Source organism: Alexandromys fortis, unplaced genomic scaffold (genome assembly GCF_014885135.2).
Source record: "Alexandromys fortis isolate MF-2015 unplaced genomic scaffold, M_Fortis_MF-2015_v1.1 scaffold_41, whole genome shotgun sequence".
In the NCBI taxonomy this organism is placed as follows: Eukaryota; Metazoa; Chordata; class Mammalia; order Rodentia; family Cricetidae; genus Alexandromys; species Alexandromys fortis.
The window spans coordinates 11,748,335-11,820,423 of NW_026067923.1; the positions used below are offsets into that span (position 1 = coordinate 11,748,335).

The window sequence follows — 72,089 nt, forward strand, 5'->3', positions numbered from 1 at the left end:
CTGTGCCCTCCTCACTGACCTCCCCAAGGGACTTGTGCACAACCTTGGGCAGAAGGTTAGATGTATGTGATCTGTGTCTTGATTTTGCATGGGGTTACAGCTAAGAGATTGCCATGGGTCTCTGAAGAGACCCTGGACTTTTAAACAGTGTTGAGACTGTGATAGACTATGGAGACTTTTGAAGATGGATTGAATGCATTTCTGCATTATGATATAGCTACAAGTCTATGGTGGCCAGGGAGTGGAATGAAGAGGTTTGGATGAGACTGGCCCCCATAGACTCACAGGAAGTGACATTATTAGGCGCTGTGGCCTTGTTGGAATAGCAGAGATCTTGTTGGAGGAAGTGTGTCACTGGAGGTGTGCTTCTAGGTTTTAGACATTTAAACTATCTCTCTTCCTGCTGCCTGCTTGTCCTGATGTAGAATTCTCAGTTCCTTCTTTGGCACCATGTCTGCTTGTGTGGCACCTTGCTTCCCTCTATGATGATAGTGGACTAAACCTCTGTGCCTGTAAGCCAGCCCCAGTTAAATGGTTTCCTTTATAAAAGCAGGAATGGTCATGCTACCTCTTCACAGCAAGAGAAATCCTAAGACACTGACCTCCGAAAAAAAAAAAACTTCCACTTTTAACCCTGTTACAAATTAAAGTCTTTGGGCAATGTTAGAGAGGAAGTGGTATCTTAGCAAGCTTTATAGATGTAACTGGAGAGCCACTGATACCCCATATATAACGGTTGTAAAGAAACCTAATTGCAACCGTCCCTTAGAGACACCTGACCTGTCCTAGTGGGTGTGCCTGACTCTCTCTCGGAACACCTTCCTATTTTCAATCAGTCTGATTTTTATTCACCTGTGGCTGCCCCTGCAAACTACTGCCTAAGCCACAGGTCCTTTTCGTCTGGTCAAAGACCTCTGCAGAGAGCTCTCCAGGAAGCTGCCAGTGTAGTGTGCATCTGTATCCCTAGTGCCGGCCACACAAGGACCAGTCACCACACAGGTCAGAACTTGTTTTCTGAGTCTTCAAAACAAATCTCTCTCTGCTTTGGTGTGCAGGGGGGGAAGCTCCAGCCCCTGCACAGTTTGAGCAGAGTCTCGGGGACTCTAGAACTGTCAGAGATGTAACACTAGTTTCCACTGACGATGTATATTTAGCAGCAATTGACTATAATTTGGTAGGGTGTGGAGAAGAAACAAAAGGCAAAGGAGATGGCACTTTATGCAACATTATGCAAAAAATATAACAAGAACTTGAAAAGGAACGTTACATAAAGAACTAAGAAAGGCTCAGGAAAACGCCACACGTCGCCTTGCTGCTGTACCATTTTAGAAACAGCACATGGTTCCTTCGGCATGGTGAGATTAAAGGGATCAAACAAACATCTACCCAGGTGACTATGAAGCCTAAGATGGCTAGCACACGGAACTGATCAATATAATGGATTTTACGAAAACAGGAGTGATGCTTTGCAATATAACTTTGTAGATATTAGATCCACATCCCCTACTTCGCGTGTGTCTCTCTTTCTTATCGGCCTCATACTGGCAGGTTATCCGCAGATCATTTTCCTAAGAAAGTGGTCAATGTACTGTTTGGGGCTGGGTCAGGCTCATGCTGATTCTCTGGCTCAGTTCTAAGATTTAAGCAGGCTGAATATTTTTGTTATTTTTAAAGCCAGTCTAAAAGAATCTCCTAACCCTCATCTGTTCCTGTTTTTCCTCGGTTTTAATTGAATGCCATTTCTCTCTTAGGTCATATTTCTGTGATCTTTTAAAATATCGACAAAGAGCTCCACAAACCCAAGCTCCTCAACTCTTCTGAATATTTCGCTTACGACATGTGTGGCAAGTGTGACTATTGTGTTTAGTTAAGTAGGTGGAAAGTGTCTTTTCTTCTACAACTTTAGTCAGTGAGAAATAACATCTGGCTCACCTTAAGATCAGACTCATGGAGACTGTCCGCTGCCACAGTCTTACCGTAGGCAAGCAGCACAAAACACTCTTCAGGCCTTTATTCATCAAACTAAATGCTTTTCATTAGGAAGTCTACACAAAGAGAAAGTCTGAGAAAATTATGTAGCAATCATCTTCCCCTTAACCTAAAAACAAAATACAAATGTGAACACGTACGTTCACAGCATTTTATGGTCCCACTTCCCCACGACCACCCAGAGACAGGGCTGGACCAAGAGGAGGAGCTGTGAACCCTCCGTGGGCCCAGCATCAAGAATCTGTGCAGTAACTTCGAGATCCTTCTCTGATTAGCTGTGTCTTCTCGTTTGCATTTGTAGGCTGGAGAACAACTGGAAAGTCCATATCTGGGGAGACAAACACAAGGACACAATGATCAGACCTGCTTTTACCAAGTTCCTTTGATAATGGGGCAGAGGGTGGGCGGGGTTGAAGCAACAGCAAATCAACTCACAAGGCGTTGTCTGAGTTCTTCAAATTCTGCTATTTACAGGATTATAACAATTCCAGGGTGGACGTTGCCCATGAAAGCTGCACATGTATGAAAAATGTCATTTATATGGAGGATGGGCCCTGGAATTTTGTAGTCCATAACAGCACGCATGGCTCTAGTTGGGATAGGAATTAAAACCCAGGACTAGCTTTGGTGGGGAATCCAAGAAGCTTAACACATAAAACTAGTGTCCAAAGTAGTCACACTTGCTCCTAAGTCTTCGTGAAGTTCTGCTCTGATGCTGAGCCCAAGAAGTTTCCTTAAAAATGTTTGGAGACAAACCAATAAGCAGACAAGTTAGCAGCCTGTGTCTTTTCAGTACCCTCGTCTTCTAGAAGACACCCAGAAAACCGCTCACTGTGAAGCTGTTCAATGCAAGGTGAACTCTCAGGAATCTATCTAGCAGAAATCAGCAACTTCACATTCCACCTAACACCATAAAATTAAAGAAACTTGAACTTATAGTAAATAAACACACACACTCACACGCAACTCATACACAGTCACATACACACAAGCACACACTCACACTCGCAGAAAAAGAAAGAAACATAGGAATAATGTACATGGATTGAAAGCCAATAGTAACAACTCAAGAAAAACTAAGACCCAGAGAGACTTCCGTCTTTGCATTTATCAAACACAATATAAAAGAATTATATATTTAAAACTATCAGACTTTGAAATCAATAAAAAAGCTAGTGATTAAAGTACCTGAAACTGTATTTTAAAAAACTAAAGAGCTTTCAACAGCTAAAAAGGGGATTCATGAGGTAGAGGACCTATATGAAGAGATTATTCAGAATATATCCCAGACACAAAAGAAAACGTGATGACAGATTAAAACTGTGGAGGACAGTGTGAAGGCTTAGCCTGCATCTAATAATATGCCTTTCAGGGTGAAATCACAAAAGTAGGATGTTAATACTTGAATTCACATGTCCAAGATCCAACTGGATTATCTTACAAGGTCATCTCTCTCTCTCTCTCTCTCTGTCTCTCTCTCTCTCTCTCTTTTTTTTTTTGCTTGCTTCTCTCTCTTGGTGGTGGTGTGTGTTTGTGTGTGCGGGTGTCTGTTTATGTGGGTGTACATCTATGTGTGGACAAGTGTATGTGGAGGCCAGAAGACAGCCATAGGTATTATTCCTCGGGGGCATTCACCAAGGTCAGCCTTTGGCCTCCACACACGTGCACACACACACGGACTGAACCCTCACCACGCATACACATACCACACATACACCTATTTCTCCAACCTTCCTGGTAAATGAAGAGATAAACATTGGAGCCACGGCACTATGCCATATCCTAGGCACTGTGCCCACCGCACACACTAGATTGACACATATTTCCAGGCTGCACTGTCAAGTGTTGGCAAGGATGGGAAGTAACAGAAACTCACGTTAGCTCTTAGTGGGGATGTAAATCAACCCCTCAGTTTGCAGAACTCCTTGGTGCTATTTAATGCACTGTTGGTGTACACACTCTGTGCCTAAGGAATTCCAGTCCTGCGTGTAAATACAAACACCCCTTAGCCCTCATACACCAAGACATAAGAACAAGAACATTCCTACCAGCTGTTCGTAATGGAAATAAAGTGGAGTCTACTCAGTGTTCATCACCAATAGAATGAATGCTAAACTAGGGATGCTTTCTCAGAACATTTGAACAGGGAGAATAAATCAACGAAATCCAGACAAATAGGACCTATGATTTAGATTGTGAGTTTCAAGGTGAGCCGAATGTGAGGCAAAGCCAGACTGATTGAAAATAGAAAGGTGTTCCGGGAGAGAGTCAAGCACACCGGCAAAGTGAATCTCTGCAGTATAATGTTGAGTATAGAAAGCTACAGAAAAATGTGTCTATACAAAGAGGCCATTCATTTAAAATTGAAAGATGTGCAAAGCAAAGCATTATGCTGGTTAGGAATATGAATATGATTGTGATACCAAAATTAATAGTAGGAACTGATGACCAACAGTTCAAGGCGGTTCCTTCTAAGGAGAGTAACGTGAACAGGAACGAATGCCACAGATGAGGGCGACTTTATTTTCTCTAGTATGAAAAGTTAGGTCACAATATTTGCTTGTAGTTGTTTAATAAAAACAATAACAATTAAAAGACCCGAGAAGTGAATTAAATTAAAAAACCTCAACCACATTTCACAGACTTGGGGCTGGCACGCCCCCCTGCCTCATCAGCTAGCAGTGTGCGGCTTTCAATTAGCCAACAAAAGGCTGGAATAACTCCCACGTCCCACACTTAATATTTTGCTTTGCTTAGACCTATCACCCACTCCTGCCCCCACTCCTTGCTTCTTGTCACTGGGGAGTGTTTCAGATGACAGATGCACAATTCACCATCTCCATATGGTGGTCAAATGTCTCCCTGGACCAAAATGGATGCCAGTGGCGCTGCTCTTTGCTGTCCCGTTCCCCTAGGTCCTGGTGACCACCAATCTATTTTCTCCTCCACGAAGTCAACAGTCCTGAGTATTTTCACCAGACTGGAATCCCAGCACACTTGTCTTTTGTGCCTAGCTTCTTTCACTTACGTCACATCCCTAAGCCTGGCTCTTTAGAGAGCGTACCGGCGCTTCCCTCTGAGTCTCCACGCTTCTCTCTTGACCCCCTTTCCTCTCTTCTAGCTGTCCCTGGCACTTTTGCTCTTCTCAGGCAGACTCTTTGAGCATCCAACCACCCTGCTGATTTTGATGGGTTGAGCCTTTCCTGGTATAAACACATCTTAGTTCCAAGCTCTTTGCAAATACTGTCTTTACTGAGCCGTTACACCAATTCAATGATAAAACCATTTGGTGGAGCCCCCTAATATGACTCCCTCTACCTTGCCTGACATATATAATAATATTCACTATCTTATCCTCTAGACTCAGGGAGGGACTGTACCAAATATTTCTTATATCAAGATGTATATCAAAGGCTTGCCATCTCCACAATCCCCCACACCTTGATCTTCTATGTTTGTGCCTTGAATTTCACTTCGCTGGGGAAGCTGTGCGAGCCGGAATCCAGGTCAAGCCCTTTACTGCCAAACACTTTGACAGGTCCCGTGTTTCTCGTCTGGTAGGTTTATTGTGCCTGCAAATTGGCTCTCTCTGTATGTATTTTTACGCTTAATATTTGCCTCTAAATCTTATTTGCTAGATTTTAATCCTCAAGACTCCAGGAACCAGGTCTGCTAATGTACTGTCAGAAAGATATGAAGTACTCAATAAATATTTGATACGGAAAGATGATCTCAATCAACACACACACACATGCACGTATGCACACTGTTCTTAGTGGCTCTTGGCACCCAAACAGCAAAGGTGAACTCTGAGCTGCCTTGTTGGGGACAGTTCTGGGCTGGCTTACCCATCCTACTGCCCTGGCCTGGTGCCTGAATGCTCCATGATGTCTTTGCACTGTTGTTAGACACTGGTTCCTCATTGCAGGGAAAAGGAGACTAAGTAAGGGGCACAGAAAGAGGGAGGATGAATTTCCATGTCCCCCGGTGCCCTTTCCCTGGACAGGCAGATGAGATGGAGCTATCAGCCTTCGGTGTGCAATGCGTGTCTCTTTGTCTTGGCGGAGAACAAGAGCCATATGGCTTCTTCGACTCAGTGGTTGTGAATTTATTTGAGTTCTATCCAGGTGAGTGGCAATAACAACTAAGCAATCAACATTTTTCTGTGCTCTGAATCATACTCTTTTAGATCCAAGGTCACTACTCTAAATTCTCCTCTCCTTTAGACACTCGACTCCACCTCTTTCCATAGAAAGGAAGGCATCAATCCACAAGAAACTGTTAGTGTTTACCTGAACACTTTCGGTTGGGTTTAGTTCTATTGACTTCAACATAGAAGAGGAAAAACAAAAAACAAAACAAAAAACCTGAGTTTAGTCCTTATATTTTTGATGACTAGCTGCAATTTAGGTTTTTGTTTCTTTGATTCCTTGTTAAACATACAGAGAGGGAAGAAATAACATCACAGAATACGATTCTACCATAGCTGATGGAATTCAGATTCCTCTGTGGCCTTCAGATATCAAAGGAGTGCAGGATCTGAAAGGCCTATTTAGCCATACCTCTCAAAAGTCCACAAATTGGAGCATCTAAATGTGAGCATGTGAGAGTAAGGGGCATAATGCTTCACTGTCTTAACCCTTAAAAGACTAAAAGTCACCCAAGATGACAAGCTCTTTTGATATTGACTGACTTCTGAGAGCCTTACAATGATGGAGGAAGGACATTGGTTAATTATAATAAAGAAACTGCCTTGGCCCATTTTATTGGTTAGAACATAGGTGGGTGGAGTAAACAGAGAGAATGCTGGGAGAAAGAAGCTGAGTCAGGGAGTCGCCATGGTTCTCCCACTCCAGACAGACGCAGGTTAAGATCCTCCCTGGTAAGCCACCTTGTGGGCTACACAGAATATTAGAAATGGGTTAGATCAATATGTAAGAGCTAGCCAATAAGAAGCTGGAACTAGCCGGGCCAGGCAGTATTTAAAAGAATACAGTTTCCGTGTAATTATTTCTGGGCATAAGCTAGCCATGAGGGCGGCCGGGTGCCAGGGACGCAGCCCTGCCACTAATAATGCAACATTACAGTCCTCCTAGGTTCAAACTGGGAGGGTATTTTGAGAAAAACAGGAGAACCCATTGGCGAACGCTCCAGTTGGCTGCAAATACTAAAGGGCTGTGCTGTTAGAACTGTCTACCCTTCACTTTTTAACCAGAGTGGCTGGGTAATATTCTTCAATATCATCTAAAGAAACAGAACAACCCAAACAACTCTCTCCCATCTGCCAGCAAGTCCCACCCAGCCACATCTTAGTAGAGACTTGTACCACGTTTAAAACTGCAAAGACCCTAACAGTTCGGCAGCAGCAGCAAACAGCGGGTGTGGATGAACTACACACATGACGAAAGTGTGCAAAGACAAAGCTGCATGTGGAGAATCAGACTTGTTACATCATCTCAAAGCCAAGAGGCTTGTTACATCATCCCAAAGCCAAGAGACTTGTTACGTCATCTCAAAGCCATCAGACTTCTTATGCCATCTTAAAGGCGTCAACATTTCTCACACTTTTAAAGATGAGTCAATGAGTAGGAAGGATTTGATATTTCAAATTTAGATTTTTTTTTTACAAATTAAGAAATATAACATTTTATAATGCATTTTAAAGGTGAAATTTGAAGGGGTTAATCACGTAATTCAACCAGAAATGTACTTTTCTAGTTAATTCCTAATCTTTCCCCTCCCCCTTTTTTGTGGTATTTTCTTTCTCTTTCTTTCTTTCAACTATTTGAGGTTTCATACATGCATATAGAATGTTTTGATCAAATCCACCACTCCCCTCCACCCCCTCCCCTGCCTGTTTTTCCCTCCCAACTCTTCTCTCTGTCAACTCATGGATCACACTTAGTGATCCCATACGTGTACATGAGTACAGGTCCATCTGCTAGAGCAGTTCTCAACCTCCCTGTTGTGACCTCTTTGGGGTCAAATGACCCTTTCACAGCAGTTGCCTAAGACTGTCAAAAAACACACGTGTTTACATTATGATCCATAACAGTTGTAAAATTACATTTATAAAACAGCAGCAAAAAATAATGTTATGGTTGGGGTCCCCGCAACACGAGGAACTGTGTTAAAGGGCGGCAGCATCGGGAAGGTTGGGAACCACTGCTCTAGAGCCTGACACCGTCTCTCCAAGGCTCACAGGTCATGGCTGAAGAGAGGTTGGAAAGATTATAAGAGCCAGAAGGGAGGACTTTTTGCAGGAAAACAATATTTTCTGGGCTTGACAGGACCGTTGCTTATATGAACTCACAGAGGGTATTGCTGCCTTTACAAGACTTGTACAAGATTAAGCCATTCATGGAGGATGGGGAGGATAAAGAAGTCCCAGCTCTTGCTTACTCCTGGTCTCTTTTTGGTTGGTATAGTAAAGTGTAAGAGAAAAGTCCAGCTATAAAGTTAACTTTTATAACCTCGTATAAGTTTTATTATACTTCAACATTTCTGGATGAAGAAATAACAGGAGCAAGAAATGCTGCCTTTTTTTAAAAAAATCAGTATTCATGCCCACAAAAAAAAGTAAATTTCCAGCTTTCTCCTTCATTTATGGGCCTAACCTCTAAGCATAGCGGATGTACGACAGATGAACCCTATCAGTCCACACCCTATTCTGTCTTATCTCAATTAGCTTCTGCTTCCTGCTCCTTCCCAGGGAAATGCATTCAGTATCACCACCATTCGGACCACAGACCAGAAAACAGTTCTCAGATAGGGTCTGGTTTTCTACCTCACCGTTCTTAATTTGCGTTAAAATCGCCAGTAGGCTACACATGTCTCTGAATTAGTGGGGTGTAACTCTGAACCCCGCTATTCCAAGTACCACACAGGAAGCACAGATCCGCCACCAGGTGCTTGCACTAGGGAACAATGGTGGATTCAGTGCACAGCTGATGCGACTTCAGAAGCCCCAGAGACCCTTTCCAATGCAGAACCTTCTAAGGGTCTATTTGTACAGACTGGGATCAAAAGACATTTAAAAAAAATCAAAATCAGTAAAAGCCCTGTCTCTTTCCACGCTGGCTTTTTTCACGGCATCTCTTTCTGACAACAGGACCTAGTAAGAGATTTGATCAAAGGAAGACTGAATTGAAGATGAGTTTTGCTTGAGTTCAGGGGGACTTGATTCTGTGGTTTGGAGCAAGTCTGGTTATAGCTCATTGCTGCCTACACAGGTGTAGGGATGGCTTAAAGAGCTGCTACAGCTCACTACGCCAACCCATGTCCCAGGAGAATGTTAAAACCCATGCCAGAGCCTGTGACACATCATATGTGAGTGTCCTCTAAACTCTGACCCCAGGGGCACTAGGTGTCGTGATGCCGACAAGCTTCAAAATATACAGAATGAAGAAGCTGTCTGTGGAAACAGCTTCTAAATTGTACATCTTAAGTGAATCAAGTAAACTAGACAGGTTTCCCAAATTTTACAATTATCTCTAATCTTATGAAACACTGTCAACTTGAGTCGTAAAGCTAGAAGAAACTTTTCTAATTCACCAATAATAAAAAAAGTAAATTTTGGTCAAATACAGTAAAGGCAGAATTATTTTTATATTTTCTACAGAAAATGATATAGCACATTTATGCTATATGAATATGCAATCAAACAACATACAGCCATAGGAAAATATCATATAGTTGAGCTGGGTATCTTATAGTTGTTTTTTTTCCCGATTTTGTGACATGCATGGTATTTGTCCATTTTTAAGCACATTAATTTGCTATGGTTCCTTTATCTCATTTTAAGCAAATACTCACGTTCAGAACTTTGTGGGTTTAAGAGGCCTACCCAGACTGTAAAAATTCCAGGACCATAAAACCTGGGTCACGTATAAACACTTATAAATAAGAGCAGGCTGTTCCTTTGTGTTGAGGATCTTTTGACACTGTGGGATAGGATGACGGATCTGACCTCTGTGATGGAGTCTGCAGCTCTGGAGCATCAGAACAGTGAGACAAGCACAGACCCATCACCAATCACCCAGCAGGGAGGAACTCTAGGGAGGACCTGGCACCTCGTCTAAGTTTCCATTCCAGAGAAGAGATTTTCTACCAAGGTCTACTGCAATGACCTGCTGGAGTCTTCTCCAGCAGAGGAAGGGCAGCGAGGCCTTTCGGGTACGTGTGGACACTGGACTCAGCAGATCTGGGTTTAATTCACCTGCGTTAGGTTTTTCCACTACAAACAAAAAGCTAGGGATTACAAGTGCAATGGCCTGTCTCAAGACACCATAGTGAAAAACTCTTTGCTTTGCATTCTGACTTTAAACACTGTAAAAATTGATGCAGCCCAGAATAAAAAGAAGGAAGATGAAAACGTTAAGACAACATCAGTGCAGAAGCTGACTTTCTCCTCTCCCTGTCTCTCCCTGTTTTGTCAGTGGCTGAGTATTGGACTGACGGATTGGGGTAATGGGGAGCTAGATCATAGGTAAATACAGCCAGTAATCCCTGACACGGTATTGTAATGCTGCACCCCCAGAGACATCACACCATACCCCAGAGACCACCCGTGCACCCCATCTCTTCCCTTGTAGGAACTGCCATTTCAGTTTTATTAAAAGTCAGTTTACTGGTTTTCCTGGGATGTCACACCCAGAGAAAAGGAGTCGTAGCCACAGAAATGATGTGTGGCATTTTCTTCTTAACCCTTAAGCACCCCCTTCACAAGAGCCTGTGTGGCCCCTGCCCTGTAAGCACTTGTGAGCACATTGTGACGCAGACCCCACCTCCCCCCAATGAGAAGGCCTTGCCATGCAATTAGCACTGCTTAGTTCATTTGCTAGCACCCTGCATGCCTGACTCTGTGCACGCTCACGAAAAGGTTGAACATTTGCCACTGTCTATTCCAAATAACACAGGAAAAGTGCAATCAGTGTATTTCACCGTCAGGCCACAGTTCGGTTCCAATATGATGACATGAAATGACCAGACTACTTGTAGTTGCTGGATGACTGTGCCCATAGCAAGATGTTACAGTTAGTAGGAAAACAAAACAAAAAAATGACAACAAAAACCAAACCTAAACAAATGAACAAAAAGCTCTCTGCCCTCCCTGAGCTCCCAATTCTGAGTCTGGGATTCAGTACTAGTCACATGATTAAAGACCCCCTTTTGCTGAAGTCTGGATGGTTCACGCACCCCAGATGTTACTTAGCATCACATCTGACGGGACGCACAGGCATACAGAAGCCTTTAAGTAGTCTCTGGTGCTGTTTCAGTGTGACCAGAGAACCATAGGAGAGCACCATTCTGGTTCCCAGAATTGCTGAGAACAGTGGTTTCTTTCAATTATCAAGTAATCCCTTCCATTGTTTGGGGGACGTGGGAGTAGGATTTAGTGATAAATTCTGCACCCCAAGATGATAACATATTCCACAGGAACAAAAGACGGTGAGAATGACTTCAAGACAATATAATGACTGGCTTAATCCTAGATGGCTTAAACAAAGACATCGTACAAAGACTGCAAAATATCTCTGGTGTTTTGAATTCGGTGAGATCTTTCTTTACAGTTTTTTTACATTTTTTTCTGGCTATTATGAACTTGAAGAATGAAGTAATACAGCACAGAGATGTGGGCACACAGACGGACAGACAGAGGTGGCTGGGCAGAGAGGAGATGTGTGCACACAGACGGACAGACAGAGGTGGCTGGGCAGAGAGGAGATGTGTGCACACAGATGGACAGACAGAAATGTTTGAGCAAGCTGAGTTCATTCTTCACACTGCTGTGAAGCTATCTTTGAGTGTGCATGTGAGCAAGGGAGGAGTCTCACTCCTGTGCCATTCCCAGATCATCACGCAACAATACAAAGGAAGAACAGTCAAGGCTGTGGCTTCTCAGTCCCGTGTATTTCAACGGGTATCCTAAAGACTGAAGTGTATCTTTGGAGAGCAAGTTCTACCTTAGCTTGTTGTGGGATATTAATCTAAGATGTGCTACATGTGTTATGGAATGTTTGTTCAAAGATGCAAAGATGTGTTGCATTCTTTTATGTTGCATTTGTTCAACTCTATGAAGCTGTGTTACTTTTCCTGTCTAAAGCACCTGATTGGTCTAATAAATAGCTTCCAATAGCTAGGCAGGAGAGAGAAAGAGTCGGGGCTGCCAGGCAGAGAGAACAAATAGAAGAGGGAGGAGAGAGAAAAGAAGGAGGAAAGGAGGTGCCAGGAGCCAGCGACCTAGCCACACAGTCAGCCATAGGGTAAGAAGTAAAGAAAGACATATAGAACAGAGAAAGGTAAAAGTCAGAGGCCAAAGGTAGACTGGATAATTTAAGTTAAGAACAGCTGGCTAGAAACAAGCCAAGCTGCATTCCAGCATTAATAAGTAAAATAACTCTCCATGTATTTATTTGGGAACTGGGTGGTGGGGCCCTGAAGACTCTCACCCAGAACTCGTTTCTCTTGTAAAGAGATGGTGAACTGTACTTGCCTTACGACATCATGGGTGTTTAATAATTTCTCTCTAATAATGTTAAGTTTAACCTTTCTCTAAGGTCAGTCAAGGTCAATGCCCCTCATCTTCTCCCAGATATCCACCATACTGGTAGTCTTGGCGGAGTGACCCTGTATGGCCACTGCGCCTGTTACTTTAGTAAGACCTAGCGCCTGCTCCGATCTGTACCATGGCGCCCGCGCCCTCTACGCTCAACTACCTTCTTTCATGTCAGTCCTGATTTGTTCCTCAAGGTCCTCTGGTGACACGTAGAAGTCCTCTTCTGGGGCCCATGACTTTGGCCGACAGTGTCCACAACAACAGTTGCAGCAGCAGCAAAGGCAGCAGCAAAAATAGCAGCCTGTCAGGAGGCCGATGATGATGAACAGGGTCTAGGGAAAACAGAGAGGCCAAGTTCTGAGGGAGGGGCATGGAGAAGGCGACCCCAGAAACAAAGTCTGTAGCTGTGCACCCGAGAGACTTAAAGACATCTCCGCATACCGGAAATGCCACACACTCGCCCTTAGCCTCATCCCTGTGGGAGCCATCTTTTACGTTCCATTCTCAAGAACGTTTACACAAATGAACCCTGGAGGAAATTACTCTCAGTCAGAGCCATGAAGTTCAGCATTTTCTTCCTTTTTTCTTAGGCTGTTGTGGGTACTAAGAGCGAGGAAAGGAAAACAGAACCCAAACCAACGACTGCACAGAATACCCACTGGCCACGTGAACTAGTACTGCTGTCTTATTCAATGGAAGTCAGTTACCACCATGAAAGCGCTGCAGGGTGGTGCTCCCTGCACTGCCTCCCCTGCTGCCCCACACAGTTTGTAACCTGGTCCTGCATAGCCTCCCCAGACCTCTCCCCCTTCTCACTCCCTTCCCTGTTTGGGCTGAGGACTTTGTGGGTTCTGCTCAGTGACTCTGATGTCGCTTCAAGAACCTCCTATTGGCCGCTCCACCCCCTCCCTTGCTTCCTTTCCCTCCACCCTGTGAGGTGTGGAGTGGGGTTGCTGGAGAGAGCTATAAGAAGCCCTTGCTCTCTGGAGCTCCCGCAGGCTACCGGCACTAGCACAACCCTGTTCCTGCCATACAGCTCGACTCTGCACGTGGATACACTTGCATAGACATCCCTGCCCTTTCTTCAGTTAATACCCACCTGTTGTCTAAGAGCACCTCAAAATTCCCCTTCATTGTGTCTTCTCTGATTCCGCTCCAAAGCAGCGACCACCTATCCATCGCAGCCCAGCTGTGTGCCATACCGACTTAGACCGCTACTAGGTTCTTGCTGACAGCTGAACAGACTGGCTGACAGCCCTGTCTCATTATATCAGGCTGCGTGTCTTACAGGCTCCCAATAGTCATCTTTCAACCCCATGTGTCCAGTGGATTAGAACCTGACAGGTTGCAGACACCCAGTTCCTCCCTAATTAACGAGTATACAAAACAATAGGCAAACAGACATTGGTGCCTTCCAGGGAACAGCACCAAGATTTCCCTACAAGCTCAAATGCCTTGCTCATTAAACACGATACACACTCTTGACTTCCCCAATCTGAAATTCCAACAAAATCGATTTTTTTTGTCAACTGAGAAAAATCAAATTTGCTATAATACGTAAAGAAGCTTGTACATCTTCCATCTTAATGCAGATTTTATATAATCAGTGAGTGGGGATGGGGCATGGATAAAGATGACCTGTGTACACACACACATCTTCAGATACCTAAGAAGAATCCAGTGCTAACACCCTCACCTTCCTTCCCTTCCCTCACTTCCCCATCTTCTCATCATGGCTCCAGAAATAGGGTGGAGTCTGAGGATGGTTTGCGGAGGGGGACCTCAGTCACACACACTGGCAGTCTCTTTGCTATGTATGCTGTATGATTTCACCATCTTAAGGAAATTTAAAACCCCCACTTGGTGTGGGAGATCCTTCTGTCTATGTGTTCCTTTTATTGGTTAATGAATAAAGAAACTGCCTTGGCCTATAGCAAGGTAGAACTTAGCTAGGTGCAGAAAACTAAACTGAATGCTGGGAGAAAGAAGGTGAAGTCAGTGAGAACCCATGTAGCCCCTTCGGAGACAGATGCCTGAACTTTACCAGATAAGCCACAGCCATGTGGCAATTCACAGATTACTAGAAATAGGTTAAATTAAGATGTAAGACTTGGCTAATAAGAAGTTAGAGCTAATAGGCCAAGCAGTGATTTAAATAATAAGGTTTCTGTGTGATTATTTCGGGAGTCTGGGCAGCCAGGAAACAAACACGTGGTCTCCCTACTACACCTGCTTGCCTCCAAGACCCCCGTGAGCATTCCCCAGGCATGGCCCTTGAGGACCTCTGCCCTTCTTCACCTACACTTGACTGCTTTCTTTGTGCTCTGCTACTTCCATCCTGTTCTCTGAAAATCTCCTTTTCATCCCAACTCTGCTTCCTTCTCCAGGGAAATTGCCTTGTGTGGGAAACAGCCTTCCTTCATCCCTTACCACATTTACTCCCCTATTAGATACTAGCAGGTACCTGGCATTTTTTAAAATGCACATCTTGATGGTACACTGACTCATTCGTATGGAGTATATTTAATGCCACTTTGACGAGCACGGTGTAACTGAGCTTTGGTACAGCAGAAAAGGAAAGAATACCTCTTTTTTAGAGTCATGCCTGTAATTGCCTTGTGTCACATGTCTTTGCTACTGAGTGAATGAGGCTTGTCTATAGGGGTTTTAATCAGTTTCTTCAACTTCCTGGACTTGACAATCCATTCTCCTCCTTAGGCAGACAAGATATAATATTGAGTCTGGTAAATGTGTGTGGTTAGTGGGCCTGCAGATTCTCCTTCCCATGGGAACAGTGTCATGCCTGGAAGAAAGGGTCCCAGGCAACCCCACAAAAGCCTGCTTGGTTATATGAACACTAGTCTGCCCTCACCTATGACTTGGTCAGAATGTCCCTTCTCATTCTGTGCTCCAAATCCACACAGTACCATCTCTTTATCCCAGGACCCCCACAGAGAAAGGTCAGTGGGTATTAGGAAAGCTAGAAGGCTGCAAGTAGGGCTTTGTGGCACAGACTGTCTCTTCAAGCTTACCTCCAAAAACATCCTCTCTCGATTACCAAATTCTTCAATATAGGAAGGTGAGTAGGAGAAAAGGGCACTCAAAATTCTACTCAACACGAATCATGCCTTTTCTGAAGATTGGGGTTCTTAAAAAATTATTATTTACCACAACTTACATGAAGGTCAACTGCCCACAAAATACATTAATAGACCATATGCATGTTCTATATAAAAAATAGTTTTCTTATCAGAAACATTAAAATTCATAAAAATATAAATATACCACCACCAAATATACATACATTGGAGTTCCTGGGAAAAGAAGATCACTACTACAATTCTGACTTAAGTCTTTATATTGTTTTTTTTTTCTTAACCAGGTAACTATCAATTTCTCTCTTCCTCATCAATTCCCAGTACTCTACTACCTAGTTTTCACCTTTCCCCATATTGTCCTCTCTGCTACCTCAAGGTGACTCCAGCTGAGCCTGTGAGATAATTACCACTCATTCTCCTAGGTATTGTCTTTGCTGATGTAGCCCAAGCTATAGATAGTAAAGTACAAGGGCTAAATTTGTCTTATAATAATTTATTAAATAGTTGTCACACTAATAAATTATTTGGGGTTTTGAGCAATGAGTCAGTTCTTAATTAGTCACAGCAGGAGAAGAGGGGAGCAGTCAGAATTAACCTGGAGCTTCAAACTCAAATATAATTAACGTCCGGAAGTCTGTTAAGTCATGTTGGATTTCATAATTAATTGATGGGCTGATGAAAAATAGTCCCCAAATAACAGCTTTCTGGGGAAGTGATGTCTCATTTTATTTACAAGAGTTTAATAGAAGGAAGGATGATCTTCCTTTGAGATAGGTTTTTAAAAGGATGAAGAAGACTGTGATCTTCCAGGAAATTGTTTTTGAAGAAAAAAAACCCAGCGATTTACCTTTGCCCACCAACTTGACAGCATGAAGTATGTGTTAACGTTATCGTCTCCAAATTGCTCAGCCACATAGAGCCCCAGCGATCCATACTTGTCATATATGTTTCTTTTGGATGGGTCAGTGAGGACTGCATGGGCATTGTTGATTTCTTTAAACTTCTCAGCAGCAGACGCGTCATCTGGGTTCTTGTCTGGATGGTATCGCAGGGCTAATTTTCTTCCAAAATTAAAAGTAGGAGGGAAGGCATTAGCTGTTTATCAAAAATTACAATATCATTTTATAAAAGACAAGGTTCATTTGTTCATCTTTTATGCATACACATATCGGGGGGGTGCTAAGTTTCATACTCTTGGCAACTTGCCTAAAATAATATAAGTTCTTATTGAAAGATGTCATTTGTTCCCAGTGTGCAGAAACAATCAGATTGTTTCTCCCTCCACATCCTCAAAGGAATTGTCGCTAGGTGAATAAAGGCTGTGCATATATAATTGTGGTTATAAGACTTTTCCTCCCTCCCATGGCGATTATAAAGATGATCCTGAGGGCATGGCCCGTGTTCTGTGTTGGGGGATGTCTTGAATTGTTCTCAAGAATACTCAGCTATGAAAAGCAACCGGTAAAATGGGTTTAACCAGCCAGCCTTGTGGGCTCCTACCCTATAGCCATTCTCTCTCTTCTCTCAAAAATCAATTCACATGATTCAAATGATCAAAGCCATGTTCAAAATTGAGTCTTCACTTCTTTTCTCCACGAAACAGTCAATCATGTGACTATCAGTTAAAATACCACGTCTCTTCCCCCTCCTCTGCCCAATATGGGTGCGCACAAGTGCCAAGCACTGCAGTCTACTGAACTGATTCAGACACAATGGCCCATTTTAATGCTATAATAAAACCCAAATGTAGAACAGAAGAGTCACATATTAAAACCAACCTGTGGACTGAAAAACCACACCTATTTTAGGCATTAAAATTTGCTGATTGAGAAGTGGATGGATAACCACACAAGCTAAGGATCAAGGATGCTTTAGTTAATTTGTTTTGTTTTCAAGACAGGGTTTCTCTGTAGCTTTGGAACCTGTCCTGAAACTGGCTCTTGTAGACCAGGCTGGCCTCGAACTCACAGAGATCCGCCTGCCTCTGCCTCCCAAGTGCTGGGACTAAAGGCGTGTGCCACCACTACCCGGCAGGATGAAGGATGCTTAAGAAGCACCAAAATACTTGAGAAGTCAAGGTATATAATCCATTCTAACCCTCAACTCAGAATAAATAAAGAGAATAGAATAATCAGAGTGTATTAGTTTAAGTTTGGTTGACCAACATGTTTTTTGGTTTGCTCGTTTTGTTTAGTATTTTTGCTTTCAGAGATGTTTGGAGTACCATTAAGTTCTTACAGCTACACCTACTGGTGTTGTGATTTTTAAATGCAGAATTGATAAGAAAGTCTTTATTCCTAGCCCAACATGCTTACCTTGTCGTTTTTGAACTTTTTCAGTGTTTACTGTATGCCACCACTGTGAGCTTGGTATAAATATTCTCACAACAAGCATGATAAAGGAATTACAATTATCCCATTTCACACATGGAGATACACAGATGCTGAAAAGTTAAGTATCTTGCCCAGCATCACACAGCTAAAAGTCGTATCTAGGCTTGAAACATGGGCAATTTGGTTCTTAGTCCATGCACTCTTATTTGCATTCTGCTGTATTGGAATCTTATAAGTAAAATTTTAAATTTTTTTGGCTTTAGTCTGTGTGACATGAGAGACTACCAGAATATTATGAGATCATCTGTATACCCAACTTTATCTCAAGGAGGCTTATGTAGTCTGAAAGATGGGTAAGACAAAAGTGGGCAATTGCTTCTTGGGCCTTTGTGGTGATCCAGACAGTTGTTCCATGGTAGTGGGTGATGATTTGGATGTGAGGATGAAAGACAGATGAGGAAGACAGCAAATTCATCCTGAGCAAACAGCTGTTTAATGAGCTAGCAAGGGACTTTTTTGTAGTGAGAAAGTTTTGATGGGGTCTAAAAGTTCTATTTTGGACACTTGCGATACCTGTTAAAATTCTAAGGGGATCTAGAAAGTTTTGAGTCCAGAGTTCAGGAGGAAGATCCTGTAAGAGACACATGTTGGGAAGTTCTCAGTAGGCAGGTGATAATTATGTTCATGAAATTGCAAGGGTGGTATGGGAAGTTGTTCTGTATATGTGTTGCTTTTATTTGTTAATGAATAAAGCTGTTTTGACCAGTGACTTATCAGAATAGAGCTAGGTGGGAAAACTTAAACTGAATGCTGGGAGAAAGAAGGTGGAGTCAATGAGAAGCCACATAACCACCATCAGGGACAGATGCCTCCACTTGAGCCCACCAAAACTTGACCAGTAGGCCATGATCTCATAGTGATGCATAGGCTAATGGAGATGGATTAGTTTAGGGTATAAGAGCTAGCTAGCAATATGCTTAAGCTATTGGCCAAACCGTATTGCAAATAATATAGTTTTTGTGCATTTATAGAATAACAAGGTAGGACAGAAGCCTCCCCCAATACAAGGGAGTCCAGAGAAAGTGGTCCAAAAAGTTCAAAGACAGCCTTGGGATAGGATTGAAGAAAAAACAGCAATGTAGGGTGGGCTCGCTTTATGGAGGCCCAAAAATGTGAGCCTATTCCATTCCACCTTGTCTGAAGATCAAAGAGTTTGAGCTCTCTCAAGGTTGTTGACAACAGCTTTAGCTACACAACCTGACATAGGGTGTGGTTACTTGGTGTTTTGGACATTAAGATGGCCTATAGAAGTGTATCCTCTCCACCCTGACCAAAGGTCAGAGAATTGAAGCTTACTTGAAATCTGCTCCTTCTTTTGAATTAAGAGGTTTGATCTAGGGAGTAGCTGCCCTCAGGATACTTGGTCTAGGATTCACTGCCTAAACAACAGAATGCTTTTCTCAAGAATTAATGTCTTATTATCTCTAGTATTTGGGAAAGTAACTGTTCTGGTTGTCCTTTGTAACATGTTAAAGCCTTCTTTTGTTTTCTCTCCCCTTTTGTATTGGAGGGAAAATTAAACATGGGCGGGTGAACTCAGGACTCAGAACTCAGTATGCAGGGGACTGAGTGCCTCCTGATACTAGCCTATGTCTCTGTAATTTCTTGTCTCTGTTCCTCCTACTTAACGTTTTCTAATCCTCACAGTCCTACCCTGAAACATATAAATTCACCATGGCTAGGTTCACGATAAAAGTCACCCCCCAAAAAGGTGGCCTCCGATACACGCAGCCTAATAAGCTGCAGTTTATGAAGACTTTACAATCCCAACACCCAAGAGGCCAAGATAGGAGAGTCTTGAGTTCAAAGTCAATCTGTCTCAAAAACCAAAACCATTTTAAAACAGACAATAAAAAACAAGGATCAATGAAACAGGAAAAATCTGGACAGTGCAGAGTCTTAGGTCTTAGGATCCAAGGGAAGAAGGTATTTCAGGGAGGAGTTATCCTTGAGGCTGCTGATGCTGGGAGGTTGTGAAAACCGAGGCTCAGAACTGACCACTTGGTTTAATGACCTGATATCCCCTTGACCACACACACACACGCACACACACACATGTGCGCACGACTGCACACATGAGAGAGAGGGGGGTTCTAAAAGAGGGAAAGTAAAGGTAAAAAAGAGTAGAAAATGGAAGGTAACAACCAAAATTAATAGTGCTTATGGCTGTACACAGAATTACAGGCAGCTATTTGCTTATTGAAAATATATTTATATGGTGCACCCACCCACTGAGACGTTGGGGCTGATCTAATGGGAGCTCACCAAGGCCAGCTGAACTGGGACTGATGGAGCATGTGATAAAACCGGACTCTCTGAACGTGGTGGACAAGGAGGGCTGACTGAGAAGCCAAGGACAATGGCACTAGGTTTTGATCCTACTGCATGTACTGGCTTTGTAGGAGCCTAGTCTGTTTGGATGCTCACCTTCCTAGACCTAGATGGAGGGGGAGGACCTTGGACTTCCCACAGGGCAGGGAACCCTGACTGCTCTTTGAACTGTAGAGAGAGGGGGAGGGGAAGTGGGGGAATGGGGGAGGAAAATGGGAGGTGGGGAGGAGGTGGAAATTTTTAGTAATAATAATATAAAGATAAAAAATGATAAAAAATAATTCGAGGTAAAAATATATATATATTTATTTATTACTTATATGTTTCTACTGAAACATCTTGAAGCTCTTTGTTCTTTTGGAACATCTGGAAATTCAGGTTTTGTTGCCTTAAATGACCTGTTACTGAGCCAGAGGGCCTTGGAGAAGATGGAAGAAATGTCCTCAGAATAAGCACAGTGCTCATTGTCTCTGTCTCTCAAGCAGATGCTTCAAGCACATGTGTCTTTAAGGCATAGTATTTCTGCACTTCTCACTGTGTGCAGAGTTTCTCCAGGTTAGTTCCCAAGATACCACATGTTATCCAACCAAATGGAAGCGCTATGACCTCTGCCCAGAAGGGAAAAATTCCTTGGAAAATGGTTCTGCTATGCCTTGCCTCATTGCCAGGCTTCAGTGGAACACTGCACACCCTCCGCAGACTATGCCAGAAGCCTGGCTTCCAGTCATTTTTCACCCTGTTGGACCGTTGTCAGCTCACAAGTGCAGATGCACTCAATCCATTTATCATGGTCCTTTAACAATGGCATTGGCTGTTTTGGAGAGTTGGACTGCCTCCATTTGTAGCAAGTCCAAGTCCTGGTTGTCAGCGGTGTTTTGACTCCTCTTGGCAGACACTCTTGGATCCGCGATTCCTTGGCACAGATGGCAAAGCAGGGACAGCTGCCAAAATTACACAACTGCTCAAGCAGGTGAAGTCACTGAGTGTCCCACCTTCTTGGGAATTATCTACAGGGCAAGCAGACAAGTAGTAGACTCAAGGGTTGAGGAAAGCTCGGACTACATTTAAATGGAGTAATCACCTGTTTATGTTAAAGGTATTTCTTGCCATTACAAATTTTACATGTAAAAATGGCATGGTATTCAACTAGAATGTGAGCCTTCATGGCCAGCTCTCTCTTGCTTTCCAAAAGTGGCCCATAAGGGAGATAAATAGGCTACAGCTAACACTCTCAGATGAGACCGACTTCCTGCTCTCACAGGCCTTGGGTCTCCTGGGCAGACCCTGGCTGATTACCCCCACTCTCCCTCCATGGGTTGGAATGTCAGAGGAGAATTTTTGGGGAGTCTGCAGCCACATTTCACCGTGGCACACTGTGTCTCCAGCTGCTCTTTTCATGCTTGATGCATGTCTTTCTTTCCTCAGTTTCTTTCTGATGCTTATCATTTCAAAGACATCTACCTGCACACTGCTGTAAAGGAGATGGAGCCACTGATTTCTTCCTGTATTCTAGAACTGTTAAAACTACCCCCATGGCAGAGCCAACTGGGTGACAGCCAGCACCACCTGGGGTTCTTGTTTCAGATTGGGAGAGCAGAAAAACTGATCAAACTATTGTGTATTAGAAAACTTAATTAGAAAAATATAGTACCACCGGGTGGTGATGGAGCACATCATTAATCCCAGCACTTAGAAAGCAGAGGCAGGCAGGTCTCTGTGAGTTCATGATCAGCCTGGTCTATAAAGTGAGTTCCAGGATGGCCAGTGCTACACACAGAAAAACCCAAAAAGGGGGGAGCGGAGAAAGAAAGAAAAAGAAAAATATAGACCAGGCTATAATAAAGAGTAAAACCTGAGATTATGTTGGAGAAAGATCAGTTTTCTAGAGAAGGTTACCTGTGGTGAGATTGAGATCTACGAAGGTGAGCTACCATAAGCAGTTTGCAGAATTAAAAACCTACAAATCATGTGACCATGGAATAGTTTGTGAAGCTGTATGTGATAGCAAAGAATCAAGACCCCTGTGCTGTCTTGGATTCTGGGGAGGTGATGTGGGATTCTCCTTTGTATTCTGTAAATAGGATTGGTTAATTAATAAAGGAAACTGGCTTGGCCTAATAGGGCAATATAATAGAGGTAGGCAGGAAAAATAAACAGAAAGCTGGGAGAAAGAGGGCAGAGCCAGAGAAAAGCCATGTAGCCTGTGGGAGACAGACGACTGGACCTTTACCCAGTAAGCCACAGCCTCATGGCAATACACAGATTATTAAAAATGGGTAAAACTGAGATGTAAGAGTTAGCCAATAAGAAGTTAATAACTCTAGCTTCTTATTGGGCCAAGCAGTGTTTAAAATAGTATAGTTTCTGTGTGGTTATTTTGGTTCTGGGCAGCTGGGACGAACAAGTAGCCTCCTACTACAGGGAGGCCCAAGTGAAGATACAGGAAACTCTTTCCCTGGCATCTGGGATGAATGAGCATTTTAATGTTTGTCGTTTTGAGTCTGTCTATGCCTATATAAACTATATCTCTATCTATATATGTTTTATATACATTCATATATTCATATATGTGTAATATGATTTATAATAAAACTGATCATATATTATATATAACTACATATAGAAAGAGACTTTTGGAAATGGTATATTTCTGTTTTTCAAATCTTTAGTTTGGCTTTTAAAATTAATTTATAGTATCTAAGAAAATACTCTCTTTGTACAGCATATGAAGCTTGCTGGTTATTTATACTGAAACATTTACTCCTTTATTGCATTGTTAATGATGGCATCTTTAGGGGAATACTATTGTTTAATGATTCTTCCTCTGGATTTTTTTTTTCCAAAACAGGGTTTCTCTGTAGCTTTGAAGCCTGTCCTGGAACTAGTTCTTGTAGACCAGGCTGTCCTCGAACTCACAGAGATCCACGTGCCTCTGTCTCCCGAGTGCTGGGATTAAAGGCGTGCGCCACCACCTCCTGGCATCTCTAGATTTCTGGAATCCGTGATATCCCGTTGACTGACTTAGTCATCTCTCGGCACCTTAGAGAGCAGTTCTGCTCCAGGTGGGCAGAGTATATGGCGGGAAAGTGAGTTCCCAGCTCAGCATCCAGCACAGGGAACAAAGTTCTCTCTGGGCAATCTGGGTCTTCTGCATTTCAGCATAAATGTGATAAAATTAGCTTGTGGAGACTTTCAGTGCAAAACCTCATTCTTGTCGTTCATCTTTTTAGTCATAGTTGTTTTGAAACATCTGCTAACGTCTGAAGCTCCCGTGGTCCCCTTACCTCACTTCTAACTCTGCTGTCTTGCCTTTCATAATTTCTGTGTGATAATATGAATTAATTTCATTAAAATTAATATTGCCAGAAGCAATTTGAAGATAAATATGTACTTCACATCCTACCTTTAGACATCTGGGGGACCACCTTTACCCAATATAACGAATCAAGATTGTCTTCATGACAGAGGTATCTAAAAGTTTAGGGGTAGCCCATAGGTGCTGCTGCAATGACCCACTTCTAGCAGCCTGCAAAAGGGGTTAAAGTTTAATTCCCTTAGAACACTAGTATTTTATCTACTTACGATCTTATAGTTAGACAGGACTAGGTGGGAACAGTCGTTCTCAGCTCTCCTTGACATTCCTGGGCAGTTCAGCTGAGTACCCCTCCACGTGGTTTCCCACAGGACTGAAGAGGACTCTATTAGAGAAGTCAGATTTCCTAAAGTGTTTGTGTAAACCAGATTGCAAAATAGAAGCAGGTAGGCCATCTCAAGATTTGCAACTTTGTACATGGTTTTTCTATTTTTAGGTAAACTCACTCATAGCCCAGGCTGACCTTGAACTCAGTAGGTAGTCAAGAATGGCCTTGAACTCCTGATGCTCCTGCCTCTGCCTTTCACGGTCTGGAATAACCAGTGTCAAACCATCACTTCTGACACATTGGTGGAAAGGACTCAGAACCCGAGCCCTGATTCAAGAATTCACCTTAGGGTCAACTTTACGGAGGTCAAACAATGGTGTTCCAACCACAGATGGTTTGCTTCCTGGGTTGTGTACTCTAGCGTCTCAATACAATTTCAGAGTTCCCATCTTTGGGCCCTTTATGCAGTTTTTTCTCGTTTGACGCCTTCTCAGCCACGCAGCCTCTCTCCCCTCAGATCACGGCGTGGTCAGTAGCTCTTCCCTCTCAAATGCTTCCGAGACACTTATTTCCTCTCGGTTCTTCCTGTTTCTCTCACTGGCAGGGAGAAGAACCGCTAGGGATTACTTAGCCAGGGATGGCCAGGAACTTCCGGATTATTTTCTTCCAACTCTTTGTTAATCGCAGAGCTTCCTCGCCTGCCTGTTGGCCCCTGGCTCTTCCTTCACTGCAGCTGAGACCCATTAGCTCAAAGCCTGCCAAAGCCAAAGGCAAATTTTTATACATCCAATTATCTTAAAAATAGCCCAAACAAGCAGCCTTTTAGCCACTTAGAGCCTTCCTATTTTACACTTCCTGCAAGAACTCCTGGGCATCTGCTGGCCAATGACACCACAGGGCGTTGAATCTCAGCCACAAGGCCTGGTGGAGTTCTCTGACCAGTGACTCTGCTGTGGGCTGAGTGAAATTGCTCTTTCTGACCCTCTCTGCCCTTGGGGTTCCCTAGCCCTTGTCTTTCAGCATGGTGCTCCCCTAGCTGTTAGCTTGTGGAACTTGCACGGGAAGGACTGTTTCAGGCACAATCTTGTCCAAGTACCAGGTAGTCAACGACTTTGGCTACCTATCATGGCCATATCTTCCTTTGTTTGGTTCTCAAACTCCCAGAACCCCGTCCAAGCACATTATGCGCTGCAGCCTGGTCAACAGCCCTAGACACAAGAAGGTTTAATGCTGGTAAGAGACTGGAATAAGAAGGCATCAGGCAAGCAGGCACCATGGAACCCGAACAGTATAAGGACATCATAAGGACAAAATAGAAAGGCCAGGGCGCTGTTTGGCTTAGTATTGAGCAGATACTCAATACGCCAAACACACCCCTTCTGTGTGATGGTTTCTGGAGCACCTGCTACCCTGACGCATGACTCAAGTGTTTGGACCATCAGGAGCCGCGGGGGCAGGCTAGAGGCCACATACACAGCTCTGCGACTTCCCCGCAGACGCGATGGCTGAGCGGTCCGCCCCACTACTGTTAAAGCAGGTGCCCTAGTTTTGCGGGATCCACAGTCACATTTGAGAGTCAGACAGTATGGTGGGAGACAAGGACAGGAAGGAGCCAAAGTCATTTGTGTCTGAGACTCGGTCTCTTCTTGCCTGTAGAACTGTATCAGGAGTCAAGGGCTGCCCTCTAGCGGCAGCTGAGACGGCGGTGCCATTGTGTCTGGGGTGTTCATCGGTGCCATTGTGTCTGGGGTGTTCATGATCTTATAAATCATGAGCGGTTTAACTTAGGCTTTCCAAAAGTTCAAATGCCTATTGGGGGTACTGGGCTACAGTTTGCTGGTTGTTCTTCTATGGCATTCTCAGACCTAGATCTTACTTTCCCTGGTAAAATATAATACACTGGAGTATCGACACCAGCATATTAGATAAATGTGTGCCCAATTCTGTAAGCTTCTTTCTACGGTGGGTGTGTAACTGCTAATCTGAGAAAGGGGCCCTGAACTTCAGATGCCGCTAAGATCTCGGTATGCTGTTTATAATAATCCCTTGTCCCCGCCTCAGCTGGCTGAGAGTCTGATGGTTGCATAGGTTTATCTACCTCTGTAAATGGAACAAGCCCCCGACAATTTCTGGGCTTCTAACTTCACTGTTAGCTAGAAGGAAAAGACATTCTTTTCTGAGGCCAACAAGCTCGGCTGAACTGTGACTGCCAAGGGTCACAAACACTAGGATGGAGGAGACATGGCTCGGTGCCCCTCCTCCTCAGCTTGGCACCTGTGTTTCCTGCTTCCAGCTGCAGCTCCCACCAGTACTGGCGAGAGTGCTCAGCGCTGAGCTGGCAGCACGCAAAACCTCTCAGCCTTTCTTCTTTAAAGCCCTTCAGTGCAAAAACACACATCATTGTCCTCTCATGCAACATTGGGTCAAGATCTCATTTCAAACTGTCCCCCCTCCCCCCAAAAAAACGCCCTTTTAAAAACCCAACAGAACTTTTCTTACACACTGGAGGTCTTGTTGATTTGATCTCTGAGCATCATAGACATACACTGGAACCCTTCTCAGGCCCTACCAAATTCCTCAAACGATTTCCTGCCATACCCCCAAGAAGATGACTGGGACCACAGCTTCTATTTCTAGGCTTAGCAGCAACGTTGGACCAGATTTCACAACCCTGTGAACAACAAGCGATAAAAGTCAACAATTCCCCCTTGGCTAGTGTCCCGTGAGATTCTCCCGTCAATATTCAACTTCACTAAACTCCTCGTGTCCCCACGAACGATGCCCAGACCTCTGTCCCCCTCCATTCCCTCACCCTCTTTCAACAGACGCCCACCTCTGACTCAGGAAGTGTGAAAAGATTGTCAGGAAGAAACAGTTCACACTCTTCCGCCTCCACAGCTCTGAGGGGTCACCCCAGTGTCTCCCCTCCTCTCAGCGTGTTGTCCTCTCGGCTCACCTGAGTGAGTCCTACTGCATCTCTGGCTTCCACCCCCAACTTTAGTGTTTTCCATAACTACCTCTACTGGTCCCTCCTCCTCAGCAACAGAACCTGCCTAGTGCACATTTTAAGGTCTAGACACTCATCTAGAATTGCCTAGCTTGTGTTTTAAAGTCTAGGCAAGCGTGTATTACCGATCTACGGCCCATGGGCTCCCCTTTTATCTTTGTATTCTGAGATAGGGTTTCAGTGAGTTACTCAAGTTAGCCTTGAACTCACTGTGCCTCCCAGGCTGGCCTTGAACTCCTGGTCAACCTGCCTCAGCCCTCTTGTGATTACAGACCCCCACTGCCAGGCCCAGGTTTCCCTTTGTTTATAAACGTTCTCTTCCCCTTCAACACACCGCTTCCGCAAAGCCCGGGTTCCACGGAAAGGTCACTCTTCACTGCTCCTTCCCCCTCCAGCCCGCCGCAGCCTGATTTCTACTTTCAGCTCTTCCCCACATTCACGCTCCCTTCTATGACACATCGGATGCAAACTCGCAGGCTCATTTTTATCCCTCTTGTACTTGACCTTTTGCCATGTTTGATGACTGCTCTTCTCTTCGCTAGGCTTCCTAAATGTCTTTTCAATTTTTTCCTGGTCTCGGTTTGGGAGGCTAGAATGGGAAAGTAGGGGCAAGGCGTATGAGGGGCTCTTGCTGCCAAGTTTGGCAAAAGCATTGTGTTTCGTGAAGTGGACAGGGCACTACAGGTGGGTAAAGGAGGAATAAGATGGACCATTAAACAACCCAGATTCCAGGAATCGTGACTTGGGAGTGGACATAACCAAAAAAGTTTGTTCTCATTACCCTAAACCAGATGAGGACTGTCTCTCAGAAGGGACCAGGAACAGACTGGCAACCTTTGTGGGTCTATCATTTCTCCTTGATCCTAAGAGTTTTCAACATCTATGGCTCAGAGTCATGTGTGAAGCGGTACTGTGTAGGAGACACACACATGTTGGCCCTGACCTTAGGGCTTCTGCTTCTGCACGTCTGGAGTTTCACATGGTTGTAAAGTCAAACAGTCGATTCAGCTAGGCACCGAAGTCAGAGAACCATTGGTTTTGTAGTTTTGCTATTATCTTATTGGAAATTTAACTTGTTGTGCTTCTGTAGACAGAATTTATTTTCTGATTTATAATTGTAGCATAAAGCTACCAGTCTGACCTGATGTGAAAACTGACGGCTTGTTTACTCTTATAAATGGTGCAATGGCATATTCAATCTGAAAGACATTGGTCTGCCTACTTTCTCACTTCAAACTTCCACATCGGGCATGGACTGCTCCTGCACCTCCACATCCTCCGCACGCAGCTTGCACGCTTCTCTTCTGATGCGACCGCAGTGGTACAGACACCTTTGTGGCTGTAGAGACCCATTTCTGCCTAGCGTATCCCCATAGCCCGGTCCCTGTCCTTACACCTGAATTCTCTCTTCATCTTTGTACGCTTGTTTTTCTGTTCAGCTGTCCACCCTGCTTGTCATTGGCCAGCTCAGAGGACGATGAGAGAGATGCATGAAAATTTCGAAGAGTAAATTAATCTTTTTTTAAGTCAAAGAAAGTAGGAGAGCCTAGCCTGCACAGAGAAGTAGAGTGTGCCCCGTGGGAGAGTGACACAGGAAACAGTTTCACACACTCGGCATTTGTGTGCTGGTGTGAGGCCTGGTGCCCAGCAGTCTCTCTGAGTCTTAATTTTTCTTCATCTGTTTGCATAAACTTAACCTGCATCTGAGGTGCTTGAGCATTTCTTCTGCGTCTCTAATCTCCCGTCAAGTCTTCCTCCTGCCTTTTCACTGCAGTGACTGAGTTTTCATATAAGTACCGAGCGCTAACCGATTGCGCCACTGGAGCTCCAGTGACTGAATTTTCAATCACAGAATTTCTGTTTGTGTCCTTTTGTGACTTTTGTTTCTTTATTGACATTCTCTAATTGATGATTCCTTATTCTCACCCTTTCCTTTTATTCTTTAGATACTATTTTTCTTCGACATTGATTTGAATTAGCTGAATTAGAGTTTTTGTTTTGTTGTTATGTCCATGGTCAAGCTTCCTGAGGCATCCTTTCTTTGACTTAAAAAAAGATTAATTTACTCTTAGAAATTTTCATGCATAATATACAATCATTTCAAACACATCCACACCCACTGCTTCCCTTGAACTCCCCCCAGGACCCTCCCTTCAACCATCTCTCTTCCTACTTTATGTCCTCTGTTGTTGTTATTTCTTATGATGATGATAATGATGATGACTGTCCCTGAGTTCTAGTGTTGACTATGTGCGCATGGTGTGGGAACATCCAGGGGGGCATGGGCAACCTGCAAGTGGCCACATCTCCAAAGAAAACAACTCTTCCTACCTCAGCAGCCATCAGCTGGCAATAGCTCCTGGCTGGGGCTGGAGCTTAAGAAACCCTTCCCCATCCGTGCTGACGCGTTGACTGGCTTGACCTAGAGCAAGTCCGTGTGGGCAGCAGCCACGCCAAAGCTAGAAGATGGTATTTCACAGCTCTCCTGGACCACAGCTCTCCTCCTGATCCTCTGGCTTGATCCCCGCCTCCCCCACGCAAAGCCTTACTTCCTTATGTGCGTACCTCATTTATTTTGAAAACTCAATGCTTCAAGCTGGATATTTGCGGCAACTCAGCAAACCAGACTCTCTCCTTCCTTGTGGTTTTTGTTGTTGTTACAGTTGTTCGTTAAAGGCACATTTCTGACCTAATTTATAAAGTTTGTATGCACAGGCTTAATAATCAACAAGGTCAGATACAGAATTCTTTATATACCTGGCACCAGAAATTTCGCCACCTTCGCAAGCAGTCTTGCGTGTGCTGAGTCACACGTTTGATACCCGTCTAGACAACTTACAACTCCACCTCTCCTTAGTATGTTTGCACAGAGCTAGAAATCAGTCAGCAGAGGGAGCTCAAGGCCTTCGTGGGTCTTCTGTAAGTGTGAGCACAACTTTAGGTGTGGGAGTAGCTTCTGAGGACTGAGGACCTGACATGACACAGCTTTCCCGAAACCTTATTCCCTAGTTCATCCCATTCTCTACCACCTTTCCATGATTCTTAGAGATTCTTAGAGATGCTGCCCCCCATTGGCCAGGGATACAATGACAATCAGTTGCCTACATGGTTCCATAACCCATGTCCCCTCCTGGGTTAGCAGGATTGGGTAGATTTTAGTAAGCCTTCCAGAAAGCCTCTAGACAGATCAGACAAGACCACTCCTTTGCAAATAAGATTCTTTCCCTCCTGATCATTCTGGTACCCAAATTGATAGTGGTAACTGGAATGGCATGCGGTTCCTTCAGAGCTATTGTTGACCCGAGGAAAAGGTGTGGGATGAGGACAAGGAGAAATGCAATGAAGATTGTTTTCCACTCTAATATTTACCCAAGCAGCCAAGCACTGGGAAGTGGAGTGATGCCCTGTAGCTCTGCTCAAAACAGGACACTAAGGCACACTGAAGCAGGTTGGATGGCAGCGCTGAGGTGGTTGGTGGCTCTGTCTCCAAAGTGCTTCCCTGGCAATCAGAAGAATCTACGTACACCCAGAGCTGACCAAGAACAACAACAAAACCTGGGTCTGGCTGGTGCCCACCAGCAATCCTAGCCCTGAGAGGGGGACGAGGGAAACCCCGGAACTCACACACTAGCTTACTCAGTGTGTTACTCGGCGTGTCCTAGGTCAGTGGTTTCATCAAAAGAAGTGGACCATGCCTGATAAACGACACTCAGGGTTGTCCTCTGGCCTCCACATGCATCTCTACCCTTACACACAAAACCTATTAGTTTTGGCAAGAACTCCATTAGTTTCCAGAGTTCACAAAATCGGATCCTGATAATTCTTGACATATTTTTAGTTACTTCCATAAGGAAGCAGGCTATTTCCCTGAACATTCCCATTTACTGGTATTTTTATTAATAAAATGCAGTAAATTATCTAGAAAATAGATCACTGGGTGTATAGTTTTATTATTCCCCCCTTTCAAGAATAACAATACCAGCAGACAGGGCATGTGTGGTAGTGTATGCTGTCCCTTGGGAGGCACCGGCTGGGGAATTGCGAGTTCAAGCACAGCTGGGCTCTGCAGAAAGATCCTATCTCTAAAGCAACCATTGAAAACAAACTGACAGACAAAACAAACAGGGATCTTGTATAGTTTTCAGTGGGTTGGATCCATCGTCCCCTCAGCTGCTGTACATAGTTTTCATCAGTGGGTCAGATCCATCGTCCCCTCAGCTGCTGGTGCTAACCGATTCTTTCTAACTTTGGAACATTTTGCTGGATGCCCGCTACACGAGCTCTCACGAAGACGAGAATTGTCACAGACTTATTCGCTTACATTTTCACCCTGGCATTTATAGAACATAATTCATAGATCATGCAAAAGGCTCCCCTCTAGATCTACTGCTGTAACTATTGGATGTATAACCCATCCCCATAAACACCAAAAGCTACTTAGAATCCAGTGCAAAAACAGAGCCTGGGAGGTGTGCAGCTATTGCCTGGGTGTGCTGACAGTGGACCCATTTCCCTGTCCTCTCCTGAACCTGAGGCTCTGGCTCACTCTAGATCCTTCTTGTTGCCTTTAAATCGCAGTTAAAGGACCCTTAATTTCGTCCCCAGCTTTCCTTCCCAGGCACTGAGCTTAGCTTTTTCCTCTGCTGTGGCTCATCTCTCAGCGGTGCTCTTCAAAACCCTCTGGAATCCTTCTAAATATTCCAAACCCAGAGCACAGCAGGAAAAGCAGGGAGTGGGCAGATGGGTCAGCGAGTGAGTGTACTCAATATGCAAGTTTGAGGACGTGGGTGCAGTTTCCCAGCACCCTCATAAAAAGCTAGGAATGGTTGTGGGAGACAAGAGGTTCTCTGGGGCATAGCAGCCCCAGCCTAGCTCCTGTTTCATTGATAGACCCTGGAAATAAGACAATGGGTGACAAATCAGGGCACCAGGCATCCTCCTCTAACCTGTATGAGCAAGGGTACCCCACATAAAATGGAGAAAGAGAGAGAGGGAGGAGAGGGAGGGAGGGAGGGAGGGAGGGAGGGAGAGAGAGAGAGAGAGAGAGAGAGAGAGAGAGAGAGAGAGAGNGAGAGAGACAGAGAGAGAGAGACAGAGAGCTGGAGAGGAAGTGGGCCAACCCATGTGCCAGGACCTGCTCCACGGCTCTGAGACAGTCACTTAGCCTGCCTTTCTAAACCTCGGTTTGTTCACATCAGCAGGTAGGATAAGAAGACATAAGGAAGGACAAAACAGAATTGTGGACGGAGGTCACGAAGCACAGTGCTTGGGCTTTTCATAACGCTTGTCATTTTGATTCATCTTGCTATAGTGATTGAGCGTGGCTGTGTGTATCCCTTCTGGTTTTCCTTTGAGTATCCTCAATATAAACTGGTCTTTGCTGTATTAAAATTAAGATTATATTCAGCTGTCTCTAACCTCTAGTGCAGATTTCTATCTCTGTTATATACTCTCTTCAAAACACCCGACTCAATAGTAAAAATCTACTAATTTTTCCATTTCTTAATTGTAACCATCAGTTATATTTTCTGTGACTTTCTCTCTAGCGTCTAGCAAAGTGTACAGGGTAGGAATAAGTGATGGGAAACGCTTGGTTTTAATTAATATGAACTCAGCTCATCTCTACTGATTGCCAAACCCTCCCGTGTTTGGTTTGCCGTCAAGTATGTAGATACGTAGACCCTCCTTTTAAAGAGCTTACTGTGCAAAAACAAATTTAGCAAGATACACAATGAGCAGAATCAGGAGCAAAATCAGTGAGACCATGACGAGAGGGAACGACAAGACAGAAGGTTCATATTAATGAAAAATTAAATATGTCCCCAGTATTACATAAGGAAGCGCAAGGCATGGGATAAATACTGAGGGAGTGGAAAAGCCTTAATTGTAACGATCCAAACACTGAGGAAGGACAGGTTGATGCTCCAAGAAGAGCCAAGGAGATGAGGTAGACGAAGAAATGAGGCCACACAGCCACCCGGAAACCATCTCCAGCGTGGCCTTACATATTTCTTAGTGGAAGGGAGTAGAACTCAGGAAACAAATTAGTGCCTGATAGAGATTAATTTCAATTAATCTTGTGAGCTTGAATCATCGCCCTGCCTTGTAAATATTTGCAATTCGTCTATTAGCTGTGTATTCCCCTGACAGACTCTTTATTCACAGACGCCTCGCTGCTCACCTGTAATTGCTAATAAAGATGGGCAGAAGCGCCTCGGGATGGGCTTGCCACAGAAAGTGCCCAGAAAGAGCAGTACTCTTCCTGCCCCTTGCCAAACCGGCAATTGCCTCATTTTGGTTCGCCTGGAAGGCTCACAGCTTCAAATTTGGGATAGTTTTTCCAGAAACTTCCATACGACAATGAACGAAACAGAAGCATTGTTTGAATTCCTTGCTGCTTGTGAACACAGATACTCGATGCCCTATCAACAAGAGGTTAAACTGGTCCACAAAGCGCAGGGGCTTAAGTGATGTGTGAAACCAGTTTTCTCTCATTTGACAGTCCTCTGAGGAGCTAAGAAAGAACTAGATCTTCCTGTGATCTCTTAATCAGTGGGTAAAATTTTGTTAGGCTCTTGTACCAGGTATGTCACAGACACCTAGTGTTTTGCTTTTGCTTTTTTTTTTTCCACCCCCACCCTCAGAAACAGAGTTTCTCTATGTAGTGTTGGAGCCTGTCCTGGAACTCACTCTGTAGACCAGGCTGGCCTTAAACTCAAGGAGATCCACCTGCCTCTGCCTCCCGAGTGCTGGAATTAAAGGCATATGCTACCACTGCCTGGTGTGTTTTGAATTTCTTAATCTTATTCTGAATAACATTGAAAGTATAAACACTGGTGTAAATATGAAGTAACATTTATACCTGGAAAGGTGTCTCAGCAGTGAAGAGCTGCTGCTTACTGCTCTTGGAAGAGATCAGGTTGGGCTCCCAGCATGAATTTGATGGTTCACTACCACCAACTTGAGTTTCAAGAGATCCAGTGCCCTTTTGCTGAGCGCCACAATTCCCTGCACATGCACACACACACACACACACACACACACACACACTATCTAAACATTTTAAATTAACATTTCTATAACATATAAGATTTTGTTGCTGTTGTTTGAGACAGGGTCTGGAAATGACTATGTAATTTAGGCTGCCCTTGAATTCACAACCTTCCTACCTCCTGCTGCCAAACAGTAGGACTAGTACAGGTGTGAGCAACTGTATCAACACATTGAGATTCTGGATACTTAAATTTACGTTCTCTAAACTGACTCGGTGTCCTTTCCTTCATCCCGTGTTTACTTCTCACTGTGTCCCAAACAGAAGACATGGCCTCTCCTTGTCTGTCTGCCCCATCTACGTGTGCTGGGTTAGTTGACTACTCCTCATCCAGCAAGACAATTAAGTAAGGCATTTGAGAAATGGTTCTGAAGAGCCGAAAATAAAAACACAATCAAGGAGAGAGCAGGCAGAGCCACACAATCAAAATATACTTGCTGATCACTTCAGTTTCTGATCTAGCGAATGTTAGCCCCAGGATGGGGCTGGGAGCACACTGGGAGAAGCACTGTCTGTCCTTAAGAAAGCTGATGGGGTGGGAGATGCAGAAAAGAAAAAGTGGACCAGGTGCCTGGTGGAACAAGACAGCAAGTGCTGGGACATTTAGGAAGAGCTCTGCCTTATAGGAAAGGAGACCTGCTGGGCACCTCAGAGCCATTCAGGAGCGGTCTAGTCTGCTGTGTCTCTCTTTCCTTCTTTTTTTTTTTTCTTTTTCTTTTTCTTTCTTTCTCTAACTTCTTTCATTGAGTTTTAACTTTTTTGTTGCTTGGTAATTCCTTAAAATAAATTCAAGAAGCTCATTATTTTTAATTTAGTATAAAAGGTGAAGGTTAAACATGCAAAGACTATGACTTTCACAATACTATAAGCACTAGCATGCTAAAATAAAATAGCTGTAATATTTAGTTATTTGTTTGTTTGTTTTGGTTTGGGGGTTCAGACTGGAATCCTGTGCTTACTAGGTAAGGGCTCCACCATGGAGTTATACCCTTAGCAACTGTAGCAATTTTTTAAAGATTATGTGTGAGTGTTTTGCCTGCATGTATGTATCTGCACCACATGCAGGCCCGGTATCCATGGAGATCAGAAGAGAGTGTCAGATACTCTGGAACTGGAGTTGTGGGTCATTGTAAGCCACTATGTGGCTGTGGGGAACTGAACCTGGGATCCTCTGCAAGAGTAGCTAGTGTTCTCAGCCTCTGAACCATCGTTTCCAGTCCCCAACCTTTTAATGTATTCGGTGGAATCTAAACATTTGAAAATACGATAGCATGTATGCTCCTAGGAGAGTTGCCTTGCACCCTGTCCTGGCAGAGCCTGATGATGCTGTTCAATAGCTCCATATCTGACTCTCAGACCTGGTGAAACACTTAGCATTTAGCATCTTATTGGATTCTCAGGAGCCATCCCAAATTAGTGTTTTATCCACATGTTCCTTTTTAAGAATATGAGGCTGTGAAAAAGAGTTTTAGTCCTGGCTTCTGTAGCTTCATACTTTGTACTCCTAACCACTACTTCCCACTTAGAAGTCTTTCGTGTGAAAATCCGTGCAGAACACTTGGAAGAGCATAGGCATTTGCCAGGTTACGCCTAGCACTCCCGCTCCCTGCCACGCCTGGTTTGCTTCACGGTGATTGGCATCTCTTATACTGCACGTCTCCCTTGTTTATTACTGAGCTGTCCCGGAATACAGGCTGCATGAGGCAAGTATTGGATTCATCCGGTTTACTGCTGTTTTCTCAGTATCTTGACCAGAGTCCAGCATGTAGTTGGTGTTCAGTAAGTGCTCATTGGATAATGAACAAAACTTGCTTGTGGGAAGCTGTTGCTCTTGTCAGAGACTCTAGACCGACTCGTGACTTCTGAGTGCTCCGTTGGCTCTCCTGTTTGTGAGGTACAGAACCACAGTCCAATAGCTTTGAAGTTAGGATGCTTACATGCTAATTGTTGTCAATGAAAAGAAGGACTCTCATCTCAAAAAGAAATACATTTTGAATATCAGTAATGCAGCATTAATGTGATAAATTTGGCAGGTTTACCCAGTTCAAACTATTTTAGTTAGTCTTGCTGCAGAACTATGGGTGGATGACATCTTTGAGTCATTGCATATATTTTCGTCACTCACTGCTGGAAATCTGACGTATCAGGTCATGTTTGGAAAGTCAGGGCAGTGGCCTTTGAGAAAGAAATCTAAGTCAACACCAGGGCTCCCTTCAAATGAGTACATGGAGAATCAGCGGGACAGCCTTGAAGACGCCCGTCAGAGTGAGCACGGCCTGGGACTGAAATCGTCTGGAAAGAATCCATCTAAAAGAAAGAACAAGGCATGATGACCTTGACCTAGGAGCACAGGTTCATATGTCAGAGAGGACTGGGATTCTGGACAGAACAGCCCAGCTCCTAGTCTCTGGCTCACCCTTGAGCACCCATCTAGGTCCTATGGAAAATGAGCACGGACACTTAGGGAGCTCAACAGGACATAAGAGAAGGGGAGGAAGTCAGTCCCTATACTCAGCTCCATACATCCCGGAGTCACAGGCCACCACCAGGGATTAGTGACTCAGGTCTCAATATTAGGTTAGACTTCTGGGCCAGATGTCAATGGAGGACCTGAAGCCTCGGGAGCTGTCAGGAAGCAACACCACTGCCTGCTGTGCATGGGTGATGCACACAGATGTGGGGCAGCTGTGTCCAGCTGATAGCAGAGCTACGGTGGCAGACCAGAGCCGGGGTCAGATGTGACAGTGGCCACAGACACACCCACGGAACCACTGGCAAAATGGTGTCGCTGGCAGGGTGGAAACTTGGTTGGAGGGCACCACTGATGGGAAAGACCTGGTTATTTGGTTCCGAACACTTTCTCAGAAGGAACCCCAAGAAAAACTTAGGTGGTAGAAGCTGCACCTCAGGTTCTTGAGTGAGTTGAGATGGTCTCTTCAAAATCCCTGAGATCCTCATTTCAAGTCCCTATTAAATTCCCAGCTGTCCAGCCCCCCTACATTTTACCAGCATCTCTCTCCACTTTCACTAGCTTCATTCAGGAACTTCCTAAGAACTCTCTTGACTCAGGGAAACCAAGTTGAGAAGGCAAAACAAGCTAAAGTTAGAACAAACGAGGGGAAGATAGATTATCTTTGACATTCCGGGGGCACCACCATTTGAATAGAGCCTCCTTCCAACAATACATTAAGTAGCAGGTAGGACATCTATGCAATGGAATAAGATCTTGCTCATCTCCTGCAAACACTGCGAAGGATGAAAGGATTTTGCCCCTTAGTAAAAAGATTGAATTGGATTAAATGATCTATGACTACCTAAGTCTTTGAAAATGATAAAAGTCCGCAGTGCTAAAGACAGTTTATTCCTTAGCAAGGATGACAGAAGAGACACCACGGGTTTCATTACCTGTGACATGTCACTTCAGATGCAGACTGAACGTTCACCTTGTGCTAGCAGGATGAATGGACTCTGAGCAGCCGCGCCAAATGGCAGGCTAATTTTAGCTGGGAAGGATGGTGGCGACATTCGCTCTGTCACAATGGGACCTGGTACTGCCATTGTGCGTTTACACAAAAGGGCTCTGCTTACTTTGAGGAAAATGGTCTCATTTCTTTCCACAAAATCTCGGCGAGGCAAGAGCTTAAGTGACTGACAGAGGGACCCGGTAAAAGCCTTTCTCTTGCCACCTTCCCACCTGCCTTTGAGTTTGTAGGGAACTATACGAGGGCAGCTGCTAAATGAAGGACTGAATTTCAGAAATTAAAAGGAAAAGACGTTTTACAGACCTGAGATGGATTTATCCACAGGTATGGGAGAGACTATGGAGGTCTTCAAAGCAGCTACTTGTAATTCTCTAAAGGAATAATGGACTAAAGGGTCAAAATTTTCCTTCCTAATTTTGTGCACCTCTCTTAGGGGACATTTCTCCTTCTCTCCACGGAATGAGATCCCGTGTCCTTGTTTATTGGCAGCCTGGTTTATTGGCAGAGGGGAGGCTATAACTTCAGATCCCTAACCAGAAACAACCAGGACTGAATAAGCAAGTGGTTTATCTGGGTTCTTTGAATCCTCGTTCTGGGGATTTGGGATCAGAACACACAATAACTAGGAAGAAAATAGAAATGGAGATTTTTTTTATTTCTTCCACTCCTCCCTCATTTTTTGGGGCAATAGGGTTCCCTTTATGAGAAGCTCAAATGCTGTTTAACAGCACGCCTTGAAGGGTACCACCCAATTAGTTGTTTTTTTCTGCTGTAGTGGGCAATTACCTGACAGACAGCAGCCTAAGCAAGCAGAAGTTTAGTTTGGCTCCCAACATGGTAGAAAACAGTCCACCGTGGCAGGCTAAGTATGGTGGTCGGAGTATGAGGTGGCTGGTTACATTGTATCTGAACCCAGGAAGCAATGAGTGAACAGGAAGTAGGGTCAGATTACATAATCTTGAGGCTCACCTCCAATGACCCACTTCCTCCACCCAAGTTCCACCTCCTAAAAGTTCTACAACCTTCCAAAACAGAGCCACTAGCTAAGTACTAACTTTTCAGACAAAGAAACATGGGGCACATGCCACACTAAAACCACAACTGTCACAGAAAACAGGTGAGGTCACAGGACATCTGCATCATGGCAGTTTAAAAAAAAAAAAAGACTAAGCCTTTTTGAGTTGATTGTTGCTGAGCTGTTTTGTTAAAATGTAATGAATGAAATGGGATGGATAGTATATCTGAATTTGTTTATGAAAAGAGATCTGTGCAATTGGCTAGTGACATGCATCTTATGTTAAGGATTAAGTCTGGTGTTTTTTTTTTCTTCCTTTGTATTGTTTCTGTTTCTTATTTCTTCTCCCATTTTCTACTTTTTGTCTCTCTGTGGTCTATCTGACCATTTTTTGGGATTACATGTTTATCATTTGCAGTGTTATTACAGTTTTCTTGGCAGTCTGGGGTGGAGTCTCAGCCTGTGACTATATTGGTCTCAGTGTTTCCTGATTTTGGTAAAGCACATAAATCTCACTGCCACCCAGGATCAATGAGTGTCAAGGGGTGGAGTAACTTTTGACCCAGTCGTTCATAACTTAGGAAACTCATGGGGATGGTAGTCTTGTTTTAGCCAGATTTCAACTTTCTCCATTTCTTCTTGATGGTTTGACATTCCTTTTGTTATTTACAGAATTATGAAAAACTTCTTGAAGTAATTCTTTTTAGATTTTGTGTGTGTGTTTGTGTATGTAGAATGTAGTGTATGTGTGTGTGTGTGTCCAAGTGTGTATGGGCACACACAAGTTTATGCAATTGTCTAAGAGTAGATCTACTAGTGACAAATTTGTCCAGATGTCTTTTGCCTGAGATTCAGCCCTTAATTCTTCAAACACCCCTTCAGTCCATCCTTTCTCTTCTTTCCACCCGAGACTCCTCTTACTGAGCCACGGATCCCTAAAACTCGGTTGTTTTCAATTCATTTCTCTCTGTTGTTCCTCCTGGGTAAATGTTACTGCTCCATCCTCAAATCCAGGACTTCTGTTCTGAGTTTCTCAGTGTTGCTCAGTTCAACCCGTTAGCACTGTTTCTGTTACTTCTCAGTTGTATGAATCCATTTGTAGCTTGTGGCTAAGTCCTTCCGCACAGCCCTTATGGCTTTAAGTATCTGTCTCCCGTCAGGATGGGAGTCAGGAGAAGACCTTTCTCATTCAAGTTATGACTTTCTTAATTCTTTTTATGATAGGTGATTTAAATCACATCATATCTGGATATTGTGACTGTAACTTTAGGAGAATTTGGGTTTCATAACTTGCTTAGGTTCAACATGTAGGTCTCAGTTTACCTTTGCAGATGATTCCAACAAGAATCTAATTTTTAGAGCCTTTATGGTGCTATTTTGATTTACTAGTTTGTCTCTAATGAGCCTTTCTTCTTTTAAATTTTTATTATTTTAGTGCATGTGTGTGTATATATATATGTATATGTATGTACCTGTATGTCTGTGCACCAGATGTATGCCTGGCACGGGCTGAGGCCAGAAGAGAGCGCTGGATCTCCTGGAACTAGAGTTACAGACAGTTGTGAGTGTCCACGTGACGGCTGGAAACCGAACCTAGGTCTTCTGAAAGAGTAGGCAATGCTCTTAACTGCTGAGTCATCTCTCCAGCCTCCCATGAGCCTTTTGGCATCCTTCTTTATAGTACCTGGGAAGCTGAGAGGAGTGGCTTCCTTTAAGCTGATGCTTTTAGGTGGGAGAAGGGAACCTCTTCTGACAAAAGTGTGTCTTGCTTCCTCCTAATTCCGCTTGCCCTCTGTCAAGTGGAGCCTTCAGTGGAAGAAGGAGTCTCAGGCTCCAGACCTGAAAGTGCTTCCCTAGCCTTATGTCAAGGGACTCTTAATCGACAATCTTTCTATCTCGCAAGGGCTTGGCTCGGGTTATTGGGTGAAGTGTTCAAGTGCGGGAAAGATTAAGATCACCTGGGTTTGTTCTGCTGGAAGAAGAGGTGGGAACTCAGAAAACACCCTGTCTAGGTTATTTTCTGGTGGGCAAGGAGTGGAAGAGTCATAGGATGCTCTGTGGCTGTGCTAATTCCCTTGTTCCTGAGGTCAGCAGCCAGTTCACCCCTTCTAGCTGTCAGGGTTCTCTTTAGTTGTCTCTTGTATTAGTCTTAAGAATCACCGCCAAGAGTATCAGGAAGGGAAGGAAGAAGTAACCCTGCTCCATCTTGCCCTGTCTGGAAGCTCCATGTGCTCACATGGTCATGATGTCTCCTTAGAAAGGTGTGCAAGGAATTAATCATATTGTTTCCCCCGAGGAGATAACCTGGAACGTGTATGCTTTTATTTTAACTCAGTGGATATATTAATATCTATTCAAAAATAAGAATAAAGGTAAAAGAAGAAACTCCCTAGCTTATTTTGTTCTCAAGAGGACAACCAAAGATTATACTGGAGGTCAAGCAGCATATGGATCAACAGTTGGTAATTTTATTACATTTCACTGGCCTTTAATTTCCCTGTGTTGTCACCGCTTCAACCCACATCTCTGAATATAAAAATAATACTCTCAGTGGATTTGCAGCCTGCTCCTACATTTTGAATAGCTTGCAGAATACAAATGTCTAATTTAGATAGAAGTAGACGCTCCCGGCAGCATGCTAGTGCCCTAATCAGCTGAAAAATAATATTTGTTTGACATTAAAACCAAATTAATGGCAAGACACTGATTACATGAAAAGGCTTTATGCTGTGATTGCTAAGCTTGCAAGCATCTCGGCATAATTAATGCCTTAATGAAGATAGGACCTGAAATCTCAGCTTCCAAAATTAATAAAGGCAATTAAAAGTCGCATTTGTAAATTGAGCTTTAAGAATGGAAAGGAAGTTTGATGTAGCTTCTGAACTCCTCGTTTGTGTGGTTATTAAACCTAAAAGGCAATTAATTGCTCTGATTTCCAACCCCAGCATCTCACAAACCAGAGATTTGGTGACGTTCCAATAATGCCATTCATCGGTTGTGGGCTGTGCCACTGCACGGCACACGTCTGAAACTCCGGTGGCAAACCAAATAGTAAAGACGTCCCTATCCCTAGCACATCAAGAAAAATATGCTTCAGAAGATCTGCATTGATCTTAATCTTCCATCTTCATAAAACTGGATCCAAATAGCCATCTGAAGGACCATCACTTATGTAAGCTTCTTGAGGCCCCATCAGCTCCCATAGTGCACCACTTGGTGAAGCTCAAGGCCAAAGGAGGCCTGATTAGTAGTGAAACTGGAGAAGTCAATAAATATTGGTGGGCTAGAGATTTGGGAAAACCAAGTCTGGAATGCTGCCTCGTTCCTCATACCAAAATAAGGCCTGAAGGATCAAAGATTTAATGTCAGAGCAAAGCCGTAAATGTGCTAAAAGGAGAAAGAAGCTGATATTTTTAATTTTTTTTTAATTTTTCATTAAGAATTTTAGTGCCCGTTTAGGCACCCTCTGCACTATTGCTTAGAGTCTTAGCTGGGGTCATCTTAGTGGAGTCCTGGGAATTTCTCTAGAGCTGTTTCTCTATAGCCCCATAATGACTCCCTCAATCAGGATATCTCTTTCCTTTAACCCCCTCACTGTCCTTCCCCCTCTCACGTTCTTCTCCTCCCTCTCCTTCTCCCTTCCTCTTCCCCTTTTACCTTCCCTTCTACCCACTCTCCTAACTTTCTCAGGCATTGTTGTGGGGGCCAGCCATGATGAGCTAAATATGAACAGATCCCCCAAAGGAAGTTCTTTATTTCCAACCATTATCATACCAGAGTAGAACTTGGCCCTCGATAAATTTAATAAGAGGCCCGAGTTTCAGTAGTTTACCCTGAAGCAATACCTGGTAGCAGAAAAAAAAAAAAACACAAGGGGAGATTACCCAACCACCACGCAGGAGCAGACCATTTAAAGGAAATGCCTAACATTCCAAACACTGTAGATAGGATCACCTGCCAGTGCACCTCACCAGGACACCCTAGACAAATGTCAGCCAATCAGGAGTCCTGAACTTCAGAGACCCCTCACCCCCACCTTTACTACTATAAAAACCCAATTCTAATTGAGCTTGGGACTCTCCAGTTATTCCAATATGTTGGACATGGAGAGACTGAGTTTGCAAACTTGATTAAAATAAAGGCTCTTTGCTTTTACATATGGGACTCAGTTTCCTTGTAGGCTCTTGTGGGGACTTCACACACTTGGGCATAACATTTGTACATTTCCCCCTTTCCAGGGTGATCCATGTAAATTTCTCTTAGGGTCCTCCTTGTTACCTAACTTCTCTGGGGTTGTGGACTATAGGCTGGTTATCCTTTGCTTTATGTCTAATACCCACTTATGAGTGAGTACATACCATGTCTGTAGATCTTGGTCTGGGTTACCTCACTCAGGATGTTTTTTTTTTTCTAGTCCCATCCATTTGCATGCAAATTTTAAGATGTCATTGCTTTTTAACGCTGAGTAGTACTCCATTGTGTAAATGTACCACGTTTTCTTTATCCATTCTTCAGATGAGGGGCATTTAGGTTGTTTCCAGGTTCTGGCTGTTACAAACAATGCTGCTATGAACACAGTTGAGCAAATGTCCTTGTGTTATGACTGTACATCCTTTAGGTATATGCCCAAGATTGGTATTGTTAGGTCCTGAGGTAGACTGATTGCCAATTTTCTGAGAAACCGCCATACTGATTTCCAAAGAGGCTGTACAAGTTTCCACTCCCACCAGCAAAAGAGAAATGTTCCCCTTACTCTACATCATCTCCTGCATATGTTACCATTGGTGGGTTTTGTTTTTTAGGTTTTTTGTTTTGTTTTGTTTTTGTTTGATTTTTTGAGATGGGATTTCTCAGTAGCTATGAAGCCAGTCCTGAAACTCACTCTGTAGACCAGGCTGACCTCAGAATTACAGAGATCATTGGTGTTCTTGAGCTTAGCCATTCTGACAGCTGTAAGATGGTATCCCAGAGTCATTTTGATTTGCATTTCCCTGATAGCTAAGGATGTTGAGCATTTGCTTAAGTGTCTCTTGGCCATTTGCAATTCTTCTGTTAAGCAGTCTCTGTTTAGATTTGTGCCCCGTTTTTTAATTGGCTTATTTGGTAATTTTATGTCTAGTTTCTTGAGTTCTTTATATATTTTGGAGATCAGTTCAAGATCTTTTCCCATTCAGTAGGCTGTCGTTTTGTCTTATTGACCGTGTCCTCTGCTTTACAGAGCTTCTCAGTTTCAGAAGGCCCCGTTTATTAATTGTTGCTCTCAGTGTCTGTGCTACTAGGGTTATATTTAGGAAGCGGTCTCCTGTGTTCATGCGTTCAAGGCTACTTCCCACTTTCTTTCTCTTCAGTGAGGTTCAGCGTGCCTGGATTTATGTTGAGGTCTTTGATCCATCTAGACTTAAGTTTTCTGCATGGGGATAGATATGGATCTATTTGCATTCTTTTACATGTTGACTTCCAGTTATGCCAGCACCATTTGTTAAAGATGCTTAGATGCTTTCTTTAACCCATTGTGTAATATCAGCTTGTCAAAAATCAGGTGTTCGTAGCTATGTGGATCAATATCAGGGTCTTCAATTCAATTCCATTGGTCAGCCTGATTGTTTTTATGTCAATACCAAGCTGTTTTCATTACTGTAGCTCTATAATAGAGTTTGATGTCAGGGATGGTGATGCCTCCAGAAGTTCCTTTATTGTACAGGATATGAAGTCAAGTATTGTTCTTTCTAGGTCTTTGAAATATTGTGCTGGGATTTTGATGGGGATTGCATTGAATCTGTAGATTGATATTAGTAGGATTGCCATTTTTACTATGTTGATCCTACCTATCCAAGAACATGGGCAATCTTTCCATTTTCTGGAAATTTTTTTTTCTTCAAAGACTTAAAGTTCTTTTAGTACAGTTCTTTAACTTCCTTGGTTAGTGTCACCCCAAGATATTTTATGTTATTTGTGGCTAGAGCTGATATTTTTATAATATTCAAGAGAGGCTTTTTAGCCAAGACAAGTATGACAAAGACATAACAAATTACTAATAATTTGTCTATTTCAAATTGTTTAAATTTAAATTCCATAAAAACCAGTCCAAGGTAAAACCAAGAAGACATTAATTAAAATGATCACATTTTTGCTTCTTATTTTTGTCTTAGAATATATTTATTCCTCAATTAGAAAACAATAGGAAATAAATATTGTGACTTATATACAGGATGTTAAACATAGAGGGAAACTAAAAGAACTTCCTCCTAAATAATAGCTTGCAAAATGACTAGAGAAGTTGGGAATGAATATCTGTAGGTAACAGGCATGAAAACAGGATATTTAATAACACCAAGACATTTTCATTACAGGATTTAGGAGGAAGAAAGATGAGTGGAAACTGCAGACAAGTTCATTTTCATCTTTTACTGTCTTATCTAGACAGGAAGGAATGAAGGAAACAAACTCTCCATGAAAATTATTTTAAGGTAAAATTATAGGTGCACATTATCTTCATTTTTGATAGCTTAAAATCAGCGATTTTATACTTCATATGTATTTTTGTTCCTTAGAACTTTAAGTAAAATGATATTTCAGTTTTTCCCCACAATGGCTATTAGAGACAAGTCAACTATGAAAATGTCAAAACTAAAGGCCTCAACAGCGTGTGTGACAGTATAGAATTTGTGACAAGCCTTTCTACCAGATGTAGTGATGTCATGTCACAGGGTTTAACCCTAGATGCCCTTCCTCCTTCATGATGACATACTCCCCCAGGCTAGAGTCTGACTATGCTTCCCTCAGACTGGCCATCACACAGTGTTCTTTCAACAATCACTGCCATGCCTGTCTATAATGAGCTGTTGATGTTACACAACAGGAAACATGAGTCCAAAATTCAGACACTGGGCCTTGGCAAGAAGCTCATGTCTTTAATTTGGTACCACTTGCCAGTCACTAGAAACCACCAACGGTAGCACAGGACCTGTCCCCATTGAACTTCCATATACCTGTAGCATTTCTTAATTTCTTCACATGAAGCTCCCTTCTGCAGACCAAGAACTTCATACAGAGTGTTTCCTGTTGTTGACATAGTCCGCTGTCTTTGGTTGGGTATGTTACACGCCATTTCTCAATCTGCAAAACCAAAGAAAGAAAAGAGCCATAAAGGTTACGCTTTGTGGATCCCGCTCCCTGCAAGGGAAGAAAGTGCATTTTTCACACTTGGTAAAATGACAGTCCGAAGTGCCTTTGTGTGCTAGGTACAATATGAGGGGAGAAAATGTTGAGAGCCAAAAGCGTTTTCTAGTCGAAGACTGCAGGAAGTCACACAAATGGGAGAGGGGCTTTCTACAGCTATTCCAGAAGGGTTGAGACTTGACTCTCATAGGTTGAAATGTGTTGTCTTCTGTTTGTGTAAAACTTGTGTAGCTTTTACTTTTGTACACTTTCCAGATCTAGCTAGCCATGGGTAACAATTGATTAAGCCATGTGATTCTGTCTCTACTGGTTGGTAAGATAAACATGTCTGAGGGCCAACCTGGTGACTTGAGTTTGGTGAGAGAACCCATTCCAAACTCCACACATGCATATATATATGTGTGTGTGTGTGTGTTCTTGTACACACACACACACACACACACACACACGCATGCACAAAGTAAATAAATAAATCAGTTAAAAATATTCTAAAACAAATTGCTAAGAGACCAGGAGGTGGTAAACAGGACTTCCTGAAAGGAGATGTGACTCAGCAACACCCCACCCCCCATCCCCACAGCTCCAGTACCATGGCTCTGCTATGTGGAGTTGGGGAGGCAGAAATTTCATCTAAAGCCAAGCATTGTAGTCCTAATGAGAAGAGGCTGACAATCCCACCCACAGTCAAGCCCACAGTTCTCAAAAAACTCAGAGCCAGTTGCCGTTTTACATGAGACTGAATGACTTCCTCTACTGGGTCAAGTCGGCAGTGGAGGAGAATTCCCTTGTGTGCTCTGTTTCTTGGCTCAAGGTCTATGGTTAGACACAATTTTGAAGTTTAAAACTGAGCTACCCTGAGGGTCTGAAAACAGGGATGATGACATCAGAGAGCCTGAAGTCAACCATACAGCCCCAACATGAAGACAGATCCAGAAGACAGCTTCAGAAAGCAGAAGGCCACACACTAAGATGCAGGTGAAAGGAGGCTTGGGTCAGGAAGTGATGTGCACAAGGGGATGCAGTGCCCTACTTAGTGTCGAGGAGCCAACCTCCTCATTTGAGAACTTTGAGGTCTGATAAACACAAGTCTGAAGCCAACAGTGGGTCAACACCCAGGGATAGATCAACCTATCTGTCATGAGGTTTACTTATGTAGAAACAGAACTCTGCAACTCCAGGGGACTACCTGACATATACAGCCCCATCTCTCTAGCAGGAAAGACAGAGATAGGTCCACCTGTACACGACTCAATGCTGTGTTTACTTTTTCCACTACCAGTACACTTGGGGGGTATCCTGTCTAGAGCACTAGCCACACTAGAGTGTACAAACTTTCGGATGTGAACCTGGCTAGGCCAAAAATGCATGGCTAATATGACTAGCAGAATCTCTTGGTACACAAGGAAGGGAAGACACTAATGTGAAGACAGCCCTGGAAGACACCCGACACATAAGCAGCATAAACCAAAGAACAGAAAAGACAACACAAGTTCACCTGATCATCCCTTTTTTATGTCCACCTAGGAGACTCAAACTTTATAGGACCCCAAAGAAAGCCACTACAGCACCCCCTTTACTGCTTTTTCTTCTCTTACTTTTGCTGGAGTTTTAGTAGTGTTTCTACTTTATCTTTATTTTTAAAAAAGAAACGTCCACATTTTTGTCATTTTGTTGATACATGTTACTTTACTTATTGTGTGACAAAATTAATGGTAAAAGTCAGTTAAGGAAGAAAGAGCCATTTGAGCTCACAGAGACTACAGTCTGTCACAGCAATGAAGCTATGGCAGCAGGCGTGTGAAGCGACTGGTCCTTGGCAACCACAGTCAGAAAGCAGAGAGCTATGAAGGCTAGTATTTAGTTCACTTTCTCCTATTTATTTAGTCCAGGAATCCAGTCCACAGAATACTGCTGCCCATACTCAGGGTGGGTCTCCTTGAGCCAATTAATCCAACTAGAAACTCCCTTACATACACACCAAGAGGTTTGCTCCCTAAATGCCTCTAGATCCTCTCAAGTTGGTCATCAGCAATAACCATCATGATGTTCTAGAACCTCTCAAGTTGGTCATCAGCAATAACCATTACACTGTTCTAGAACCTCTCAAGTTGGTTATCAACAATAACCATCACACTGTTCTAGATCCTCTCAAGTTGGTCATCAACAATAACCATTACACTGTTCTAGAACCTCTCAAGTTGGTTATCAACTATACATCACGATGTTCTAAAACCTCTCAAGTTGGTTATCAATTATAACCATCATGATGTTCTAGATCCTCTCAAGTTGGTTATCAACTATAACCATCATGATGTTCTAGATCCTCTCAAGTTGGTTATCAACTATAACCATCACACTGTGCAAGCCTTTTCATTTCCTTTTTCTTTTTGCCCACTCCTTTCCTAATTTTGAGTAGTACCGTGGCTTTATCTTTTTTTAAGCTTTTACATTTGATTTGACATAGTTCACCATCCCTCAAGGCAAAAACTCTGGAGAACCTAGAAATATAAGAAATATACTGCAGGATAGTAAAGGCATTGCACAGCAGCCCACAGTAGCATTATACTGAGTAAGAGAAACAAAAGGCATTTCCTCTAAGTCAGGAACTACACTAGGTGTCCATTTTCTCCACTCTTACACTCCTTGAATCTCAGTCCTTGATTCTTAGTCATGAGGAAAAAAATAAAAGGGACACAAATAGCAAACAAATCAAATTATCCTTATTTGTAGATGGCATTATTCAATATTTTAAAGACCTTAACAAAGCCAGAAGAAAACTCTAGGGCCCTATGAATACTTGTAGCAAAATAACAGCATACGAAGTCAACAAATGAAAAACTTCCTGAGGTGGGAGAATCACTAACTACTGCCAGTAGCTTTAAAAACACAACTTGGAATAAAATTAACCAAGGAAATAAAAAGACTTCTGCAATGATAACTTTAAAACAATGAAGACCTAAGAGTTAATGGGAAAATCTCCATGTTTGTTGGTTGGCAGAATTAAAATTCTAAAAATATCTCTATCACTAAATAGTATCTGTAGATTCAGTATGATCCCCATAAAAATTCCAATGGCATTCTTCACAAAACTAGACAAATCAAAACTAAAATCCGTATGACAGCTATAGTAATCCTATACAGAGAACAATGCTGGAGTGTCAACGAGGAAGGCACGTTCATTCCCGGCTGCTCAGACCTGAGTAATCACACAGAAACTATATTAATTACAATACTGCTTGGCCAATAGCTTAGGTACATTCCTGGCTAACTTTTATATCTCAATTTAACCCATTTTTATTAGTCTGTGATTCACCACAAGGCTATGGCCTACAAGTAAGGTTCTAGCGTTATGGCATCTTTATCCTTCAGCAGCTACATGGCATCTCCTTGATTCTGCCTACTCTTTCTATATATCTCTGATCAGATTTCCCATCTGCTTTTATTCTGCTAAGCCAATGACCAAAGGAGCTTCTTTATTAACTAATGGAAATAAAACATAATCACAGGATACAGAGGGGAACCCCACATCACTGGAGATATTGTGATACTTGGTCTCACATTATAATACTGAGCCATAGTAGCAAAAACAGACACATGGACCAATAGAATAAGTAGAATAGAGGACCTTGAAATACAACCACACAGCTACAGTCACCTAATTTTTGACAAAGGTGCCCAAAATATACATCAAGGAAAAGAAAGTGTTCAGCAAATAGTGCTTGGGAAATTGCCAATTACATTTAAAAGAATGCAACCATGTATCTCTTGATCTGTAGAAAAAATCAATTAAAATAGATCAAAGACCTAAACATATGACCCCAAACTCTAAACTGATAAAACACTTCAATAAAAAGATATAAGCAAGACTTCTGGAAAAGGGCTCAGCTCAGGGAAACAATTTTCTAAAGTAAAAAGCAGTATTGTATAAAATTAAAATCTTCCAGAAAAGGAGACAATCAGTAGAGCACAGTGACCGCTTATAGAATGGAAGAATAGCATTACCAGCTCCACTTCTCATATGGGGTTAATATACACCAAAATCACACACACACACACACACACACACACACACAAACACGCACACACGCACGCACGCATGCACATGAACATGCACACACATGCACATACATGTATAAATCATCTGATTAGTAAATGGGCAAGTGAACTGACTCAGTTCTTCTCAAGAACTCTAAATGGTCAGTAAACACTTCAAAGCATCTGTAGCCATCATGAAAATCAAAATTAAAGCTATACTGAGCACTTTATTCAAAATATGTCATCAAGAAAACAAATGAGGCAGGTACAAGGGAGCAGGCCCAAGCCAGTGAGCCCTGCGGGACCAGGCACAGGCCAGCAACCTCTGCAGGAGCAGGCCCAAGACAGGAACACCCACAGGACCAAATCAACATCAAACTAAATGGAAAGAAACTCAAAGCGATCCCACTGAAATCAGGAACAAGACAAGGTTGTCCACTCTCGCCATATCTATTCAATATAGTACTTGAGGTTCTAGCTAGAGCAATAAGACAAGAGGATTTCAAGCAGAATAGAAGAAGTCAAACTCTCACCATTTACTGATGATATGATAGTTTACATAAGTGACCCCAAAAATTCTACCAAGGAACTTCTACAACTCATAAACCCTTTCAGTAATGCAACAGGATACAAGACTAACTTAAAAAAAAATCAGTAGCCCCCCTTTATACAGATGACAAATTGGCTACAAAAGAAATCAGAGAAATATCACCCTTCACAATAGCCACAAATAACATAAAATATCTTGGAGTAACTCTAACAAAAAAAAGTAAAAGACCTGCATGACAAGAATGTTAAGTCCTTGAAGAAAGAAATTGAAGACACCAGAAAATGGAAAGATCTCCCATGCTCTTGGGTAGGTAGAATTAATATAGTAAAAATGGCAATCTTACTAAAAGCAATCTACAGATTCAATGCAATGCCCATCAAAATCCCAGAAAAATTCTTCACAGACCTCAAAAGAACAATACTCAACTTCATATGGAAAAGCAAAAAAACCCACAATAGCAAAAAAAAAAATCCTGTACAATAAAGGAATTTCTGGAGGTATCACAATCTCTGACTTCAAACTCTACTACAGATATACCATACTGAAAACAGCTTGGTATTGGCATAAAAACAGACAGGATGACCAACAGAACCTAATCAAAGAGCTGGATATTAATCCACGTACCTATGAACACCTGATTTTTGACAAAGAAGCAAAAAATATCAAATGGAAAAAAGAAAGCATATTTAACGAATGGTGCAGGCATAACTGAATATTAAGATGTAGAAGAATGGAAAATAGATCCATATCCATTGCCATGCACAAAACTCAAGTCCAAATGAACCAAAGACCTCAACATAAGACCAACCACACTGAACCTCATAGAAGAGAAAGTGGGAAGTACTCTACAACACATTGGCACAGGAGACCACTTCCTAAATACAACCCCAGTAGCACAGACACTGAAAGAAACAATTAATAAATGGGACCTCCTGAAACTGAGAAGCTACTGTAAAGCAAAGGACACAGTCAACAAGACAAAATGGCAGCCTACAGAATGGGAAAAGATCTTCACTAACCCCACTCAGACAGAGGGCTGATCTCCAAAATATACAAAGAACTCAAGAAATTGATTATCAAAAGAACAAATAACCTAATAGAAAAATAGAGTACAGACCTAAACAGAGAACTCTCACCAGAGGAATCTAAAATGGCTGAAAGACACTTAAGTAAACGTTCAACATCCTAAACTATGGGGGAAAGGCAAATCAAAACAGCTCTGCTGATTTTATCTTACACCTGTAAGAATGACCAAAATCAAAAACACTGATGACAACTTATGCAGAAGAGGATGTGGGGTAAAGGGAAAACTTCTCCATTGCTGGTGGGAGTGCAAACTGGTACAGCTACTTTGGGTATCAGTATGGTGATTTCTCAGAAAATTAGGAAGCAACCTACCTCAAGACCCAGCAATACTACTTTTGGTTATATACTCAATCATACCACAATGACATGTGTTCAGCTATGTTCAATAAGTTGTCATAGCCAGAACCTGGAAGCAACCTAAATGCCCCTTAACTGAAGAATGTATAAAGAGGATGTGGTATATTTACACAATGGAGTACTACACAGCAGAAAAAAATGGCATCTTGAAATTTGCTCACAAATGGGTAGATCTAGAAAACATCATAGTGAGTGAGATAACCAATACTCAGAAAGATAAATATAATATGTACTCACTCATAAATGACTTTTAGACATAAAGCAAAAAAAAAAAACAGTCTACAATTCACAATCCCAGAGAACCTAGACAACAAAGAGGACCCTAAAAGAGACATACATGGATCTAACCTACATGGCCAGGAGAAAAAGACAAGATCTCCTGAGCAAATTGAGAGCATCGGGACCATGGGAGAGGGTAAAAGAGGAGGGAAGAGGAAGGGAGGGGAACAGAGAAAATATATATCTCAATAAAAACAATAAAAAGTTTTACAAGGTGATTATATCAACAACCAATTGAGTAAGAGAAAGAATGTCATAACTTAGTCAAGTTCCTTAATATTTATATGTCTTTCTGCACTTGCCACGAAAATGGGAACAATAAGAAAACAAATGACAAAAATAATTTTGGCTAGAATATAGGGAAAGAAGGCTCATTCAGGGACTAGAAAGTGATACAGCCATGAGGGAAAAATCAATATGGAGTTTTCTCCAAAAAAACGAAAGCAGAAAAACCACATGATCCAGTCACATCACTCCTGGATACATACCCAGAAAAGTCTCAATGCAGAAATACTCACAAGACTCTTTTTATGGCACTGTTTGCAAAAGCTGAGATCTACAACCTAGATGCTCCTTACCAGATGGATGGATAAAGAAACATGGTGCAAACGCATGCTGTTTCTTCAGTCATAATGAAGAATGGAAATTTTATTTGCAAGGGAACGAGTGGAACTGGAGACTATCAGTGATATCCCCCATGTGTGCTGTGATTGCCATTGGCGAATAAAGAAGCTGCCTTGGTCTGTTGATAGGACAGAACTTAGGTAGGCAGAGAGGACTGGACTGAATGCTGGGAGAAAGAAGGGTGGAGTCAGGGGACAGCATGGATCTGCGGGAGGTAGACATGCTGAAACTTTGCTGGTAGGCTACAACCTTGAGGTGATATACAGATTAATAGACATGGGTTAAATTAATATGAGTTAGCAAATAAGAAGTTAGAGCTAATGGGCCAAGCAGTGTTTTAATCAATACAGTTTCTGTGTGGTTATTTCAGTTCTGGGCAACGAGGACGAACAAGTGGTTCCTTGCAACACTATAGGTTCCAGCCAAATAAGTTACATGCACAGGGACAAAGATTGCCTGTGTCCTCTTGTATGATCAAACAAGATTTAAATATAGATGGGGGTCTATGATGGAAGAGGAATCAGTCTAGAGGGAGAAACAAGAATCGGGGAGAAGGAAGACAAAATAATTTATATTTTCTCCCACACAGACTTGATGTTTAACTATTTACACATATGTTTGCCTGGTGTGAAAGTGGAGGGGCCGATTGCCAGAAGAGCAATGTGTGAGGGAAGTGCTGGAGGACATGACAAGGTACAGGGAGTGATATGGATGTAAGGAAATGTCAGAATGAAGCTCCTTAATTTGTATACTGATTAAACGCTAACTAAAGAAAATCAGAAAAAAAGATAATAAACAATAAGGTCATTCTAAATGAAAGATGCACACACACACACACACACACACACACACACACACACGCACACTCCCATACTCCAGTGAACCAATGTGAATGCAGGAATGTACCAGGGCTAAGGAGCTGGTTTCAGGGCTTTGGAAACAGTCCAAAGAATCCCTGGTAATAGTGGCAGCATCTATAGGGAGCTGAGGATGTCCTGAGCATGTGAAGTCCTGAGTGAGTGTGGTGTCCTGAGGTGGCCATGTCAAGAACACAAGCCTCAAGCACATGAGAATGGCAAAACCTTTCAGCTCTGGGTAAGGCTCAGAAGGATGACAATGTCTTCCTGTTGGTCTGGGTGTGGATACTGATAGTGTATGAAGAAAATGTCCACAGTAGCTGCCTATCCCTGGGGGTTTATGGCCTTGAAGACTATTCCTTACAGAGACCACTCCCTTCTAAGATCAGCTAAAGCTGCCTCCTTCCATATTCAGCTGTGTATAATAAACCTGACTCCTTATTTGTCTGTGTATAACAACTCTGCAGATATGGAATCAATTAGAGCATACACAGTGTGGCTTGAGTTGTTGGATGTATAGCCACACGATGGAGTAGTATTACTATACTTCAAAAAGACAGAAATACTGTCATTTGCAAAATCATGGATGAACCCGGAGGACATTACGTTAAGTGAAATAAACCAGACACAGAAAAAAGTAACACATGGCCTCATTTATATGTGATATTAAAAAATAAAATATCCCAAAACTTGGACTCAGAATATTAAAGAGTAAAATGCTGGTTACAAGGGACTGATGAGGAGAAGCTGAAGAGATCTTGGTCAAAGGATATGAGGTGCCAGCAAGTCAGAAGGCCTAACATATGGTGACTATAGCAAATAGTGGTGTATTGTGTTCTTCAAAATTGCCAAAGGTAGAGTTTAGTCATTCTCATCACAGAAAGACTAGATAAGCATAAGATAATGCATATGCTAACTACCTTGATTTAGCCATTCCATGCGTAATTCAAAACACCATGTTGCACATAATAAATATATAGCATTTTGCCAAGTTAAATAATTGGTTAGTGCATAAAAATAGTAAACCAAATCCTAGACTCTGGAATTAAAGGTCATCTAGCCCTATTGTGATCAAGTACACTTTGGGTCATTCTGGCCAGAAATCGTTATGACTGGTCACCTCCCTGTTAGCCAATTAGCTGTGTTTTTATTTTTCTGATAGGATGTAGGTCTCCAGTGTAACACGCGCTTTCCCTAAGAACTGCTTCTGTTTCAGTTTTCATCTGATAAAGTGAAGCTACCTGATCCAAGCCAGACAAAACAGCATTCATCCCTAGATTATATTACAGAGGCCGGTGACCCACTGTGTCTATCAAATGGGCAAATGGAATACTGTAGGCTGCTCTGAAATACTCTGAAACTAACAGACAGGCAGCAGCAGCAGAGTGGGAGGAGTCCCAGCGAAACCCAGTCCTCTGTTCTTCCCCGGCCTACTTCTAGCTTCCACTCTCCTACAGCGGGCAGTGCACGCCACCGTTTCCTAGATTGAACTGATAAATACCAACACAGCCATTTATGTCCTCCCTCACTCCCTTCTGAGCATGTTTTAGTTAGGTTTTGGTCATTGCCAACTATGAGTCTTGTCTTAGGGTTTTATTGCTGTGAAGAGACACCATGACCATAGCAACTCTTTATTTATTTTGGGACAGGGTTTTTCTGTGTAGTCCTTGCTGTCCTGGAACTCACTTTGTAGACCAGGCTGGCCTCAGACTCACGAAGACCCACCTGCCTTTGCCTCTTGAGTGCTGTGATTAAAGGCGTGCGCCACCACATCCAGCACCACGGCAACTCTTACAAAGGAAAACATCTAATTTATTTGGCTTATACTTCCAGGTCACTGTCCAGCACTGAGGAGTCAGGGCAGGAGCTCAGGCAGATCGTGGAGGAATGCTGCTTTCTGCCTCACTCCAGAACATGCTTAACTAGCTTTTTAGCAATTAAAGTAACTCGTATAGGCATACCCACAGGCCAACCTGGTCTGGCCAATTCCTTGTTGGAGGTTTCCTTCTCAGATGACTCTAAAATGTGTCAAGTTGACATAGCTTCTATACATCACCAGATAGTCATAGGATACTTAAACAAATCACCCTCTCATTGTATAGCCCAGGCTGACCTTGAACCAGTAACTCTCTTACCCCAGTCTCCTAGGTGCTGGGATCACAAGCATTATCAGGCTTGCCTTATAATGTGCACTTTATCGAGATGCTAATTTCTGAGCACTGGGCTCCCTGACTGTGCTTCCTACATGGGTGCTGCTGTCTCCAATCTGGGAGGGATAAAAACCAGTAGGTGCTGGAGATAATCTGCAAAACAGTTCCTGGTAACGCTTTTAGTCTACCCTGCAGATGGGCAAAACGTTTGCAGATGTTATGGACATATACGGCTATGAAGGAAAAAGCCAACAATAGAGTTCATAAGTATGGCTAGAGAAGTCCCCGGGGAGATTCTAGAAGAGTGAGTCTGCTGGGGGATGAGCTGTCAGAGACGAGCGTTCCAACCAGAACACCGCGTCCTTGATGAATATTGACTCGATGACTCACGGACAAGTAAACTTCAGTGGGGATTTGCAGGACACCTTCTCAGTGAAGGTGAAATCAGAACGCTAAGTCTCCTGCTCTCTTTCTAGGGAACTTAGGTAAACAGTCTTCCACAATCTCTCTCTATTCATTAAAGGAGGTTTCTCAGTGGAACCCAGAGCTCATCCAGACAGGTAGTCGCCCTAACCAGCTTGCTCAGAAGAGCCCATCTCCACCTGCTGAGTGCTGGAATTACAGGCTGGCTGCTGTGCCCACCTGGCATTTGATGGATTCTGGGGATCCACTCCAGTCCTCATACTCGCACACAAGCGCCTTGACTGCTGAGCCATCGCCGCAGCCCTAAAGACTCTTGGAATCATCTATCCAGATATGCCGTTATGAAGGGTGCTTCTGGGCTTGAAGGCTAATGTAGAAGGAGGACCCACTTCAAAACAGAACTTAGCTCAGAGAGGATGGAGTCTTGATCAGACAATGGCTGCCAATACCCTACCTAACCCGAGACAATGGCTGCCAATACCCTACCTAACCCGAGGAAGGACTTGTGAGCTCTGATGGAGAGAGAGTGAGAAATTGAAGAGGTGTTTCCCCAGACACTCATTAAGGACTTAAGGAAGCAGCCTTGGACAGACATAGACCTAAGTTTTCCTCCAGGGGAAACTGAGGCAGAAGATTGGCAGTTAGGAGACATTGCGACCACCACCCTTGGGCCAGGCCAGAGGATATCTCTCAGATGGCCAACTAGTACTTCTGAAAGCATCTGTCGTATCCCTGGGGATGCCTGGAAATGCTTCAGAGCATGGAAACCAGAAAGATGTAACGCCTGAAAGGGTTGGAAGGATGGGGTGGGAGGGACATCAAGTTATACGGCACACACTGTAGGTGTGATTAATAAAGAAAACACCAACAATATAAATATAAGCTAGGGACAGATGGCGAGGGGGAAGAGTGGACCTTCGAGCCCTGCTTAGGTGCAGGGAATGAGAAGGAGGCCTTGTGGTTGTACGGGTCAGAACTTCCCACAGAGCAGTACCCCCAACAGTTTGTGGGTCTAGGAACAATTTGTTTGTTCTGTGCAGAGAAATATGCTTGCTCATGCACATGTGTCTCTTACTCTAGTCCTTAAAGCTTGCAGTTCAGGCTCGTGGGCACAATCTGACCCTTAAGGCCGTTGCCGCTTTTGTATGGCACAAAACGGACAGAGAACAGAGAGCTAGCATTGCAGAACATCATCCCCGTGTCAGAAGGTCATCTCAGCACGTATCACATCAGTTGATCCTGGCATCAGCACTGAAGACTGTCAGCGAGAGACTGCAGGAATCCAAACTGGGAGGGCAGGGCATGATGCATCTGGGAAGAAGTACCATGTCGGGGCTGGAGAGATGGCTCAGAGGTTAAGAGCATTTCCTGCTCTTCCAAAGGACCTGAGTTCAATTCCCAGCAGCCACATGGTGGCTCACAACCACCTGTAATGAGGTCTGGTGCCCTCTTCTGGCCTGCAGCATACACACAAACAGAATATTGTATACATAATAAATAAATAAATATTAAAAAAAAAAGAAGTACCTTGTCTTAAAGTAACCTTGAAGAGATAAATGTCTCCCGGCTTGGGAGACCAGATGGAAATCTCGGATAACTGAATAATAAAACTGACAGAACCAAGTTCCCTCTGTGCTGTTTTTGGAGAGTAATTTGTCACTGCCTTCGTTTAACTTTGCTGCTGTGATAGAAAGCCCTGACCAAAGCATCTTAAGGGAGAAAGAACTCATTTTGTCTTACAGGTCCAGAGGGAGGCAGTCTCTCATGGCAGCAGGCAGGGAAAGCAAGCTGGCAAGAGCAGAAACTGGCTGGTGGTTCTACAGCCATACTGAGTTAGCAGAAAGTGAACAGGAAGTAGGGACGTCTACAAACCATCAAAGGCCACCACCAGGGAGGCTCTACCCCCTAAAGATCCCACAACATTCCCAAGAAGCACTACCAGCTGGGGACCAAATGTTCGATCATGTGAGGCCATGGGGACATTTCTCATTCCCACCACAACAGACATGGATGTGTACAGAAAGGCAAATGCATTGGTGAAGACTTAAGTGCCATCCAGATACCACCAAAGGGGAAAACGAAAGAATCCAGATACCACCAAAAGGAAAAACCAAAAAATCCAGATACTGCCAAAGGGAAAAGCCTAAAATCCCAGATACCGCCAAAGGGGAAAGCCTAAGAACCCAGATACCACCAAAGGGAAAAGCCAAAGAACCCATGTCTCAGCCATGGCCCTCTACTTGGAAGAGACGCAGCTGGAGACATTAGTCTGAGGCTCTGAAATATTTGGCTCCTCTCACTCCACGCTCCTTACAGACTTTCTGATTCTGGTGTGGCTCTGTTGTGGCCCTTATTTAAGGAGGAGAATTCATGGTATAAATTGGGATTCCAGTGAGAAATTGCCTTTCTCTGAGGTCTGCCCACAGGGTGGGCACAGACTGGTTATGTTCAGATGATCTGCCTGAGTTACAGGATAACTGTCTCCCTTGTAAAAATAATAAACAGGAAGAGTTTACGCATCACCGTGGAAAACAGAGTTACAGGAAGTCTAGCCTTCAGCAATGTCTGCTCTCTGGACACTACCCAAGCCAACTGGTTAAACTCACAGTAACGAGGACCTGGGCAGTCTTTCATGGAAAGTTAATATGTTGTATATTAACGTTACCCAGTGAAGCCTTTTAGAATGAGTTAGTAGCTTCCAAAAGGTCACAGGTGTGACTCTCTGTGTCACTGCCCCAGCTTTTTTCAGTTGATGACATTGAGTACAATGGAACTAAAACTAGTCATATTATACCGGAGAGTGTTCATATCAGATCAGCCTGACTCTAAAGCCTGGGATCTTTTGTGTATCATGTTGGGTAAGATGCCTCCTAATTCACAAAACCTTCCACAGACAGTATTACTTCGCTTCTCATACGAACCGGAATGTGATGGTAGTGACCCAGGGCAGCCTTATGGTCTACCTGACCAGGGCTATGAGGGACCCTGCAGCTGTGTCCAGGGTGGGAGACCCCAGGAAGGGACAACAGGATCTAAGGGCTCTGTGATAAGTTCTTCTGTCAGCACATCCAGTGAGATTGTTTGAAGACTAAGAGGGAGTTAGCTTCCCAAAGGAAGACAGGAGAGGAAAGCCTTCAAAGTAAAGAAATGCAAGAGCCACATAAAAATTTAGGAACTTCTGCCTGCAGGTCAGTTTGTAAGTCAAGTAAGTAGGAAAGATGATTCTCTGTGAGTCAAAACTCCACGAGGCATCTCCAAATAATCCATCCCAGAGCTCTGGGGCTCGGTAAGTCTCACCACCCCCAGTCCTGAGCCTTCTGGTCTTTGCTAACTTGCTTTTGCCTCCTATGAAAAAGCACACTTCACTGTCCATTCCAAAGCACCTGGTTGTCAATGCTGACCCCTGCTGGCCAGCTCATGATAGGGCATGAGGATGTTAGATTGTGTATCCAGCATCATTTAAACTAGGCACAAGAGTGTCTACAAGCAAAGCATCCTAGCCATCATCACTCACAGGTCTTACAGGGGGCCCCAGGGCTGCCTACTGCTCCAGCACACTTCACACTGGGAGTGAGGCAGGCCAGGGATCCTGGCAGTATCTTCAGACACCACTGTAATGTTATTTTCTCCTAAGGCTGCTGCCTTCAGAATTGCCCCTGGTGTGGAACACGGAGACTGAGCTTATGCCTCCGCCCTCCAGAGAAAAGTCCTGGACACATCATCATGGAATGTTTCCCTGGCCTTGGCCCATGCGTTTCTGCATTCCTCTTCCCAGTGGAAGAATAAAGGCAGATTTCCCCGTTCAGTTTCCTATATGAAAGTCTTCTATCCAGGTAAGCATGGTGATCCCTCAGCGTGTGAGGCTTCTCAAATCATCATCTCCTCTAGACATCCGTGTTATAATTTGTTCTAGCTAAGTTCAATGTAGTAGTGGATTATTGCTTCCTGGCATACACTGATCGATACTAAGAACGCATGGTGTAGTTTGCTGTTCTTTATGCACTCTTCGCCGTATGCCCAAAAGATCTCTCTGTAGATGTATAATGTCTCTAAACGAAGGCCCTTAAAAATGTCCGAGGCATTTGCATCACGTTGGAACGTAATGAAAAGCTGGCCAGTGTGGTTATTAGTTGCCTAGAGACGGAAAACTACACATTTTCCTCCTGTGTAAGCAGCACCAATACATGCTTCATCTCCTCCCTGGGCTCAAAACCAGACTCTTCATGTATTATTCAGATGTCACTTCGCCTTGGATATATAGAAATCCTTATGTTAAAAATGAAGATATTATATCCCAAGAAACACCAACTAGTCAACTGTGGTCAAAATTGCCTATAAAACCTCCTTCGGAACAACCTCAAGTAGATAATGGGCCCATAACTTTATTTAATCTGGCATGTAAATTTAATTTTTATAATCTTTTTTTTAAACACTTTTCAATTCTAATATCCCTAAGTGAAATTCTACATGCCATCTATCCCATGGGGGGACATGCTGCCTGGCAAGTCCTCAAGTAACAGATGTTTGATCCGCCATACAGGACACTAAACCTTCGGAACTGAAAATCACCTTTTGGCTGCGTGGTAGTTCTCCTAGCCTCATAATATCTTAAAGCACTGACCACTGGCACCAGACTGCATGCTGTTCCCCTGCGTCGGGGTCACAGTGAAGACTGAAAGAAGCTTCCGTGCTGTGCTAGAGATGGGCACTGAGCCACAATCAAGCTGGTCTTCTAAAACTTCTAATTCCAGGGATCTACGAGTATTCCTTTTCCATGCTGCAGTATATGAATCATGAAAATAGAAAAAAAATCAGACTATGACTTTTTAGCATGGTTCTTTCATAACTAGAAGACGGGAACGTGGACTGGGAGATCAGCTGGTTAAACACAGAAGACACCCTTCAGTGGCTGCCACTGGGAAAACGGACAGACCCTGCCATTTTGTTGGGACTTCTCACAATCTAAATAACACGCCACGTTTTAAAAGTAATCACTGTCCCTAGCATCTTCGTTTACTTGCTGTTTGGACACGCACGCTTCCTAACTGCCTTAGTATGGATATAAACAGGACCCGAAGATGAGGCAGTACAGACATGTTTCCAACACCCCACAGTACCTGTTCCTATGCCTCCAATTCTGTTATCCGACAGGAAGAACTTGCTGCTCTCACCGGGTCTGGAAACAGGTTGCCGAGAAATGACGGTGGCAGCGAGGAGAGGAGGGTTACTCCATACCCGTCCCAGCGTGGCAGAGCTAAGGGCCACTCCGTGCCATCCTTCCCGCTGGGATGTGCAGGTCAGTGGAGTCGGATTACTTTTCATTTGTTACTTTATCAGCCAATTGGTTATCCCCCTGGAAAATATAACAAAGGAGGAATAAAACATACATGAGCGTGCAGTCTGCTGTTACAGGGCATTGTGACACCGAGCCTACGCAGGCAGCATCCACCCTTCATTATTAGCTGGCGCGCGGCTCGGCCCGCTCTACCGCGGACTAGCTCAGGCTTCCAGCAAGATTTCTCGGCTCTTCTCACTTGTGGAGTGGCTGCCTTCAGACTTCACTGTCTTTTTAGTCTAAGGCTAATATTCATCAGTTGAGCTAAAATTTCTGAGAAATCATAAAGGGGCATTTCAATGGCTTACTATCTTGATACAACTCTTTCCATAGCTTCACATTAACTTTTTGTCAAGAGGCACCCAGTTCACAGTCGTTTAATCTTTAGTTTAAACACTCTCAAACGCTCACGCAATAAAGTCCTGCAAGAAAGCAGCGCCAATGACGACAGTCTCAGGTGGAGCTGATGCTGCTCCTGGCTCCTGGGGCTAAAGGTTGGGTCTCCTCCAGAGCACACCTGAAGCCTCTCTGAACGCTCGCTGCAGAACTCTGCCTCTAGGGGGCGTTTGTATTTTAGATACCAAAAATCTCACTCATCCTCTTTTCCAGAGTTTAGGAAGCAACCCATCACACAGAAATGGGAGTGATGGCGCGCGCCTACAGAGATTTAAGAGCTAAATACTCCAATTCCAGCATCACTTCAGCCTAAGGACAGTGTCCTTTAAGAAATGAAAATGGTTGCTGTGTTAACAAGGTATGGATGGCGTTAAAAAAGTCACAGCATCTGTTCCAAATTTAACTTAGTAACAAACATTTCAGTAAAATTCATTATTTTTCACTTATTTCTCTTAAGTCACTAATATTTTGGTATTGCATAGTTCATTAGCTTTAAACGTGCATTGCAAAACTCAGGTAAAGACAGACTGTAGCTATGTTTAAGCAAGAAAGCGGCTTTTAAAAATAACAAAAAATAACAGAATAAAGTAGAGACCACAGGTTCTTATTGACTTGTTCTTTCTTACCAGTCACCCACTGGGTCCAGGCACAGAAAATACTGATTTAAAGGAAGGGCACAGGCTTTGGAGTTGTGGATCTCAAGAGTTCCAGAGTTGCAGAAGGATGGTGATCAAGCCGCCCACAGATGCTACAAGGTCACATAAAGTAGTAAACAATCTGGTCATGCTTCCCTGAACAAAAACAGCCAAGTACAGCAGAAAAGAACCTCATGACGTGATTGCTGGTATAGGCCGAATGGGTGGATGAAGTAAAAAGGGCTTCCTGATGTATACTCTCATATGTAAGAAGCTATTTGCTGTAGATTGATCCTGTTTTACACTATGAATATGTATTACTGTCATTGGTTAACAAAAAGCTGTCAGGCCAGTAGCTGGGCAAGAGGTTAGGTGGGGAAGCCAAACTGAGAATAATGGGAAAAAGAAGGGCAGAGACAAGGGAGATGCCAACGAGCTGCCTGGGATGGAAGACATGCTATAGAGGACAGGTAAAACCACAAGCCATGTGGCAATACATAGATGAATAGAAATGAGTTAGCTTAAATATAAGAGTTAGCTAGTAACAAGCCTGAGCTATTGACCAAGAATTTATGAGTAATATAAGCATCTGAGTGATTGTTTCAGACCGGGTAGTTGGGACAGGAAATATCCTTTTATAGCTGTTACACAATTATACACAGAGGGTTTCTGAATGCATGCCACCAAAAGATATTCCAGAGTCTGGTGAGACTTTGTAGAAGGAAAGAGTTTTAAAGGATGTTAGTCCAAGGGAGAACTGATGGGTGGTGCATGAGCAGCTGATATGAAAAGCATTAAACTAAAGGCATTGCAAAGTGAATGGTTCATAGATTTAAAAAGGACTTAGAAAATCCGGGGTAGAACTATAGGGACCTTTCTGGAGGTGGAAGATTGGAATAGAACCTTGGTGGTGGTAAGAGGAATGTGAAATGATAATTGTCATGGTTTGAATTCAAGATGTCCCATAGATTAACATTTTGAATATTTAGTCCCTAGCTGGTAGTGTCATTTGGGAGATTCTGGGAACTTCAGGAGGTATGGGCAAATGGCAGAAGTAGGCCACTGTGGACAAGCCTTTGAAGGCTATACCCAGCCCCTGGTTCCTACCTCCCAATCTGCCACACTGTGAACAGGTTCTCTGTTATACTTAAGTTGGTGCCCTTCCTCCCTGCCAGGATGGACTGAAACCCTCTGAAATCATGAGTCAAAACAAACCCTTCCAGGTGGTCTCTGCTGGGCACTTTGGTCTCTGTGATACAAAATAAACAGACACACTAATTCCCAAAGCTATGTTCCATTGAAGGAGCTCACACTGTTCCCTTAGAGGTTCATCTGTTGTAAGGAGGCCACTTGTTTGTTTCCTGGCTGCCCAGTCTCCAAAAATAACCACACAGAAACTGTATTAATTAAATTACTGCTAGGCCCATTAGCTCTAGCTTCTTATTGGCTATCTCTTTCATATTAATTTAACCTATCTCCATTAATCTGTGTATCTCCACATGGCTGTGGCTTACTGGGTAAAGTTTTATCTGGTATCTGTCTCTGGTGGGGCTCCATAGCTTCTCTTTGACTCCGACTCCTTTCTTCCAGCATTCAGTTTAGTTTTCCCCGCCCAGCTCTATTCTTTTACCCTATCACAGGCCAAGACAGTTTTTTCTTAACCAATGGTATTCACAGCATACAGAGGGGAATCCCACATCACTCATCAGAACCTTTTATACGTCATTCTCAATGAAAACATAAAGTTAGGATTATTTGAAGAAATAACTAAAATATTAACACAGAATCTGCAGTGCCATCCATCAGACCAAGTCCTTGAATGCTTAACCAAAACAGTGGATATGGGGGTACATGGTCTTCCATTTAGATTTCCTAGCCAAGAAGGCTCAAACAGCCCTCTTGTTAAACAAGGATGTGCAGGGACACACAGCTCTCACAAACATCTTCGGACAAAGGCCTCCTAACTGTGTGAATAAAGGCAACATTGCTGTCCCTGTTACAATCTGCATCACCTCCAGACATCACGGCCGTGGTGTGAATATGGATGTCTCGCCACAGGCCCGTATGAACCCTTCATCTCCAGGTGGTTATGTTATTTTGAGAGGTGACCTTGCTAGAAGAAGCAGGCCATGTGGTTTTGAAGGTCAGACATGATCCCCAGTCCCTTCCCTTCTCTGTTTCCTGCCCACCATGAGGTGAACAACCTCCTCCTCTACATATTACTCCTTTCACAATGTTCAGTCAAAGTATATGGACTCAGAAAACCACAGACAGAAACCCCTAAGATTATGAGCCAAAAGAAACCTTTCCCTCTGTAAGTTCTTTGTCAAGTATTTTGACACAGAGATGACATGTCTGACTAGCAACAGCTGTTTAGGTGTGATTATTAATCATTAATATCATCATTGCCATCATTATTATTATTTGCAGGACTTGGGCCATCATTGTTGTATTCTTTGTTGGCCCGAGCCATTTCCCCCTATCATTACAGGAACCATCACCCTGGGGAGTCTGCAAGGAACCTCACACCCACAATTATGTTCTATTGACAGAATCTGCCCCCCACCCAATTAACTGTTAATCTGTTAGCAGAACACGCCTCACATTCCAGCTACACAGGGAACCAGGTGTGGCAACTCGTGACCTCTTGGCCTATGTGAGGAACCTGAATCACATGATCTGGAACACGCCACAAGAATCCAGTTTCCCTGCCCCTCAAAGTCCTCATCCCGGGCCTATATAAACAGCAACCATGACCCTAATAAACCGGAGGCTTTGACAAATCTGCTTGGCCTCCTTCTTCTGTCTTAGCTCATTCCCTTCCAGGTAGCGCCCCTCTGTGACCCTGGAATAACTAGCTGCAGGGTGGGTTACAACCCCTAGACTAGTGACCCACCCAAGGCAGCAACACTTTGTTGTGGACGCTTTTTAGTTGGTTTGGATTTGGGGTTAGGTTTGGTTTGGTTTACAGCACTGGGGATGGAACCCAGGACCTTACATACGCCAGGAAGACGTTTTGTTACTGATCTACACATCCAGTCTCACGCCTTCACTTGCAAGTTTCAAAGCAATCGGCAATCTGATCAGAACTCATGGTGTTAAATGAATTTGGAGAGGAAAGTACAGGTTTGTTTCTTCGATTCTGTAAGATGAAGACGCCACCGCACAAGTGTCTCAGCCACAACTACACAGTGACTCCGGCAGCTCAGTAGAATCAAGTTCTGTACGCCATAGGAGGGCAAAGAAGTGAATTCCTAGTGTGTTTTATTATTTTTAAAAGCTTTTAAAAACCTTTTCTTTTCTTGATAACTTTATCTATAAAGCCCACCATCCTGGTTTCAAAGCTGAGGACCATTGTTCCCCCTTGGAGAGCTTGAAAAATATTTTGTATATAGTTTTAAAGTTACAAAGGTACTGAGATTTTAATTTGGCCAACTACAAATATGTAGAAAGCATGGAACCTTAGAAGGCGAAAGAAGAAGAATTAGATCAGAATGTTCAAGATTCTGGCAACGATCCTAAGAATGTTCACGCCTAGGGCCACACAGACTAACCCAAAGCAAAGGCCTGCAGCTTGGCTGGACTTGAGGCATTTCTAAAGAGCTCCCCAAGTGGTTCTAGGGAGCTGCCCCGTTGAGAGCTGCTCTCATCAGAGAGACCAGACTCGGAGAGCTCTTTAGTCAAGTAACATGGAAAACACCTGCCAGCCAGGCGCCCTCTGGAAAACGGTTCCGCAGCTCAGGTTTCCTAAGGAAACATTTGCTGACGATAATGACATCCATGTGATTAAACACAAAGTCAAACTTGGTTTCGGAGAATTTCGCCCAAGCTCCAGGATCTGAAAAATATCCCTTTTTTTCTTAGATTTCCAGCAAGCCCCTTTCTTTAAGTATCTCTTCTGTAAGAGGAAGAACACATGACCTCTTTAATCCCTCTCAGAACTACTGTAAACGGCCGACCACAACATGTCAGTAAGTACACTATGGACTCCTATAGCCCACTGCTTTCTGGGGTTAGTTTGAACTGATGTATGTGTGCATGCACGTGTGTGTGTGTGTGTGTGTGCATGCACGTGTGTGTGTGTGTGTGTGCTTCTTATGTCTTTTTTCATTCCAGTTTGGTTTCTTGTTTGTCTGTTTGAGAGAGAGAGAGAGAGAGAGAGAGAGAGAGAGAGAGAGCACAGTTGGGTGAGTGAAGAGGTGGGGAGGAGTTGGGAGGAGTTGGAAGAGGGGAAACTATGCTCAGAATATATTGTAAGGAAAACAGAGGCCGGTGGACCTCTGTGAAGACCAGCCTGGTCTAAATAGGGAGTTTCAGGGACAGCCCAGAGATATGTAGGGAGACTCTGTCTCAAAAGAAGAGGGGGAGGAGCAGCAGCAGAAGGAACAGGAAGTGGGTATTGTTTTCTTCCCTCCCCCAATCAGAACCGAGTGCTCTGGAAAAGCTTTGAGAGTTTGAGCGTGCAATCCTGATGAATTTCAGCCGAGGCCTATAGTCCATCACCAAGTTGAATGACTTATGCAACAAGCAAATGCTGCTTCCTGTCACGTCACGAGAGGCATTTTACCCAATGGTGTGGTGATTCAAACACGGTCGCCATGATGGTGGGGGCAAGTTTCCTTAACTGCTCCCATTTTATGGTCTTCTTTTATAAAATGACAATATAAAATAGTTCAATGAGTGCTTTTAAAAAAAAAAGTAGTACAAGCACGCTTTATTCAGTAATGATTACAACATGGAAAAGGGGTATGGAACTGGGCACCATTCTGAGTCCAATATGAGCCAGTCCATATTGAGACTATGAGAAAGATGGGAGTAGCCGACACTAACAAGACCGTCTCAAGTCCTGAATGAAGTGGTAAAAATATAGAGTTTATTCCTAAAATGCAGTGTTATCTCAGTAGGTCCCAGTGTCTTGGCCCTCGTCTCTCAGACTGAACTTTGGTCTGGCTCTTCCCTTTAGAACACCAGCCTAGTGCATCTCTGTGTCTGGCCTGCACCACACAGTTTTAGGATGAGTCATGAGAACTCAGTTTATTCTTATTTTTTATTACATTTATTTGTTTACTTTGTGTGGGTGGGCAGTTGTGTGCCACGATGTGAATGTGGAGGTCAAAGACAGCTTCCGGGAGTAGGTTCTCTCTTTCCGCCATGTGGGGGTCCCAGGGTTTGAACTCACGTTTTAAGGCTTGGCAGCAGGTACCTTTCCCCACTGAACCATCTTGCCAGCCACTAAGTTAGAAGAGACTCTCCCATCTCAGTGTTTGAACCCTCAGTATCTTATCAGATTCCTCATTCCTCACACTTGGTACCCTGAACTACTTCCAATAAGAACACTTAAGGTCTAGTTCACCAAAATCCTTCCCACCCCTGATGTTTCCTTCCTAGTAATTTTCCATCTGCTGGTCCAAATTTTGCCCCTGGGCTATGAATCTGGACTGGCTCATAATGAACTCTGAATGGGGCCCGTTCTATACCCCTTTTCCATATTATAATCATTACTGAATAAAGCGTGCTTGTACTACTTTTAAAAAGAAAGCATTCATTGAACTATTTTATATTGTCATTTTATAAAAGAAGACCATAAAATGGGAGCAGTAAAGGAAACTTCCCAAGGTCCCCAGGTAGGAGATAGTGAACCTCGGCTTTGAAAACGGGCTCACTGGCTGGTCTAACAAAGTTCTAACCCATTGCACAGCTTGGCTTCTAGGGCTCATAAGTGGAGGGGAGCTGGGGTGTGCGGTTTCCTTTCTTACCAACCTGCGGCTGAGTGGGCGGTGAATGAGCTGGAGTTCTAGAAGGCTGGAAGTAACGGCTTTCAACAGGGAACTACTATCGAGGCCCACTTTACAATCAGGTGTAGGGACAATATCCATTTACCTAAGTCCATCTCTAATCTAAGAACTATATCACTGGGAAAATACTGATGGAGTCTTCTCACCTGCTAGGAAACGCAATAGTTATTTCACATGTGTGAAATTTAAACAACTTGTTGCTTACTTATGATAAGAAATTGCTGCAATAAAACCAAGAAGGTTTGAGTCCAACCGACGTGCTTCTTTGACAGAGTGTCTGTAAACAGAACCTTGCCCCGTGACTCCAGACCTGGTCCTGTCTCCTGTTCGGATTAGCTCGTGTTAGTACTAAGAAAACAAGGGAAGTACTCTCTGCCCAGAGCAAACGTCTCTTTTAATGGGGTTTCAATTATAAAGACTGTTCTGCAAATTGTCGGGATGTGGTCAGGCAGCCCATAACAAAGGGAAGCGTGCACAGAAACCAGGATACAGTGTTTGTGGTGGTGGTACCGGGGGTCTGATCTGAGCTCAGAGCCTTACCGAGGGTACAGATGTATCCTGCAAGGAGAAGGAACTGCTAAGGCAAGCCACACACATGCCCCGCTTAGCGATTTCCTAAATGCTTTCACAGTTACTGCCATCTTAGGACTTCATGTCCTTTGAAGAAAGAGATCTGGTTAGTTGTGCTCATGTGATTTCTCCTAAGGCCATCAATCACAAAAGGCTAAAAGCTGGCTATGGGGTTGCAGTGTTCCGCTACCAAATTGTGTTTCTGTATTCCAGTTAAACTTAAAAAAAAAAGTTGACCTGGACAAGAGAAGTCTAAGTGGCAAAGTGTGTCCCTTCCTTTGATACACCTCTTCCTGCCCACGCCAATGGTCACAAGCCTGGGAGGCTGAGAGGTTCTCTGTACTTAGTACTCAGTGCTTAGCCCACTGCACTAAGTCCAACAGGGCCTGCATAAATCTCTAGTGTCCCCAGTGGATCTTTGCAGCAATGCATTCCAACCGACTCATGGAAGGGACGTCAGCTGACATCTAGGTGGGCCTTCTCACCCCATTTGTGAAAGAGAAATTTCAAAGCAAGGGTCTGAACTCCCGGAATAGAAGCAGCCGGTGACTGTAGTCCTTGATCTTCCAGCCATGGCCGCCTGCCAGTATTTATATAGCTGCATCTCTGCCCCAGGACCCTGAGACCCCTGGGCATGAACGTCTGTCAAAGGCCTCCTTTGTAACTCAAGCAAGATATTCAAATAAACACTCAGTTCAGTCCTCACACAAAGTTGACCAGCATTCAACGTGACTGTGTTGCCCTCTAGTGTTCAAAAGGAGCAACTGTAAGCAGCGGTTTTCAACTACAAACTATTCCTCACGTTTCCACATCCTTAGCGGCTCTTCTGCAGTCAGGATGGTAACTATATATGCGCTGACCAGTTTGTATATAATCCATATAAAAATTTAAACCTGAGTGTTTATCCAGGCCACTATACTTTCTGGACATCCCTACCCTTCCTCTCTAGCTCTTCCAGACACTTTGCTCTGACCCTTGGCATCCCTGCTGCCTACAGACTCTCGTTTTGGTACAGCCAGCCTCAGGCCTGGTTCTTCATCTCCCAAGGTAACCTTGCCATCCAGTTCACTCTGTCCATCTGTTCACCAGGCTGGGGACCTCCATGCTTACATGTCCCTGCCTGTCATCACCTTTGTCCTCCTTACATTCCCTTATCAGCTCTGGTCCCAGACATCTTCCGGCTCTTCAGCCGTAAGCTCCGGCGTCACACCATGCCCACTCTGACCTGTCTTGCCAGGCAACTCCCTTCTAAACACGATGCTGCATGGAGAACCCGCTGGCTCTCTCAAGTCTGTCAGCTGTGTTCCGTTTTCATCAGCCGCTTTCCTCTTTAGCTAAGACTCTCGGATCAAGTGCAGCTGGGTCTTTGTTGGCAACCCTAACTCTTCCGCTACCCACACAAACCGCGTCTCTAGACCTCGGAAGAGCTCACACTTTCCCGCTGGCCCCCAATGCTCTCCTAGTCGCCCCCACCTCGCCTCTAACAACAGACACTACCTCTTATCTTGAAGGGAAATAGTGCATTCTATTGTCAACAAAGCATTTTCACGTAGATACATTTGACCCACACAGTAACTGCGACAAAATCTTGCAAGTCAAGAAACTAGGTCCAGAGTACTTTCATACGGAAACACCACAGGCGTTAGGAGAGTCTGGGTAGGAGTGTGCCTTCTGAGAATCCCAGTCATGTGGGACGCGGAGTTTCTCTGCACAGGCTCCAGGGAGACCTTGGCCGCCACTGCTGGCAAAGCCCCTGTGGTTCCTTGGCTCCCACCTAAAGGATAAAGTGGAGCATCCTGAGAAGCAAGAGTCCGATCTCCCTTTTGTTTGAAATTGTTGGTACTGAGGATGGAGTTTCCTTGTATGCCTTATTGAGCTGCCATTTGCAGAGACCATGCCTGAGACCTAACCATCCACTCTCCATGATCTGGGTCACAGCTTTGGAACCAACCCCATTCGGAAAGTCAGACCAAGCTCTGGCGAAAGCATCGCAGCACAGAGTCAAGACACACGTGTCCAGGCTGGAGAGCACCACAGAGAACTCGCTGACCCAAGTGCACTTAAAGCTTAGCCGATTCTCTGTAAAAACATGAGAGAAACTAAAGCCACTTCTTCTGAGAACAGGGGACCCAGCGGAGTCACCCATCAACACTCCAGACAGACAGGAGACTCAGCTCTTTCCTGGGCCTGTCATTGGAGCATGAAGACCATGGAGCTCCGCTTCTATAAGTTACAGGTGTGCTCCTCTGTCCCCGTGCTTCTTCCAGTACATCTTTCTTTCCTCTGCACCTACTTTGGTGTATGTGATGCTGGCCTCCAACACGGGCCTTCCCACACATGCCATCCCAGATGTGGCCTACAGATGGTGGGCCTGGGATGATCCCCTCACTCGGCTTCCTCAGAGCTAATATCTACAGGCTACGCCAGAAGCCCCGGCCTGGGAGATAGGGGCTTTGAACTGGACTTGGGTACGGATCTCACTCTCTTCAGCCTGAGTGCCTTCCTCTGTAAAAAGGAGATGTTTGTTTGTTGTTATCAAAATCCACGCAACAGCACTGTGAGTTATTATATTATCATGATTATATTATGAGATAATTATATTATCATGATCAAAGACACTCCCGACCACCCAGGGAGGGCTCTAAAGACACGGACATGGGACAGAGGAGTCTGTAACTAAGATGGATTTAGGGGCTTATAGCAAAGCTTGCTACTGGGCAGTATTTCCTTACAGCGCGGAATGTGTACGAGGGGGTGCTGGACAACAGGTATCAGCAGCAGTGCGTGGTGCAATAGGAACCATCTGGAGGGAGGCCCAGCCTGTGCTGGGTGAGTCAGAGAGCAGCACACACCTACAGAGTGATTGGTTCATGCACATTTTAAGCTGTTTATAAGAGATTTGGGGGAGGAACAGGACAGGATTGAACTGGCCCATGGGGACAGATGAGACAGTGTAGAAGACGTCCGTGCATCTGAAGAAAGTAGTCTTAAATGGATACCTCAGAATTCCCGCCCATTACAGCCTGTGACAGGCCTGGCGTGAGGCCACTTCACGGCGGAGTGGGCAGTGGAAGAGCCCAGAGTTGTCGTAAACACTGAACAGTGGGTGTCCGAACAAAGCACAAGGGTGTGGCTTTCAGTAAATAGTGACCACTCATGCTCTGAGGCCCTTTCAAAGCAGAGGAGAGAGGGGGCCCTGCCAGTTGCTGCACGCAGCACCCAGTCCAGCGTGTTCACACATGAAGCCAGGACA

The 72,089-nt window shown here is 43.6% G+C and overlaps 1 protein-coding gene across 1 annotated transcript; it reads right to left on the reverse strand.

Annotated features, from left to right (window-relative positions):
* Positions 1-2,222: 2,222 nt before the first annotated feature.
* Positions 2,223-45,673, reverse strand: Dnajc5b (DnaJ heat shock protein family (Hsp40) member C5 beta). Its single transcript, XM_050142149.1, has 4 exons — positions 45,555-45,673; positions 16,493-16,706; positions 12,708-12,879; positions 2,223-2,317 (listed from the first exon to the last, which is right to left on the reverse strand). Exons 1-4 carry the CDS (start codon positions 45,671-45,673, stop codon positions 2,223-2,225), a joined length of 600 nt encoding a protein of 199 aa, XP_049998106.1.
* Positions 45,674-72,089: the final 26,416 nt, after the last annotated feature.

Bases quoted from the DNA above. Each gene is read 5' to 3' on its own strand.
- Dnajc5b (XM_050142149.1), bottom strand. From the start codon at position 45,673: ATGGCGTGTAACATACCCAACCAAAGACAGCGGACTATGTCAACAACA. The intron at 16,707-45,554 runs GTATATGGAAGT...TAATTTTGGAAG, and splicing joins GAAATTAAGAAATGCTACAG to AAAATTAGCCCTGCGATACC. The intron at 12,880-16,492 runs GTAAATCGCTGG...TGTTTTCCCTAG, and splicing joins TGTCAAGTTGGTGGGCAAAG to ACCCTGTTCATCATCATCGG.